Here is a 51227-nt window from a genome sequence, read left to right on the forward strand (position 1 = left end):
CAAAAGTCCATTTTAGTTGCACCAGCTGCAGCCTATACCCGCACTTTCAACCGGACAGTAAAGCCTAATCTAATTTTGTCTTTCTCACTTACGCCCCGGGAGCACCGCGCCTGCAGTTCAATGACACCTCTACCCGGTCAAATCGATAGTACCGATGTTGGTCTTTTTGTTAGCTGCTGCAGTTGCATCGATCAAATAACTATGCATCCGTAAACAATTAACCTGGACCATCTCGCAAACAAGGAAGGGAGGATTTGAAGCGAGTAAGGCGGACATGGAGGTAAGTCTAGCCATTATTATTGACACTTATTGCACAAGTTAAACATTTGTAACCACGTCTTTCATCCATCCTCCACGCTGGTTTGCCCACAGCAGTGCAGCAGCTGTTACAAATTATGAGCGGCCGCTGTCACATTTGGCCGACAGTGTGTGTGTGTGTGTGTGTGTGTGTTATTTTCCCTCTCTCTCCTCTCCCCTCTCTCCCTCTCTCTCTCTCTAAGATCAGCACAGCTCTCAGAGCATCACTAGTGTCCAAATATATCCCGTCAGCCGCGCACATCGTATCTGACTTTGTCTGGGATACAGTGGCAGCATCTACACATCACTGCATTCCCACACCTTTTTAAAAAAATATATTATACACCGGACTGCTGCTGCTACTGTTACTGCCGTTGCTTTTTAACAAAGCAACTCATTTTAATTAAGTATACTGGCTTGTCATTTAACCTCAGTCGGGTCAATGTATATAGACGCGTTCAAACGGATCCTCTTTGAAAGGCTGAACTGCTTGAAGAGGATGTGTGTGTGTCAGCGGCAAGGCAGGTTAGTATTTCCCTAAATATGGGAAATCTGAGAATTTGTTGTGTGTAAGCCAAGTGTGTGTGAGGTGAGATGAGGGGGGAGGTAGAGGGTGGACTGAGAGGAGAGAGAGTGTGTGTATGCATGTAAACTAGTCAGCCTGCGTGTGTGTGAGAGAGAGAGTGTGAAGAATGTGAGTTTGTGATTAGGGTGGCAGATCTTTTGGATAACAATGTCAGTTTTAACAGATGTAGCAGCTGTTAATCACGTGCGCATGCTTGGTTGTGTGTGTATCTGTGTGTATATGTGTGCACATGAACCCTTGAATGGCTTTCGAAAGTTTGTTGAGCCCCGTTTCATAAATCCATTCGCCCGTGTGTGTTTTTTCTCTCCACTTTTCAATCCCCTGCTCCAGAAATGGTCTTAATGAAATGCTCGATGCACCTGCACCCATTTTGCCCTCAGAAATAGACTGACTTGCAAAATGCACTCTATAGTTCACAGCCAGGTGTGTGCATGCATGTGAACAAGTGCCTGGCAGCTCTCTGTACATGCTTGCGTGTGTGAGTGTCTTTGTTGCAGTTCGTTTAGGGTGTGTCCTGGTTCGATAAAGGCATCTTGTATTAAATTGATGGATGTGTAACCCTGAGTTAATAGCGTGCATTGCCCTGGGTTTAGAAAGCAGTCAAGATTATGCTGTTAATATAAATCTTTAATTTGTTAGTAGAGCAACATACATGGTGTGTTAGGTAGTCCACACACTGAGAGCTCCTTCTGCTCTGGTACTCACACTGTTTGTTTTGCCTTAGCTTCACCTATGCATCCAGCACCTGTTTTGCACATAAATAAGGAGAGCCTTTTATTCTGCATTTGTCCCCCTTTTGTTTCCAGTTATCCAGCTCAAGTTTTAACCACCAGTAAGTGGAAATGCATGTCAACTCCCCTTTCACCGCTAATAAGAGGGGAGGATGAAGTGAGGTGCATTTCTCCTCTGTCGTAGTAATGCATGTCATCTGGGAGTTGGTGATTGTCTAATTATGTACCTCCTGTGTCCTTCGGCATCATGAATATTCATGCATCTGTTTTAAGGTGTGGTGAAAACAAAGTATGTGTGTGTGTGTGTTTCAAGGCAGTTTACCCTTGACAGGGCAGGGCTACGCAGGCACATTCTCCCATCTGTGGTCCAAACCTTTGCTCCCAGCCACTGCTTTTGAATTCTACAGTTGTAGCTTGCTCTATTCTTAGTTCTCGGCAGTTTGTGTGCAGTCTGATATGAAATTTCAACAACAACAAAAGCATGCCCATGCTGGAACTACCTCTCGTGGCCATACCTGCACACACACTGAAATTCAGTTTGGATCGGCGAAGCTGCCTTTAAGTGGTTTACTCTGACTTAGGTAGAAAATCAATAACTAATCAATGCTAGTGTGTGGAGTTACAATTTACACAGTTCCATATTTGAAATGTCAAGAAGGCAATGAATCCTTGTATCCTTGAGTCAGATCTGAGTTGGACAACTGGGATCAATATCAGGTGGTGAGACTGGCAGCAGGAGCAAGCGCGAGGGTCACCTTCACCCATCCCTACTGAATCAGCAGTATCTCTCTTCCACACACACAACTGAAGGCACACACAGACACATATACTTGAGGGCCTGCTTAGGTTACCAAACTGCGACCTCACAAAAATGCTCATTATAGTGAACTGAACCTTCCCTCCCATTTCCTTTTGAATTATTCATTTTGTTATTATGATTTCAGCCATTCTTTCATAAGGTTACCGCACCCTTCTCTGTTTGGATTCTGTTTCCTTCCAGGCTTCCACTGATTCCCCCTTTTTTATTTTTTCCATCCGCTTTGAATTTTCCTAATTTCTTTCTGCTTTTCCCTTTTGGTCTCTCTTATCCATCATCACTGTTGAGGAGCTGATCTGCTGTGTTTAATTAAACTGCTCCGTCTTCCTGATGAGAGCTAATCTGGGATCGCAGCGAGGGGTGCACCACTTTTGCGTAAAAGGGGACCTGTTGTCACAGAGCTGGTCCTCAGAGGAGCCGAGAGTCTGCACAACATAAAGTGACCCACTAACGTGCCTCCTGCCTTGACCTTGATCCCGTGACTCTAAATATACAGTTTGCCCAAGGCGAGCATCATTGAGCTGGTGTTATCCTTTCAGGTGTGTGTGTTTGTGTTTGTGTGTTTATCTGGGTGTTGCTCCAAAGCTCAACAATTTTTGGATCTCGCACTAAATCCCCTTTTGTTGTCAACACCCAAGCAGCTTAGTAATAGTTCAATAAAAACATGAACTCATTTTTGGATTTGTTGATGCCGTGCAGAGAATTTTTTTTTTTTTCATTCCTTCTATTCTTATCAGCTCTTCATTGTGTTAAGTTTATATTGATTGTGTAAGAGTGGAAAATGCTTTAGTGCATGTGTATGCCACTGTGCATGGCATTTTGAACCCACAAGCATTTAATCTTATATTTATAAATCTGCCACTGCTGTTTGTTTTATGTTGAGCACTCCCATGCCCTAGATTTGAGAGAGAGTGAGCATCAGGGAGGTTTAGTACACCCGGTGTTGCTTGTGCAGTTTGGTGTAAATGTTCGGAGCGAGAGGTCAGGGCATGGGTAAGCGATAAGGCGACAAAGTCGGAGCTGGGAGAATTTTCCTGTGCATTTTCCATCTGTCTGCCACTCCACCAGTCTCATGAATTTAAGGTCACTGGTTATTTAAGATGCTTTACTTGGCTGACCTCCAACACCTCCTGGGAGGATGCTGCAAGATTAAGAGCAGTGTGCCTCACCACAGGTTAGAGGGAACAGATGAGCTTATAGTGCTCAGTGTGTGGGATGGGTTCAGCTGAAGGTTTTCTTTTCTTCACTGGTACCTAATTTTTCACTAAATACCCTTTTTTCTCTGAACTTCCTAGATAAATGTTTCAAGATGCATTCTGGGCTCTTTTCAGAATTAATGTCAGAAATGTTAGAAATAAATGGATTTAATTTATCAGCAGTTATTTTAAAGACTAAAATATTCTCTGGTTTTGTGTGATTTAGGAAGTCATTATGGACTTTGTCACAATGAGGCTAGTTTAGGACAAAAAGACTTATTGATAAGTCCAAACAAACCAATCATTAATAGTTAGGTGTAACCCTGGAATGATGCTTTAAACAATGTGAGTTAGTTCATAAAGACTGAGCTAAAAAATTAATAATGATAATCAATTTATTGATTATGAGCTGCACTTCTACCACATCAAAAGGAGCTAGTTGAGGTGGTCCAGCCATCTGGCTAAGATGCCTCCTTGACTTCCCTAGGTAAGGCATTAAAGGAACAAGGTGACAGGGCAGATTCAGGACGTGCTGAACAGATTACACCTCCTGGTTAATTTGGGAATGCCTTGCGTCCCCCTACAAGAGCTAAAGGAGATGGCCAGGGAGAGGGAGATCTAGGGATCTCTGCTAAAACTGCTGCCCCTATGGATGGAATGAATGAATTATTTTACAACAAAAATTAAACTCCAATCAAAATGTCAATTAAACAACAAATAGCTTTTTTGGTGGGCTCAACAGACCAAACTCTTTTCATTTAGAACATAAATGATTAGGTGAGTAATCAATAAGTCAATCAGGAGAAAGGTAATCAGAAACTATGCAGAGTAGGGTCACTCGGTCAAGGAAAACCTTGAACTCCTGACCCACAGTGAGAGGATCTGGCTCTGTTATGCAATGGGATGTATAATAATACTTGGATGGTTTGGGTTCACATGTACGTCTAGTGGAAGGGCCAGTACAAATCAATATATATCCGTAAAAAGGCACAAGGGGTCACTGAGGGACTTAATGATTATGAAAATGATGTGGATCAATCAATGCTATGGCCTTCGCTGTCACCAGATCTTAACCCGAGTGAACACCTGTGGAAAAATTTGAACTGATGTGTCCCTCCGTCACCACCATCAAAACACCAATGAGGAAATATTTTTTGGAAGAATGATTCACAAATACTTTCATTTACATCTCCTGAAGAATCAGTCGAGGGAGTTCTGAAGCTGTTCTGGTGCTGCTTGAAGGCCAAATACCTCATACCTCACACATTATATTGGGTTTTATTTGTCACCCTTTTGTATAGAGTAGTGATGCATAGCTACAAATGTTACACGTCTTCCTTTAACATGTCAGTGCTACTGTTTTGACTCCAGAATCCACCTGTAGCAAAGAGTCTTACTTCATTTGTTCTTTTCCTCACTCATCCACTCCTCACCTCCCTTACCTCACTTCCTGTCCTGGTTTCCTCACTACTGATTGGCTCCCGTGTTCCTTTGTTGCTCAACTGAATTCACCTGCTCACATTATATAAGGTCTGCACTCACTCTTTTCACTCCCATATGTGACGGCAGCTTAGGTGAGTTAATTTTGTTCTTCTTCTGAGTAGAATGTGTATATTTTTAAGTCTGTCATTTAGTGTAACCTTATTTTATCTCGTCAGAACGAATCAGTCAATGTGTCTCAATCACTCGTTTAGTTAAAATACTTTAGATATAAAGAAAAATAAATCTAAAACACATGGACAATCATGGCTGTGTTCTTTGCATTCTGATAACCGTTTCCTTTTAACCTGCTAATTAACTCTCTAACGTGTAGTCTCCAGGATGAGGAATGCTGGCAACGTTCCTCAGAGATTTTGGCTCTTATTGACATGATAGCATCACACAGTTGCCAGCTGCACATCCATGATTATACTGTAATCTCCCGTTTCACCACATCCCAAAGGTGGTCTATTGGATTGAGATCTGGTGACTGTGGACGCCATTTGAGTAAAGGGGACTCATTGTCATGTTCAAGAAATAAGTTATAGATCATCTGAGATTTGTGACACGTGTCTTGTTATCCTACTGGACACAGCTGTCAGAAGGCACTTTCTCCATAAGGGATGAACATGTCCAGTATTAGTACTCAGGTGGGCTGTGGCATTTAAATGTTGCTCAACTGGTACTAAGGGCCCAGAGTGTGCCAAAAAATAATCTCCTACAATATTCTACAACCAAAATCCTGAAAAACTGATAGAAATCAGGATGCTTTTATGCTATTTATAACAAATCTTTACCCCATCATCTGAATGTCACACCATAAAGTGAGGCTGATCAGATCTGGCAACATTTGCCCAATCTTTTTTTGTACAATTTTCTGTGAGCCCATATGAACTGTAGTCTTAGTTTCCACCTCGTAGCTCGCAGGAGTTGCACCTGATGTGGTCTAATGCCCCTTTAGCCCATCTGCTTCACAGTTTGACGTGTGTTCAGCGATGTCTTCTGCATACCTTGGTTTTACTGAGTGGTTACTGTTGCCTATCAGCTTGAGGCAGTCTGGCCATTGTCCTCTAACCTCTGACATAAACAAGGCATTTTCACCCACAGAACTGCTGCTTACTGGATATTTCCTCTTTTTTAAAAATCCCAGAAATTGATGTGTGGAAAAAATCCCAGTAGAGCCGCAATTGCTGAAATACCTAGAACAGCCCCTCTGGCAACGACCACACCACTTTTAAGTCCTTTAAATCTTCCTCACTCTGATGCTCAGTTTGAACTTCATAACATTATTAGGTCTGCCTAAGTGCACTCAGTTGATGCCTTGTTATTAGCTAATTCATTCATTTGATACTACAAGTATACCTAATAAAGTGGCAGTGAGTGTATTATGAAGTGCTGAGCTTGGAGCTTTGATGTTGAACACTAACTAGAGCTGCCATCTGACTGAAATGTCTTTTGGTTTAGGCCTTTTAAAGACATCATGCTGGGCCTTTGTTGTTGTTTTTACATTTTACAGATTTAGAAGTTGATGCAATATTTGGAAAAATAAGCAGGAGATTAAATGATTATGAAAATAATTAATGTAACACTTCATGCAATTTAAAGTCATGAGAAATAAATTAGCAGGAAATCCTAACACTTATGAAACAAGGATCAAAAATTATTTGACTTTGTTCCTTTTTCATCTGTTTACCGTACCTTCTCTGGATGATCTAATCAGCAATAGTAAAAACACTGTTTCTGCTTCAGTGTCACGCAGTGTCATGAATGTCAGTGGACATTTATTATAGCCGTTTCAAAGGTTTGATGTGGAGCAATGGTGTTGTTGGTCAGTAATTATTTTGTAATGCACAGTCATGCTGACTGGCTTATGCAGCGTTGTATAAAAACAAACAAACCCTCTCTTATTGTTTTGTTGTTTTGTTCTGTTTATTCATTGCCAGCATTTGCAGAGAGACCAACAAATGGAGCGCTTAGGCATGCTGGTCACATTCTAGCTGACAAAACACAAAGTCAGTTCATCAATATCCACCAGAATTTACATTTAGGAAAGACAACTGTTCGTCGCCTTGCATTTCAGCGAGCATGCATGAAATACAAAATAAGCTTACATAAATTCAAAGAGCATCGTAGCTGAGCTAATTGCCCAGGCTAATTTCATTACCGGAGGCTCCATTTAGAGCTGCAACAAAATGTGGACAGCAGAGCAAGCGTGACTCCACCAAGTCAAAGCAACCAAGAAGCTTTTATGAGCACATACTAGTTCTGCTGCTTCGTGAAGCAGCAGGACAACAATTAATGACGTGAAGATTTAAAATGAGATGATTAAACTGGGGAGAGCGGCGTTTGATTAGAGCAACAACTCAGAGGCAAAACGCTGATTGCGTTAAAAGTTTCTCATCTTTGGAAGAAGTTGAACAAACTCTGCTTTTGTCAAAGCTGATTATGTCAGAGAGTGATCTACAAGCTGAGAGACGGCTTTGATGGGGATGAGGGCCGGCATCTAGATAGACATCAGGAACATGTGGAGAATCACGAGAGCTGACAGTCGCTGCTTTCCCCATAAAGCTGGACCTCTATTATCGATACAGGCAGACTTTGAGAATAGGTGTTAAGGTGCCAAAACGAAGGTTAAAGTCATTGCTAACAGCTGTATGGTCAATAAAACAGTTTTAAGTGCTGCTTTGAATGGAAGTCTGTGCACCTTGGCTTCGCCCTGCTGGATAAATCTGTCACGACAAGATGTTCTTGTTTTGCTGGCCTCACCAGAGACACTTTTTACCGAGCAATTCAATTATTCACCCGTCTTAACTGATGTGTTTTGCTTACACCTGGGGGGGGGTTTCTTCTTGAAGGTCTTTCAAGACATCGTCCGGTCCAATGTCAAGTGCTATTCCCTCTTGTCCTTGCTTCGTTGCTTCAAGTTGACTTTGAATTATTGAGCTCCGTGGCAAAACTCATCTCTGTAACTTTAATAAATTAACACCCTCGAGATCCAACCTGAAATAACCGCTAAGTTAATTTGTCGTGTAATAAAAATATTCTGATCATGACTATGAACTGCCAGGGGTAAAATGGCCTTTTAGACTAATCACTGTAAAGGATTTTGTTACCTATAAATGCAGCTTTTTGCACTGCTGTTTCAGAAGGTGTTATTATATTGTGTTGAGGCTTAAAGTGCACTTTCACTTTCTTTTATTGGAAAAATAACTATTGTGGTTAATTAGCTAAGAACGACAAATGTTCTGTGGATAATGAGTGCTCATGTAGTTCAGGGCAAAAAGACATTTTCATACAGAAATCTGTGAGGCACAGCTGTTTGTGTTATACACTGACTCGTAGCCTGTAGCACATGCACTGTAGTTTCTGAATAAACAGATATGATGAGGAACAAAATGGGCACTAAGAATAGACTAAATCAAGGAGTTGTGTGTTTTGCCCCTGACAGATCACTGTGGGGGTTGAAATTACACTGAAAGGCAGAGGTTGCAAACTGTAGAGATCCTCACTGGTGCAGAGGAAGTCAGTGAAACAGGATATGTATTGGTCAGCTCTTTTCTGACCTAAAGGTCAGGAATCTCTATAGAGCATTCTTTTTATAGGCTTAGATATCTGTGACCCTGCATATTGTTCAGTCTATGTAATTCATGCTCTCAGAATGGCTTTACTTATAGCAGTGCTAGTGGGGCAATTACTTTGGTCCATATTAAGCTCATAACTGTGTAATGAATTGCTATTAAATTATGTACAGGCAATTACAGCCCCCAGTGGATGAATCCTACTGTCTTCCATGTCACTATTTAATGTGTTTCATAGTGGAAAGATACTATATTGACAAAAGCTTTGGACCACACCTCTTTATCTTTTAATTCAGGTATTTTTAGTTCCATTGTATAAAAATAAAATGTATAAATCAAAATCAAACACCTAGCCATACAGTCTGCCTTCACAAAAATTTGTCACTGATTATTTTAAAGAATGTCGCCGCTGCAACCAATTTGTGAAATTTCTTCCCTCATAGATAGTCAATGAGTTACTAAGTGGTGTTATTGCAAAGTCGAAGCGTGAGTCTTGAAGTTGCAGAGCTTTGACGTCATAGAATTCCAAACTTCTTCTGACATTAACATCAGCACAAAAACTGCGCACTGGGTGCTTCATAACATAGGTTTCTATGTTCAAGCAGCTCCAGTAGGTGTAACGTGAAGGTAACTTGGTTCATGTTTCCTTATAGTGTACCTCTTGATTGATTTGGCATTAAGTACACAGATTTATGTTTCCACAGGATCAGCTTCATTAGTCTTACAACTTTAGTGATACATGTCTGACATGCCTGTGCAGGTTCTCAGTCATCCAGCTCATGGTAGTCTAAGGAGCTTGGAAAGAAAACGGCTGGACTTCTTTAAGTTTCGTTCAAGCAACTTAATGAAGTCCAGTCACTCTCTTTCCAAGCTCCTTAGACTTTAGTGATTCACTTTTTTATTTGTCGACATCTTAAAACTAATATTTAATAATTTAATATTTCAATTAGTCCTGTGTTTATGGTTTGGGCCCAAATCCTTGCAAAACTGCTGGGATCCCTTTTACTGCTCTTTATTTGATAAGATGGTTGATAAGATCAAGAACAAGGTAGAAACTACAGCTGTTATCTCTCAGCATGTTGCCATGCTTATTGGGAACATGTGGCTGACTTTAGCTTAAAAGACAGTCACATTGCTTCTAGCATAGCTGCATATTTTTAGGTTTGCTTTGAATCAGCATGAGAGGATGATTAAGAGCTCATCATTTTCATCTCATAATCAGTTCAAGCAGTCACGTTTTGCGATTTTGATCAAAGGAAATTTCATATGACACAAAATCTAATTAGTATTTCAGAAAATTCATTCATGTTTTCATGCAATAGGCTAAAGGCAATATCACCTTTTGGGTTATGTTCTCCTTTTGAAGCCTATTTTGTAGCATTATGGCCATTGCCATCTTGGATTTTTGGAACCAAAAATAAATATATGTGAATCAGAAAGTGGAATACTAAGTTACTGGTTAATGCTTGGCAACTGCTATCTGTTAATTAATGCTAAACAGCATACATGTAAACTGCTAGAATTTAACACACTAAAACTGAAGAAACAGCTTCCTGGATGTTGCTGAGGTGGCACTGCAGACTATTTAAAACATGGACAAAGTTGCATTGATAACATCTATTGGTTTGTAAAGTCCTATTTTGCCAGCGCATGCTCATATAGTAGTCACTTGCCAATCAAATCCATCAAAATGAGCATCATAGCGTACTATGCCAAACTCATTAGGAAAGTGATTACTGGGCTGAGGGCAATTTTCCATAGGAGTCTATGCATGCAGACTTCTTTGTGCAACTAGTGGTCATCAGAGATAATCCAGGTTTAAAAGACTTCCACACTGATTTCACACAAGAAATCAGTCATTACAGTTGACATAAAGGTGGAAAATTAGCTATGGAGACTAAATGAAATTTCTGCTGTGTAGTTTGTTTTAACATGGAAGTCCATGTAGATTGGTTCTTTCTTCCTCTTTCAGTTTTTAAAAACTTGCCATTCAAGGAATTGCAATTCATGCCACTCCTGTATTTGCTTAATTTTCAGCTATGTGGAGTAACTGATTTATACAGATATGGTCCGATACAGGTAAGATCATCATATTCAAAATTATATTAAATGCAAACAAATGATTTCTTAGTAATCTATTAAATCTAACATGATAAGATCACTGCGTAGAGTCAGTAGCCCTTGCTCCTCCCCAGCCTTGATGACAATGTGTTTTTAATGAACATGGTAAGATGAGCGTGCAGGGCCAGTTTGTAGTGTCAACACCAACAGCAGGGAGAGAGAGAGAGTGTCAGAGTGTGTGTCTGCAGCAGGACGAGTCAGGCTTCAACAACCTGACAGGCTGTGGCTCATTAAACCCCCCATCAGACGCAGGAGGTCAAGACAACAACTACATCTCAGGCAACACACGTTAAGCAGAAACACAATGCGACTGTGTAGTTCCAACAGAATACTGCTTTATACCTATGAGTGGTTTTATTTTAAGCTTTTTAATCTTTACTGTTGAGACGTTCCCAGAAATCTTTAGATAAATCATGAAAAGACCAACGGCTTATAGACTTATTATTCAGGGACGATGCAGATGTTGTGTACAATATGATTAAATGGAAAAAGTTGCTTTTGTTTGTATTCTGGCCTCACGCCACCCTTAATGCACGCTGTATTGCTGTGTTTTCTGTGTGGGCGGATGGCTGGCTGACTTCGGAGAAGCAGGTCGACAGTGTAGCTGCAGAAGGTTTCACAGTGGGGTAGAGAGAGGGACTGGGGGCACTGTTTGGCAAGACTGAAGCGATAAGCATAATTTCAGGCTGAAATATGCCGGCGTAAACAACGCTACTTGTTTGATTGTGTTTAATTCAAGTGTGCTTGAACAACAGTGACAGGCTGTTGTTCTAGAAAGAAATGTGTGTTTTGGGGTTCAACTATTTCTCTAGTTTTGACTCATGTCGCCTGAGCTGAAGTCCTGCAAGGTCAAATAAGTGAGTCCTACGCCAACCCTCAGGCAGGGTGGCGCCTCTCGATCTCCATCTGACCTCTGCTTTTCCCTTTTTCTCTCCTCTCCTGTTACTCACTGAGTGCACTGCAAAAACACAAACAACCCATCTGTATTTCTGGGTTTCATGGTTCTGTTTTTTATAATTCAATCTTATAAAAACACACACACACACCAGGGACCTCCCTTCTTTAACTGAGCAGCAGCAGAGGATGGAAGAGGATCTCTGTCAGATCTGCAAGTCGATTTGCCAGTCAGCTGGAAAGGATTAGAAATATCCTGTCCTTCTCTCACTCTTTGAAGCAGACTTATTAGGTCTGTTGGGTCAGAGGACCCTAGGGCCTCCCTACTAGCTCCGGGTCTGGTGCTGTGCATGTTAACCCTGCCTAGCCAGGGGTCACCACAGCCTTTTAAGAGGATTGCATCTTGGTGAAGTGAAGTGTAATGGCTTATTTCCTGGCCACACTGGAAGGGGAAATCAGTAGTATCCATTTGGGATATTGTATTTAAGCAAAATTGACTTAGTGGAGGTGTTCCAAAGTAAGTAAGAAATATGCTTAATTGTGTTTGATGAGAAGATTGATATCACCATCATGTTGCTATGGTAATTATGAAGCCTGAGCCGGGGGGTAGGTAGCTTAACTTAGCATAAAGACTGGAAACTGAGGGCAAAAGCCCGCCAAACGCTGCCCAAAGGAAATTAAATCTGCCTGCCTGACTTCTAAAGCTTTTAGTCCACACATTGTGTTTGTCTTTTTGATTGTGATATAGTGCCTTGTGTGGCTCCGTCTTACCGTGTGTTAAGGTGACAATGCTGCTCTGATAATGTCAGAGGAACATTGTCTGTTCTCTGGCAGTGCAGCTGTCACATCAGGGACGACTCAAACAAATCTTCACCGTGCCAGCTACATCCTCCTGCACCCTCCCACCCCACCCCAACACACAGCTGCTCTCCAGGAAATGTGTTTTAACAAAAAAGCAACAACCCAAAACTGTATTTCAGTACAGCTTTGGGTTGTTGTTTCTCTTCTTTACCGTAAGCAGCTGCCATTAGTGGACAAAACATCACCCTAGCAGAGCGTAGGAGAATCTATCCATGGGAAAATAAATGGCGTGGTTATTGATGATCTAGAAAACGTATGGATAAAGACAAGTATGTGAAAATGGATTCTCATACCTCCATCAAACTCACACTCGATTTTCCCATGTGACTGTGGCTGTGCACTCATGGCCGTGCTGCTTGTTTACACATAAATAAAACGTCAGCCAAGAGAACAGTGAGCATGAGGGAAAGTTTCTCTCAGTCTTTTGGCTGGACAGTCATTTGGCTGTTGTGTTGTTGTATGTTTGCATAAAACAGACACATTTTCCATGTTGTCTTGTTCTTGACTTTTAAGCTGCCATCCTAACCTGTGCCGCTAGAATTATTCATGACTCTCTGATGTGAAACGCAGCAACTCCACAGGCAGTGGGCATCTGCAAACTGACAAAGGTTAAATAACATGAAGTCACAGGTTCTTTCTCTTCCTTGTTATGTAACCGACACTTTTTCCCCTCCTTTTTTTATTTCCTGACGCCTTCTGCTCGCTCTCTAAACACCCGTTTCCTTTTCTCAACAGTTCATTTGCCATGTCTAAGTCGGCGGTGAAGAAGCTGCACTGGCGTTCAAAGGTGCTAGACAGCTTTGTACCTCTACAAGGTTCGTCGGGTGAGCTGGGGATCGCCATCGGGGGAGGAGCAGATTATGGAGAGTTTCCCTTTGTCACGTCAGCCCCGGGTGGTGGCCTCACTGTGGGTGACATCATCCTAGAGATTGGGGGAACACCAGTTTTAGGGATGACATTAGGAGATGTCCGTGGTATCCTCAACTCTTGCCCCCATCCTATCCGCATCAAAACTGTGTCACCAGGTATGACTCAGCACCCAAAACAGCCAACACATTAGTCTGCAACTCATTTAAATAGATGAGCAAATTATGGGCACAAAGGCGATGAAATGTGTGAACACAGGTCTGCTTTGTTTCAGGTAAGGCCCTTCACATATCTTAATTCTTAATCTGAAATTCCCACACTCTTACTGTAGACAGTTTACAGTGACTTATCACTGTTTATCTTGCACGCCATTGCACTTGTTTCATCTGTCTACACCCAAACAATCTGCTACACTTGCTTCCAAGCTGTCATCCATGATATTCCTGCACAATAACAGCCTCCCTCCCCCGAGCTCTCACACTCCAAATCGTCGGTCTGTAGTGTTCTGCTCTGCTGATTTGTGCTTGTCAATTATGTCGGGAGGACTGGTTAACATGTGGGTAGGAGTTCAAAATGTTTGATGACGCATGACAAGAGTGTGGCAATCGAGTTGCCTGTCACTCGTAGTGGGGCCTTGATGTTTAGAACAGGGGGCTGGGGGAACGGATGTCTTTGTCGGCTGCGGACAGAACGATATGTCACCAAAGTGTCACCTGACTGCACCTCCCGATGGCCTTGCTCGCTAGATTGATGGCCGATTTGGCCACAGGGGCATAAATGGGGACCTTTGCTCCTGGTCGCTCTGCTACCGGTAGATCCATTATCATTTCTGAAGTCTGCCTGGTCCTCTCTGTGCAGCTTGACTGCATGTGGTGTGGACATTGATAGATGATCTGATGCTTTGGGTTTCTGTACCACACCTCCTCTGCTACTCCTACTACTACAACTCCCTCTGCTCCTGCTTCGGAATACTGACATCAGGCTACAGTCCCGAGAGGAAGCAAGCATTAATGCTGCAGAGAGGAAAAAAAGAGCAGTGATGCCACACAAATCAAAAATACCCAAATTTAAAATTTCATTCTCTGGTTTTGATGACAGCAAAGCTCCAGAAAATCTTCTTTGCATTGCTGTTATTCCTGGCTTCAGACATATGCTTAAACATTGTCAGTTCATTCAGTTCAGATTTGAATTTTGCTCTTCAGCAGACTAGAAAATAGCAGCTGTTTCGTAACATCACGAACAAAGCCGCCATTTCTCCCAAAGGGCGGCAGGCTAGATTCATTTCCCTTTACAGACAGCAGCCATATGTGACCAGTCATATGTACATGCTGCCTCCACTAATAAAGTTATATCACTGATCCTTTTTTTTTAAATAGCCCTTTGTAAATTCTGCCTGCTCCTGGGCAGAACCACTGTAACAGCCAGCATGGATAGGGGGTGACAGGAGTGTGGATGGCTCGGCGACAGCCTTCAGGGGAGGCACTGACAGAATGGTCGTCTGTCAGAGTGACAAACAGGAGACACGCTCAGTCCATCCATAACAGCACGCGGCCTGCCATCAAAGGCCGTAAAGCACGCGAGACGATATTAAGAGATCAGAGAGGAAACAAAGCCCCGCTGTGTTGAGCGGCTCTGCCTCCTCTGGTGACAGCCTCTACCGTTGTGTCTGGAACAATTAACCTCAGTAGGCTGTTGTAGGTATATGCACGAGGAACTTGGACAGGCACGTTTAATTCTCAGGAGCTACTATGAAGTGATATAGAGACATCAGCAGGCTGTAAAGTACTGGTGTTAAATCCAGCTTGTCAGGAGTAAAAGTTAGCGCTTTAGATAAATTTAAGCATGCATCATCCGACTGTTTATGCTTACTGAGCTGATTTATTTCCTTATCTCTCTCCTTCCTCATCTCTATGCCAAACTTGTTTTATGTGCCCTTCTCTCAGGCCCCACATTGTGTAAGGACCTCAGGTTGTATCTGAGTAAGTGCTTCACACCCGGATCAGTGGACAGCCAACTTCAGCAGGTCATCAGAGAGAACCTCTACCTCCGTGCTGTACCTTGTAAGTCCTCTCCTGGGTTTCACTTCTTATCTTTATATCCAGTATTCCTGTATTTATCTTGCCTTTGTATATCTTATCTTGTCTACTGCAGTTTCATCCTGATGCTACCATGTGGCATGCCCTAATAGCAAATGTATTGTCTCCAGGTGTAATTCAGTTCATTTCAATGAAATTGTACTGAATTGAATGAAAATACTGATTTATAAGGGCATGTCTCTTTTATTAGTTGGTAATATTTTGTTTTTACACCAGTCTCATTGCTCCTGCCATGTAAACACGATGGTGTTAATTAGCATTTGAGCCGGCAGAATTGTTTTGATCACTTTCTTGTGTCAGTGTATATTTGTATGGAGTTATTTTTTTATGAAATATTAAATGTTGGCATATGAGAAATACGTATATTTTAAATCAGCTTTTGGTAAAGCTGACTGAACTGTAACAGCCACCATTTGTATTGTCACAACACTGAGCCTTTTCCTGAGTGGTAGTCTCATATTTACAATCCACATCCATAAGCTGTTTGACCGTTTGTTTGGTGGGATATCTAATTCTATTCATGCTTAACAAGTTTTTTCTTTTGTCCTGGTGTTTGCATCATGTCCTGAAAATCAAGCCTGTGGTCTGCAAACGCCGTTTCATTTTGATGCCTATGACTAAAATCAAGCACAATGGCAGCCAAAGGCAGCTAGTTGTAGTGCATCTGTTGCTATCTTAATCCTCTGTAATATGACGTCACTGGAAACAGCCAGAGGATATAACAGCTGAGTAGAGTTTTATCAGAGAAGCTTTGTGTTTTGTTGTATTTTCCTGGCTTTCTTTAATAATATCTTTTGTTGTTGTTGTTGTTGTTGTTGTTGTTGTTGTTGTTGTTGCTGGGGGGCTTTTTTTCCCTTATTTTCTTCAGGTGGTAGTGTTAAATATACAACCCACCTCGTGTGTCAGTATTGTTAACCTTGTTGTGGCAGTGTGGAGTTTTGTTGCTAATCTCTCCTTTAGTCCATGAAGTAGGTCATGTGGGACAATCTGCCCCCGCACCACATGACGCACTCGCTGACAGAACAAGGAGCGGTTGAGAAGTGTGTAAAAGAGTTTAAACTGCATCTCTCAGTATACCGCATGCATATTGTCATTACAGTGTAATTGCAATTTTAGCCACACTCCCTCATTACGTAGCCATGCATCTACACAAGCAACTGCTCAGGGACTGAATCGACCAAATTAACATTAAGTCTTTCAGTTGTTTTGTAATGAGAATGGTATCAATAAGGGGGGGATCTTTATATACACAATAAATGGTTGTTAAATGATTTCACACGTTAGTTTGAGAAAACAGAGGATTCATATATGTATACCTATACATCCATATTGATTAGATATTGATTTATCACTTGAAACAGTGCAGAGGATCCAAACTTGGCAAACTACCTCCCATCCCTAGGTGCTTTATTTTAGTAAGAGTGACAATAAAGCAGACTCAGCCCCTGCAAGTGCAATCCCCTGACCTGCTGAAGATGACACCACAAAGATGCTGTTCATCTCATGCTTATAGCAGCACAAGCATCTCCGAACCGATCACATTTCAAATTTGATCACTTGTAGATACGTAGAAGCTGAATTTTCTTCCTTTTTGTTGTTTTTGTACAAGTAGGCAGCTGTGTTTAACAGGAACTTAAAGCTGAAGAGTTTTCATCAGTGGCTCATTGTGGCCCCCTTCAGGATCATGTGCGTGCTCCTACTGCTCCCTCCAACACCTCGTTGAATTCTCTAATACAATGAGTAATTAGCCTCAGTTCAGGTTTTAAAAACGTGTTTGCCATAGGGAAGCAAAGATGGTACGAGAAGACCTCAGTTTTGATTCGCTTTTTTATGTGTAGATAGTTCTTCCCTGGAAACTGTGCTCAGTACCAATGAGCTATTTCAGTCCTTAAACCCTTTTGATGAGACAATGTTCTCTGATATTCAAGCTGGCACTGATGTAAGAAATAACATTACAAAGGCTCAGTCAAGAGGACAGTGCATAAAAATGGAAATGAATTGCAGAACTAAGTAAATGCAGGCTACTGTATCAATAATTCTGAGGTGGAATTAAATTAAAAGCAAATGTCTATCAGTGCCAAAGTGGAGGAGGGGACGGCTGCGGTCTAATAGCCCTGTGTGTGCAGAGAGGATGATCGCTGTGTAGCTTTGGAGAACAGGTACATGCTCAATAAACAATCCTGCACCCTGTGTTCTGTTCTTTTATACAGATTGTTCTTTTTTGTCTTTTCATTCCCGTTATTTTGTTCTGTATTCAAGCTTTGCAGAATTTACATGACCCTCTTCAACTTTCCCATCCATAGTTCTATAATCGCATTTGCACATGTGCCCTTGGATGATTCAGAACCAATGTCACGGTATCAAGGCTGGCTGTTTCTCTTTCTCCTCCATAAAAGACTTTTATAATTGTCTTCTGAGTGAGTCGGAGATAAGAAACATCATCATTTAGTTATTCTAATATGCTTGCTCCAGCATGTCACCCAGACTCTCTGTGCCCTTTTCAACTGCAGGATTTATTGTTGGCTATTTGTGTGCAGTGATCTTGACAGACAGCTCTCTCTGGGTGTTGATACAGAGTTCTGTGTAATTACCTCTTCAATCCCTCCCTCGCCCCGTCCCCCGAGGATCAGAGCGCCGCTTATACGGGGACAGGCGGGAAAGAAGATGTCAATAATCCATCCTGTCTCCCCGCTGACATGTCATATATGTCTCCGAGGAGGGTGCATAGATAATGAATCTGTGACTCTCACCATATCAGCTGGAGTGATGCTGTGTGTCCTGAGGGGAGGAGAAGAATCATAGACATGTCAGATGCCATCATGAGATTTGCAATCAAATCTTTAATTAGTAAAAGAAACTGCTATTTTTTTTTTTTTTTTTTTTTAAAGAAAAGCATCTAAGAATAGGGTTTTTGTTTTTTTTTCTGTTGCCATTTTTGGAAACCGGAGGTGCAAGACCCACCCTGATCTGATACAGATAATGCATCACATCAGCCCTTCTCATCTACTTTAAACGTGGTCAACAGTTTCCTAATAAGCTGGGACTGGAGCGTCAGACATCACTGGAGAAAATGTCCATCTCAAGCCATCCTAGACAGTAAGCCACATACTGGAAAACTCAACATGTGGAAGTATAACACAAAAAAAGAGGTTAGCCCAACAGGCATGAAACCAAACCGATATAGAAATGCATAAGTGATTTGAGCATATACTGTTCATTAAAGGGGACCTATTGTGCCAATTTCCAACTCCATCTTGTAATTTTTGCACTACATGACAGTAGCTTTGCATGGCTCACAGTTAGAAATAATCCTTATATTTATCTTATACTTGCCTTTGCTCATCCTCAGTTAGAAACAAGCTGTTCTAGCTAGTCTGCTTGTAAACCAGCTTCTAGGAAAGATGGAAAAAGAAAAGATGTAGGGAATGTAAAAAAAAAAAAAAATCCAAATCACAGTGATGCTGATTCACACTGGACTAATATTATCTTGGAACCTCAGTGGCTGACAAAGTATAGTAGGTAATTTGTGGCTGAAATTTGACTTTTGACTCTGGGTAATTCTGGTCCTTTGTGATTGTGGCTTCAGAAGAGAAGATCAGTAACACAGATTTATCACGTCTGTGGGGCAGTTTAAAAATAAATCCTGTTTAAAAGTTGTTTTTTTTTTTTTTTGTGGGCAAACCTCCTGATTTGTTTTTGTCTCTCTCCAGCTTAACCTGAGCTCACATCCTACCAAGCTAACTCTTAAGTTGACTTATGACTTATGCTGAGTTTAATAATAACTATAGCAGTGAGGTAGGTGATGTTTTCAGTACGAGCTACAATGACTGTCTGACTGTTGACTGTTTGCCAGTAGCCTTTATGCTACAGTTGACCTGTTCTGCATATTATTGTTTTTGTACTATATTACAGCAGCTTTGCATGCACAGTTAAAAAAAAAATCAGTTTTCATGTGATACTGTGCTTTGGTTCAGCCTCTCATTTCATCCCTTGTCTTGATTAGCTCCCCTGCCTTTAAGCCCCCCTCCCTTTAAGGCAGGCTTTCTTCTGATTGGTTGCCCCTGGAAACAGAAGATGGATGGGTGGGGCTGATGTTTTAATGTCTGATGATCAAATTAAAATTATTAACCTTGAATATGTCTAAAGCCAAGTGCTTAGAGCGGTCTGAAACCCAGGATTTCTTATACATACTTGGAACTCATAATTTTTTAACATTTTCCATGTTTGGTATGAGAGCCTGCCAGTGTAACAGTAGTTATGTGACAGTAAATGATGAGGAGCATCATAGGTTACTTTTAGATACATTTTATGCTTCAGAAAGAGCAGGTCAGGCTGATGGAGATTCCTCATGCTCTCTAATGTGTGGTGCCTCTGTGACTACATGGGTGAATTGGCTGCAGAGTGTGTGAGGGCTCATTGTGGGGCTTTGTGTGCACTTGTGTGCATAAAGTCCTGTATGTGTCATTGTGGCTGCGAGAGCTGCTCCCAGGACAGCAGTGCATTAATCATGGGTTTTATAGGGTAGCTGGGTATGACTCCCTCCTGCTGGATCCACAGACATCATATATGGTCCTCTAGGAGAAGGACAGATATTTGTCCTTAGTTTGGCTTTGGGGGATTTTTTTGTTTGGGTTTTTCTTTTTTCTTTTTTGTCTTGGGAAATGAATTAATTGTTTCAAGGTCAGTATGGGTGCCACAGTGTTCAATTTGCAAATTAAAATTACACCACTGGATTTGCGAAAGATAATTTTGTGGTGTGTGGTGTGATATTTTTCACACCACATGTCTGTACTTGTGTTTAATTGGTTGGAGATTTGGCATTGGGGTTAAAATACAGCACGCACAGAGCGTTACCTGAGTGATCCCACAACGACACAGGATGCTTTTACTGCCATGGCTTGGACTCACCGTTCTCTTCCAGGCCAAGGTCAATGTGAATCAATTATGATGACAGACCATTGATCATCTGAGTGCTCCATCTTCACAATGGTGATAGAGCGGCTTTAAGACTTTCTCAGTGCCTCATTAATGTTTAATTCGGTTCTTATTGATCTGTTTATAATAAAGAGGCCTTGGTAAATGCCTTTTGTCATCATTGTGCTTTTCATGCCGAAGGGTAAATTTTGGTTTGTGGAGGCTTCACCTTGGGCTGCTTTTACAACAACATGGAAATCCTTTTATTAAAGAAAAAAACAAAACAAAAGAATAGCCGACTTGGTTATTTCTCTGCCAAGGAGAGAGCCAGCGTACAGGTTGGGGCTTAGAGTTGTTTGTGTATTTGTTTCCTAACAAGAGAAATCCACCCTGCCAAATTTCACGAAACTTAGTGGTGAATTAGAAGCGGTGTTACATTTTGCTGCAGAGCTGCATCAGTGCAAATTTGCATTGATTTGCAATCAGCAAACGTCCGTCTGGTTGTAATTATCAATGCATGTTGTAGTTTCTCTCCATTTCTACTTTTTAGACAATTTTTGACACTGCTCTGAATTAACCAGTAAAATTAATCTTGTATAGAGCGATAGGGTTTTCATATTTCATCTATTTTGTCAAACTTATGTACTTATGTAATCCTAAGCTATTTATAACCTGCTGATTTGCAACTTTTTTTCAACACTGAACTCAGATTGATGACCCCTGATGAGAGGAAAGGGTCTTGATTAACTGATACATCATCCATGTCAGAACTGATGGTGTATTGAGCCCTGTGATGCTGATGTATGACATAATAATTTGGGTTTTTTCTTCTCTCCTAGGTACAACCAGACAGCCCAGAGAGGGGGAAATCTCAGGGGTAGACTACAACTTTGTCTCTATTGAGGAGTTTTTCTCTTTGGACGAATCAGGAGCGCTGCTCGAGAGTGGAAAGTTCAAAGGTAAACACTTCAGCTAACTGCCTGTGCATTCACAGACTGCAAGATGGTGTTTCATTATGCAGGGTACATTACATTCTGGTTAAAAAGTGAGAGATGAAAAGCTTTCTTTACAGCATCTCTGGATTCTGATCGGACAACCCAACATACATCAGACAATGAGAAATAACCCCTTGATGAACACAATTTACATATAGATATCGATATACATATATAAATAGCATAAATTGGTGTTTATATGTCAGAGGATTGCTGGTTAGATTATTATTCCTGAAAAGATAAAATTTCTACTTTTCACTTTTGAATGAACTTAAAAATTTAAAGCAAAGTCCAACCAGATTCAGCTCAGAAAGCAGCGGTGTGTTGTTATTGTTACCCTAGAGGTTTTGTCCTTTTTTTAGCCTTTTAAGGTTAGCCTTCTTAGACTGAGATTTCTATCAGCAATGGGGGACATTTAAAAGTTGATGTGTACAGTAAACCAACGCACATGGATCAGTATTTAACGTTTGACCGTCATTATCCACTGGAGCAAAAACTAGGTGTGATTAGGACACTTCAACACACAGCGAACACCATCCCCACAGAAAAAATGGCCAGAGAAGCAGAAGAACATCATATCAAGAAGGCCCTCTGTAAGTGTGGTTATCCCAGGTGGACTTTTGTCAAAGCCCCAGGTGATCTAAGAGAGAAGATCAACTGCTGCCTAAGCGAAAACCCTTAGTGATGCTTTATGTGTCAGGAGCATCGGGACATGCTCTCTAAACACTGCATCTCTGTGGCTTTCAGACCCCAAAAAACACTGGGCCAAAAATTGGTCCACTCCAAGAGCCCGGTCCCCCAGCACAAAGAGAGTAATATAGTGTATGCTTGTTCCCTCCTGGAGAACACGGCGGGTCTGGGCCCAGCGCTGGAAAAATAGCTGCAGGGCAGGATGGCTGCTGTGTTTGCTTGGGATTACTCCTCACCCCCTACCCACCCCAGTTGCTTGTCACGTGCTTCATAATATTGTGCTGTGGACATTTATGTGCTTCTGTGCAGAGGAGTTTTTCTGTATTATCCTTTTGTGTTACACATTTCGATGGTTTTTTCCCCCTTGCTACCTAGCCTGACCTGTAGGTACACTGAGGGCGATCATGGCTCAAGAGTTGGCAGTTCGTCTTGCAATCGGAAGGTTGCCGGTTCGAGCCCCGGCTCGGACAGTCTCGGTCGTTGTGTCCTTGGGCAAGATATTTCATCTACCGCCTACTGGTGTTGGCCAGAGGGGCCGATGGCGCAATATGGCAGCCTTGCTTCTGTCAGTCTGCCCCAGGGCAGCTGTGGCTACAACTGTAGCTCGCCTCCACCAGTGTGTGAATGTGAGAGTGAATGAATAGTGGAATTGTAAAGCGCTTTGAGGGTCTCGAAAAGCGCTATATAAATGCAATCTGTTATTATTATTATTATTACCTATCTTCTGATCATTGGTCAATGGTCATGACAATCTCCATATAAATGATCCAGAAACTGACCTCACAGCCCATTGTTTGCCAGTGATGCTAGTTTTAGTCATTGTGCAAATGTACTGTTTATAAGGTAAGGTTGCTAAGACTGAAGAAGTCAACTGGATGAATGACGAAATGTTTCACCCACTGAAAACTTTACGTCCAGATTAACAGAATCAACTTTTTGGGACATGGTATACATTCACTGGCTGCTTTCTTGTATACACCTGTTCAACTGCTCATTGATGCAAATGTCTAATCAGCCAATTAGACTGCAGCAACACTTCCAGTGCATTTAGTCATGTAGACATAATCAAGATGACCTGCTGAATTTCAAACTGAGCATCAGAATGGGGGAGAAAGGGGATTTTTGTGACTTTGAACGTGGCATGGTTGTTGATGGCAGACACACCAGTCTGCTCAAAAGCTGCTGATCAGCTGGGATTTTCCCATATGTCCTTCTCTAGGGTTTACAGAGAGTGGTCTGAAAAACAGAAAATATCCAGTGAATGGCAGTTCTCTGGGGCAAAATGCCTCGATGAGGAGAAACAGTTTCAGCTGACTGCTGACTATTTCCATCCCTTTACAACTACAGTGTACTCATCTTCTGATGGCTACTTCCAGCTTGATAACACCATGTTACAAAGCTCCCATCATCTCAAACTGGTTTTTGGCCTCAACAGTCACCAGATCTCAGTCCAGTAGAGCAACTGTGGGATGTGGTGGAGTGGGATATCGTGGATGTGCAGCCAGTAAATCTGCAGGAACTGTGGGATACTATAATGCCAATATGGACCTAAATTGCTCCTTGAATCTATGATATGAAGAATTAAAGTGATTCCTGTACAGGGGTCTTTGCTCAGTCTTTTTGTAAGGGTGAATGACGAATACATGTACAGATTCACGCATGTTTCATCTGAGCCTTCGTCTGGAAAAGGTCCCTCTCCTTTGGAAGACTTTCTGGTGTGGGTCCAGTGCCAAAAACCGTGCACCCCAGGAAGCCTAATCATTTTCAGACCTGTGTTGTTAACTTCCTGCCTGATGTAGACCCTGGAAAAGATCTTCCTCACCCACCTGGTGAGCACAATACTTGACCCTCTACAGTTTGCCTACTGTCCTGGGTGGTGAAGGTCATCACTGACTTTGTCATCTGGTGTGAATTCAACCACCTGCATATCAACACCAGTAAGATGGAGGAGATGGTAGTTGTGTTCCAGAGAAAACCAACTCCTGGGTGTTCACCTTAACAGTAAACTGGACTGGTCAGAAAACACTCATGCTCTACACAAGAAGGACCAAAGTCGGCTCCATCTGCCCGGCAGGCTGAGTACTTTGGGGTGTGCAGGTCTTTACTGAGGACCTTTTATGACACAGTGATGGTCTCTGCAATCTTTTATGCAGTAGTCTGCCGGGGAGATGGCAGCATGGAAAGGGGCCGGAGCCAACTAAATAGACAGGTGAAGAGGGCCATCTCTGTCCTGGCCAGTCCACTCGACTTTATAGAGGAGGTGGGTGAGTGGAGGATGCTATCCAAGCTAACGTCCATTATGGACAATACCTCATATCCCCTGAGCAGCTTGTTTAGCTGTTCCAGCCATGTTGTAGGACGGAGCACTCATCCCGACAGTAGTCAGGCTGGGCAAAACACACATACAATAGATACCTGCTAAAATATATGTGTAGGTATAATCACTCCCACTGCTCTTTGTGTGCAAATGAAAAAATCTCAAAGTGTATTTTACTGTATTTACCAACCACTTATAAATAGTACAAATTACTCTTGTATATATTTTTTACTTTTTTATTTTGTACAATATTTTTTCTTATTTATTTATTATTTATTTTTCTAAAATATCTCTAATTCACATTTTCATGTAACATGTGAATTTCCCCAGTGTGGGGTTAATCAAGTCTATGTCTATGTCTAAAACCACAATTTTGTACCAGTGCAGGAGTCAAAGAAGGCAGACAGGCAGGTAGTGAAACAAAGGTAACTTTAATCAGACTAAAAGAAGAAGCATCAAAAGGTGCCGCACAAGTGAAAGCTGCATGAATCCAAAAAAGGAAACAACGTGACCAGAGATCAAGTAAAAGAGCCAAAAGTTAAACAGTTAACAGAAAAAAACACCATGAGACAACTTGTCATCTTTACATTTTACCTTCTGTCCATGTTGCACAACTGAGATTTTTCTTGTAAATTTATAGGTGCTCTGATTTGTTGCTTAAGTTCTGTTTTTTTGACATGAGCCTATTTCCATTCTTTATGCTTAGCTCAGCTAAATGTCTCCTGGCTCACATTAAGTGTGCATTTATCAAACCCATGTCATATCGGTCTTCACATTTACTTCTCAGCAAGAAAACACTGGAAGACTTTTGTCACCCTCTTCCCTTATTGTGCCTCTAACAGTGGCGATGTGTAAGGTAAATACAAGGAGGCTTCAAAGGCTAATTCTTGGTGCTTATTCATGAAAGCTGGTGATACTCAGCTTGTATCTTCCCCACAGACTCCTCCTTTTGTAAGGGTCAGAGTGCTGCCTCTGATTAAAAAGCCTCCATACATTAACATCCATAATTTATAAGAGTTTAATGGGAGCAATAAATGCCATCCTCACCTGCCTTGCATGTGACATTGACGGACATATTGCTACAGCAAAGCAGTCTGGAGTGTCGGCAGCGTTGTTCGTCCAATCGCCTGCAGAAAGCGCAGTAAACGGTGACGGCTGGTGACCTTGCTGCTGAGTTCACTAATCTAATGTTTCCCTCAGCCCATTTGGATCTCCACGAGCCGAATGGAGGGGTGGAGGTAATTTCATATCTGCTTTAGGAGCTGGAGCAGATGGCTCATTCTAAGAATGTAGTTTATGATCTCAGGGGATACATAACAAAGGTGTGTACATGCATATGTCGTATGAGGTATATATGTGCATAATCGTGCAATTTATTTATCTCATGAATTCATATCATGTTTGAACTGTTCATATAGGCTTTGTGAAATTAATGATCTTCAAATTAATGCCAGTGGATTTGAATGGGCCCATAATGTACATTAATCCCAATATCTCAGTTTATTTCATTATAACATTTAACTTTTTCATTGCATCTCAATTGATTAAGAAAGGGTGTCTCTCTTCTGCTTTTCTCCGTCGCAGGGAATTACTACGGCACACCTCGGCCCGTTCACGTTAGTGCAGAGAGCCCCCCCATCACCTACCAGGAACACCGCAACCTGCTCAGAAACTTCCGCACACGCAGCAAATCGCTCAGCAACTTGGAAAAGGCTGCACCAGAAGGCATACACAACGAGGGAGACTCGGGCAAGTGTCGCTGAGCTAAACTATGGCCGGTGCTGGCAGAGCAATAAATGTTCGTCTGCATCTAAGTAATCATAAATGAAGCATTGAAGTTATCAGTTATATTGAGTTATTTATATAGCATATCAGCAGTGGGAAAATGTATCTTCTCAGAACTGCAAAGTATTCAGCAGCTTAATACTGCGTCGTCTCTCTATCAATAGCTCCAGTCTCCAATGCCCAAATTAATCAATCATTAGCATGATTAGTATGCTCTAAAATCTCAGTTGGGCTGTGGCCTCATCGATTGCTGGATCACCTCCAAGGGAAGGTCAAGCTGCCTTGGGTCAAGCAGGCAAAGAGGGAAGCAGACAAGTGTGCACACACAGAGGTGAGGGACGAAAACTAGCAAATCATGCGACAAGAAAGCAGCATTGTTCGACTCGAGTCATTGGGCTCCCCAAACATACGGTCATTGTAGGTTTTTGTGGCAGTTGTGACCAAAATACTATCTCGTTTAAAGAGAAGGCTTAAAAGGCTCATTAATCACCAGTGAGAGAAAAGACTAATGCAAAGAGCTTACTTTCAAAAACATATTTAAATAAAAGCATCATCAGCGAAATGCACTTAAAGTAGAAGCAGCTTGTTACTAATAATGCTTCGACTTGTGAGGTACTCCTTTTTTTTTTTTGAGTCCTAGTGCAGATATCCTTTACCTGGGACTCAGTGTGGGTATTAGATCATAAAAATACAAGAATATTTATTCAGTTGTTATGAAGATGCCTCCAAATTTGTAGTGGTTAACACATTCGCTTGGAAAATAAAAGGGCACTGGTTCGAGTCCAGATGGGGACGCAAATTCTCTTTGGTTTTCTGCCAAATCAAAAACATCTGGAGCTACCTGCTGTGGCGACCCCTTGTGACGAGAGAACATTTGGAAGTAGTTCTCATTCAGACCATGGGTGATTTTTCATATGGACCTACATTTACTGAGCCAACCTGGGAGGCACGAAGAGCCCGAACACTCAGAGGTTTCTGTGCTCTATTATATATTCCAGAGAGACTAGAATAGCTTCCAAAAAAGTCTAGGAATAATGAGAAATAAATGTAAATGACCATAAAGACACACAGTGACCATAAGAGATGCAAAATAACCACAAGTTGAAGCAAAAATGTGCAAAAGCTTTGCAAGATACAGCGATCAAGACAGGAAATGATCACATATACAGATATTTTTGTGCTTTCATGATTAAAAGGAAATGACAAGGGCCTCCAGCCATACACCTTCAAATGATAACAAGCTACAAAGAGTAAAAAATATAAATTATAAACAATATTACCCTTTGAATTGTGGTGAATAAGCGTGAGTGAAATACAAATACTGCAAAATTATATACTTGAATAGACTGCAGGCACAAAGAAGTGAAGGCAACATGAAACTAGTACACAGGAGCTGAACAGAAGGTGAGTGTAAGATTAAATATTAGAGAAAGGGAGCACGGCAGCAGCGTAGGGGGTGGAGGTGGCAGGTAGGGTGGCTGAGTGTTAAGAAGGGTGAAGGCAGGGAGCCAGAATGGGACAGAAGATAAGAGAGAGGCAGGCAGTGTGGGAGGTGAGAAAATCAGGCAGACAGCTATCCAGAAACGTGCTCCAAGCAGTCAGGTATTGCAGCAGGCAGTCCGGACCGGTGCAGGATGCAGGCAGGTTGGAGTTTGAGAGAGCCGTCCAACACCCTGACCTCTGCTGAGTCATCTTTTGAAGTGACGATGCGTGGGTGGATGGGTCCAGCATCACTTGTCGCGTGCAGCAGGACTCCCAGTGTTAGGGCTGACGTCTCTTAAATCCATGCTGGAGCTCAGAACTGAAGGACAGCTACAAGGACAGCTAGGAAAGAAAATATGCTTATTTTTCATCTACTGCTAGTGTGGCATGCATAGTCACATATTCTTCCTCCTTAGAGAAAGGACAAAGACAGCTGAGATGCTGACCTCAGGTCTTTTTGCCTGACAGCCCCCAGTGGAAATGCCAGAATAAGGTCATTACAGCTTGCAGGAGAAACTTTTTACCTGCCACATCCGTTCAATAATATATCAGTGTTAAGTATTTCTTCTCTGTCATAAAAAAAAAAATCCTGCATGTGCACGTGACAATAAAAGTGATTCTGACTGTAATTACAGGAGGCTCTGCGGGTGTTAGCAGCAGCATCCCTCTTGGTCACCGGTCTCCCGGTCGCACACGAGCATCCAGTAGCGGAGGCGATGGTCACGTCATAGAAAACGGCATCATCAGCAGCAGGAGTGGTGCCAGAGTGAGAGGCGTGATGCCCGATCACTGGGAGCAGGCCTTCAGTGACCCAGGAGAGTCAGTTTACATAGAGTAAGTGTTGCCATAAATCTATTAAATGAATAGTCCAACATTTCAGGGAACAGGCTTATTCACGTTTTGAGATTTAACTTCTATTCACATGGGATTATTATTCAAAGGGGATCTTGTGATTTAGAAATTACCCGCCCCCCACGTCTGTATTTTGTGCAGCACGTTCGCACAGGATCAGTGAAGTCTGTGTTTTACTTGAATTTACTGACATCTGTGGTCAGCAGCTACAGGACTAAGATTAATAATAATAGGCTGCCACATAATAACAGCCAAGTCTGTTGAAAGACAGCAAAATGTTCATTACCGATTCCTGTCATTGCGGTTATCCATCTCCTCATCATCCTTGTTCTTCTGCAAGAGGATATGAAATTTCTATCGGTCTTTATGCTGTATAGTGACACTAACCCTCCTTAATTTGTAACAGTCACAACTCTGACAGCAGAGATGCACAAGCAAGGTGTGGAGAACAGAAAAGTCTTTCCAAATAGGCAGAAGTTAAAGATAATTTCATACAAATAAAATATAAATAACACCACAGCACCTCTGGGATTCACCATAAAAAGGTTATCTGTGGTACAAATATTAACTTTTCAAATTATGGATCCTGTAGATTTGTATGAGATTTTGATCTCAGACTTCTTGAGCAATTATTACAAATGACTAGAGGTCTTCAGATAATAAGTCCTGTGTGAATAAGGCTTTAGACAAGAAGATCAATAACACCATTCTATCTGCCAGCTTATTATGAAGCTAAAGCCAGGAAATACAGAACAACAGCAAGGCTGGCTTCTTTTTTTAAACCCCAGCAATAGCTGGGTTGCATGCACTTACCAGCTTAACATGGCCGAACCCCACCCATCTACTCCTAATCCGAACCTAATCACTGACGTAGAAATATTTAATTAATTCAACATGTACGTTATTTTTATTAATGAGATTTACTGTCTGGCTGTATTTCCTTGCTGGTCTTCTCTATGATAATTCTTTTGATTCTTGGACTCTGTTACAGTGGCTTTTGCACAATTCCTAATTCAGATCAATCAAGTCATTCTCTATTCGATTATTGATTGGCTGCCCCTCGTAAAAAGATCTGAACAATAGGAGGTCAAGGCTTCCATATTCACAGCAAAAATGCTGCACCTGAGATAACAATAGAAGAGATATCTACTCTTATAAATAGACTAAAGTTTTTTAAAATAAATATATTATGCATATTTTTAATATATGCATATTAAAAATATGCATTTAAAAAAGTCAGAAACCTGAGTCTGTCTGTCTATCATTTTCATTTCATTCTAAAAAGTGAATATGTGATTTTCTCAATTTGCTCAATGCCTCCTTTTAGCACGCTGGAAAAAGATGGCAGAGAAAGTTGCATTGTTTGCAGAGGCAGGCGTTTCTATTGTTCAACAAAAGTCTAATAAATTCCAGCACTGTCATATTGTATCCAATGCTGTTATGTTTCTAAAGAGGGTGGCTTTCATTTCTTTTCCAACTTTGTCTCTCCAAGACGCAACCCAAAGAGGACCAGCTGGCAGAGTCATCGAGCCTCAAGCAGGGAAAACCTCTACAAAAACGACTGTGAGCGTCTTTCGTTTGCATTCGTCTCTTTCTCTCTACGTTTCACTCGAATTCCGTGTAATTATTAAAACACTGGCAAGCGATTTAACTGTTGAACAGTCTAAATGAAGCTATATATTTGTCAAAAAGGGAAGAAACAGACACAGCCAGCTTGTTAGAGCCAAATGAGATGGAATGAGCTTTTAGCTGAACTGAGACGTGTAAGTGATTAAGGCCTAAAGCTCAGAGCTGCTGGCGAAGAGCCAGACTCGCTGCTGGGACTGGCAGGGTTGACACGTGTATGACATGTGACTGGCAACTTGATTTCATGATTTGGCCACATCATTTGTTGTTTAGAGGCGTAATCTAGTTGCAGATGGCTGTTTGTCATGATTGGAAACGCTCTGTTGCCACACTGTGACTCGACAAAGTGCAGTACACTTTTCTCACCAGCAGAAGGTGATATAATATTCATTATGATCAGAGGTACCTGATAGGATTTCTGCACAATCTGGTACAAACATTTACATGTTTACAGCTGGAAATGATTGCTGCTTCTGTCCCCACAATTAGGGCAGGATTGAATTAAGAACAAACATGAAAGGAAAGGCGCAGTCTGTAATAGCACAGATTTCTTGATGCAACAGTAAATAGTAAATAAAGACCTGGATTACTGTAGAGAGCTGGGTCGACCTAATGGATTATGTTTCCATTTTAAGGTGGTCGTCTGTAATGGATTCTGCTTTTAATGCAATCGTCCAACCATATGCTTTGGTTTGTGTAGCATTTTGTTAAAAGCCCATCTGCTGATTGGTTTGCAGTGTTACAGCTCTCTCTCTTTTGCCTTATTCATAAGACCTGTCAGTTCTAAGCACTGAATTGTATGTAAACATGCAGGACGGTGTTCAGTCTCTTCTATGATTCCACCCTGTTGGCATATTTTTTAATTTCTTTCCTTAAGGACTATTATGACTTTTTCTTGGAGGTAAGCATCGTTATTAACCCATCCTCTCTTTTCCACCTTTATCGCTAACTCGCAGGGTTCACGGACGAGCCTGGGGACCTCAGGGGTTTCCCTGTGCACACACACTTGATCAAAGGCCCCAGAGGGTTTGGTTTCAATATTGTGGGGGGAAGCAGGCCGAGAGAGTTTCTGCAGGTGTACAGTGTGACAGAAAGTGGACCCTCCACTCTTAAGACAGGTAAAAGATTATATGTATCATGGTCATGACTGCTACAGTTTTGCAGTTGGTAGTGTGTAAGTGTCTTTTTCTTATTTTTGTTCTTTCTGTCAGAATTTCTGTGGGTTTCACTATAAAATATTCCACAGAAAGTGAGTGATCAGTTCTTAATCTTCAGGGCTAGCACACTCTAATCTGGCCGTCATGTATAAACACCACTGCACATGCTGGTTGCAGACACACTCATGCAAATGCACTAGGCATGGTATTTGCACTCTAGAAAGCCGGGGCACAGGCTGTCTCTGCAGGGACTGATCTAGTTCATATCTGTTAATAGGCTGGTTTAGGAGGATTATGTGGTCGGATTAGTCTACACACATACAAAATACACAGTGTGTATTCCATTTACAAACGCTCCACACTTAAGCATATGAAACTAGTAAGAAGGGTTAACCCTTACATACTGCTCGGGTCAAATTTGACCCATTCTGACATTTTTCAGCTGCAAAAATAACCTAAATTTTGCTTAGTTAGACTGCAATATGAATATTTTTATACTGTTGTACGGGTGATAAAAATTTTTGTACACTGCGGTTGTTTGGTGTCACATTTAACCCATAACTACTGATAAAGATTTTTAGATTTAAAGATTTTTAGGTCCAGCAGTGTCGGTCAAATCAAGTAAAATGGTGGTTTGAGGGAATCGTGACAGACATGTCATGTCTGCGTGTATTTTTCACGGGACAGTGGTGACAGAGTTCATCAGCACACTGTCATGAGAACTGCCTGTGTTCACATGCATTCACCCAACGACCCGCAGGGACACAAAACCGCTGGTCCTTGCAGGGTCACGGGAGAATCTCAAAAGAGCGTAATAGTAAAACAGTGTAGATATGATCATATATGGTCCGCATAAGGAACAGAGGTCATACAGAGGTCAGAAGGTGCCTTGAGAGATGGTGCCTTGACACAGACACGGGATGTGAAACAGTGTGGTTGTAGTGGGATGAGCCGCACTGTTGCCTCACATCAAGATGGTTCATGGTTTAATTCTGTGCAGAGTTTGCATGTTTAATCCACTCCAGAGTACTTGCAGTGGGTTTTCTCCACACATTTTGAGTTAACTGGTGATTGAAGTGCATAGAAAACAGTTATTGTGTGACTTGTAGTTCAAAGGGCTTTGAGGAGTCAGTAAAACTAGAAAAGTGCCAAATAAATATGAGTACATTAGCTATGTGTGTTTGTGCTTTGCATCTGCAAGCACAAACACACACAATTTCAGAAAACAATGCAACAATCAACAAATTATAATCTGTTAGTTTTGAATTATTTGAGATTAAAACAGATCAAAAGAGTGCTTTGAATGCACAGACTAGTTGATAATAAGCAATTTTCTAATTAATATTGAATTAACATTTGGATGGTAGTTTGGTAGATGGATTTTTCAAAAAATATAACAGAAGTGAGAACAGTTTAACAGAAAGAATCTGTTGTTAAGTTAAGAAATTTGTGATAATTATTTTTGTATCCCTGTCCTTTTGTTTGTGGTTTATTAGCGGACATCCTGGTGTACATCAATGACGTCTGTGTGTTGGGAATGTCTCACAAAGAGGTTGTAGAGATGCTCAAGGTGGTGTCTGTAGGCCACAGCGTGGATGTAGAAGTTAGAAGAGGGTATCCAATGCTCTACAACCCGGATGGTTATCCAAAGCACTCGAGGTTACTGGACAGTGTGGACCCCATCCTACCACCCACCACCACCCAACCTCAATCTCTTCACCAACTACCTCGCCTACCAGCACCCTCACCCCACACGCAGCACTTTAATGGGGTTCACGGTGATGGGAGGTACATGGAGCCTGGCGTGACTCTGGACACAAATGGAAATGCCATGTCTGTCACCTCCAGACACCTGCCCCCTTACAGACGCTCCAGTGTGAGCAATGCCGTCTCTTCGTCCCCTGTTCGCCCACCTCGCTCCCACAGAAGTTTAGCCAGGCTGCAGTTACTCGACCCAACAATGGCAAGCCAAAGTGACAGTGAAGTTGTTTCTGCGATTGGTTCACACAGGTAATAACTTAAATGCAAAAATAAATGCATACCTAGAGATATTAAATGATTAATTCTCTTTTAATTTGTGTAATTTGAGTATAATTTGATCTATCTATGAGCTCATTGGGGAAGTCCTTCCAGTTTTTCTTGTAGCCCCTTGGGAAATTTAACTGTCCACCGCTGTGTGGGCGTAGCTAGCTCAGCAAGTTCACCATCAGTCTGGAGTCAAGGTGCCAACCATAAATCAAATTTTCCCCTTTATGATTCATGGAGTACAGTTTTATGGGTTATCTTGACATATACGCCTACAGGCCACTTTATTAGATACACATGTTCAACTGGCCATTATCTGATCAGCAAATAAGCGCATTTAGGCATATAGACATGGCCAAGAATACCTGTTTAAACTGACACCGTGATTCAGAATGGAAAGGTGATTTAAGTGACTTTGAACATGGCATGGCTATTTATGTCAGACGGGCTTGTCTGAGTATTTCAGAAACTGCTAATCTACACACAACCATCGGTTGGGGTTACAGAGAATACTCTGAGAAAAAAAAAGAAAGGAAAATATCCGTTGTCCCAGTAGTTCTCTGGGAGAAAATGCCTTGTTGACTTGAGAGGAGAATGGCCACACTGCAACAGTAACTCAAATAACCAATTATTACAATCAAAGTATGCAGAAGAGCATCTCTGAACCCACAGTATGTCAAACCTTGAAATAGATAACAACCACATGGGGTTCCTACCAGCTAAAAACAGGATACTGAGGCTATAATTAGCCTCAGTGCAACAAAATTTTCAGTGATCAGTCAGGTAATCATCTTGCCAGTCGAAAAAAGGAAGCATTTTAGATCAAGCTTCACTGCGGTTTGCGGAGTTGTTAATCTATCTGCCATGTTGTGATGAGCGAAAATTGGATTTCAGAGATGGACATTATTTCTAAAAACTAAATGGCAGATACTGCATCCCTACATGTTTTAGTATGATACTGTCTCTGAACACAGAGGCATTTAGTATTGATTTTAACTCTCCTTTCTCTTCTTCATCAGGGCATCAATGATCCGTAATCACAACAATAACTCACTCGCGACACCTCGTCATCCTTTACTTTATGGAACATCCAAGTCGTCTGAGAGTGACCTGTCCACCCTGTCGGGGTCCCGGCTACCCCTGCCTCAGTCCCCAGGAAGGCCCTCCTCTTCCCCCGGTGGTCCCCGCAGCACTCATCCCCACCTATTCAGACCACAGACCTCCCATCTCAGACCTCCAACCCCAGACAGCCCGCAACACCGTGGCTTTAATGGTTTCCAGGGCAACACCAGCCCCACTGCAAGTCCCAGCAGCATGTCCTCACCTGGGGCAATGAGTGTAGGCAGTGGACTTGGAGCTTTCAGTGGAGGGGAGCTGGTGCCAGTGGCCTTGGGCCAGACTGAAGGAGACAGAGGCCTGGGCTTCAGCATGACGGCTGGCGGTCCAGGAGGCACTATTGCTTTAGTAAATCGAGTTTGGGACAGGAAGCAGTGCAACTCCCTGCAGCCAGGGGACGCTGTTGTCAAAATCAACGGAGCTGACGTCCAGAGCCTTAGCTTTACACAGGTAAAGGAGAAAAAGTGGAAAGAAAACCAGGGAGATGAAACATAAACCGATGAAGATAATACAGTGCGTAAAAAGAGTGGTTTCCAACATTTTAGCTTATTTTTTCCTCACACCCCTTAAGTTTGAATCATCAGAAATGACTTTGCATGATTAAAAATTTTGAAACAATTTCAGAACTTAATACTTTTAATGTTTGTTCTCAGGTACAAACAATTATCCAGGAGCACGCCAAACGGGGAGAAGTCATCTTACTGGTTTACAGAGGAGGTAAATAATTCACAATCATTTGATATTCAGTGATTTTTTTTTTAATAAGGTTGAGCTCTCCTGCAACCCTGACTTGCATAAGAACTAGAACCAAAAAACTGCTTTGCCAGCTTAGTAATGTGCATACATAATGTGCATGTTCGTTGCAGTAGAATAAAAGATGGGAACTTTTTAAAGTTCCACCTTTGCATCTGACCAACCAATTAAAATGTTTGTTGGTTTTGTGGAATTCAGATTGAGCAGCTGTTGTTCTGATGTTTACTTTGCAATCTGCTCTATCAGCGGTTCTCAGCCTCTCCCTCCTGACATTCCTCTGTAGCTCTGTCAGGTCTCAAGAACGTTCATTTTTACCACCTGGCATGTTCAAAAGTTTTACTTTAACTCACCATTTATGATTTATAGTTATAAGACAGTTGTCTTATAACTATAAATTCCACTTGTCCTGTTAATATCTGCTTTAACCATTTATGCATTCACTTTTTCCGTCCATTTTCACTGCTTACCCAAATTTTCTGTTCAGACCTGCAGGTAGACTCGGTTTTTTAGATTAGATCATTTCCCCACAATAGTTGTTTCATTCTTTTTCCAATACCCTACATACTGTTGAAATGAAATAACTCAATTGTACCAGTGGAATAGTTGGGAATAATTGCCTCTCTACTGGCAAATTAGCTGCCTATTTGCTAACAGACATGATGAACATGAATGACACGATCATTTGTCAGGAACAAGCTTATTTTGAAGTCATACTGACGAGGAAATTATTTGCTGATTAATGTGTAGATTTTCCTTTATTCCCTAAAATGCCTACTCAGCAGCGATGCTACTCTGTAACATTTGCTGCATCACATTGAGCATAACGGTGGTGTTTCAGTGCACTTTGCTGGACAAACTATCCTCTAGGGCTATTAAAAATTTTTAAAAAGCCCCTTTTTTGTTATATGTGGTGTCTCCAGTAATTAATAAAATAAGAAGCTCTACTTTTTAGTGAATCGTTAACAAAATGTATTCTCTTTGTTTTTATTTGTTTCGGTTTTATTCTCTCACTCTCCTTATCAGGAGTCTATCATTCAGCTGTCTCCCCTGGAACTATCCGGAGACTCCCTCCACCTCTGCTCCGTCCCCCTCCTCCACCTGACAATTCCTCTGTGCTCCCAGAAGCACTGCAAGTGCCCCGGACCTCTGTCGGCACACCTCCCTCTCCAGCACGTTCCTCACTAATCCAGAGCACGAGTTTCTTGGAGTCCATTCCAGTAACCCTCACTATGGAGCCCAAAGACTGGATTAACACGGGCCTGGAGGATGAAGCTGCCGGCGTTCCAGTGCTGGAGAAGCAGAGCGGTGAACGAACTCGGCGGCATCGAGGAATTGAAGTGGAGCTGAGGAGAAAGCCAGGAGAAGGCTTTGGCTTTGTGATTGCCTCACAGGACGTGGAGAATGGGAAAGGTAAGATTCAACTTGTGACTTATCATGACACTTTCATCAGGTTAAATCTTTTAGAGATAGTAAAGCTTTTAACTTGTTTTGATGAGCGACACAGTATTTTTTTAAATCCAAAGAAACAGAATTGGATGGACATTATGCAACATTAGTTGAACTTTTCTGGCTGAGTAAAGCGATTTGGTGAGATGCCCACTAAAACGGGTCTCATTTGGACGCCCTTGTGGACAGGAAGACCATTAGGTAATTACAGATTAAAAAGTGGTCACCGTGGCCACATGCCACTGGATGAGTCATGATGCACAATGAACCTTTCTCTTTTAAAGGCTTCCAGGTTGGTTTTATTTGGGTTGTAAAGAAAACTGGTTTTGACCTCCTCTATTTTCAAGTGACTGCTTCATCATGAAGTGCACTTTTGGCTTGGAAGCAGGAAGTTGCTTACCATTTGTCAGGTGCACAGCTGTGCTTTAGATTCATTCACTCATTTGGGTTTTTTATTTTAAATGTTTAAATGTTTATCTAGGGTTCTGGGCTAGCAACTCATTATTCCCGTTGCAGGACCACCCTAAGGCATAGCCTAATTTATCCTTTCTTTCATACTATTTGACAAAATGAACTCAATATTTTTATTTTTTTATTTTGTGAGAGTTGAAACAAGTAATTGTATATAATCTTAAATGTTTCAATCTACTATCCCATCTCACACTGGACTCCTTGGACAGGTTGTTTCTTGCACTTTCTTGGACTGTGGGATGAATTTACCAGAGAAAGAATCACATTCCTTTTATTTATTGGAAAGTGCATGTCCTGTTTATTTATTTATTTTAATTGGAAACTATCTTGTATAGATTTGTAGGCATAAACCCCCTCAGCCAGTCAACAAAAATTTAAAAAATATAGACAACCATACAGCTAACTCACAAAAGCCTGTTGTACAGGCCTGAACATAACCACTGTGTGGTAACATAAACAGCAAGGAAGGTGAGAAGTGGACAGCATCAGCATACTAGTCAAGTTTCTTTTAAGTGTACTTTATTTCTGGCATCTCCATTCTACCATAAAACAACCATCCTGGTAGGCAAAAATCCCATTTGCTGTATATAGGACTTTACACACACCTGAACCTCATTAGTCTCTACCATTGAGAAAAAAATAGGTCAGACCGAACAATACGAGTCTAAACAAAGAACAGGAATAAGATTACGCATGAAACTGACAAACTCATTTACTCTGCTAAATGGTTTGAAAAGTAAAACACTGCATACAGTACAACTCAAAAGGCTACTTTAAAGAAAATAAACAATGCTATACAAATTAAAAAACCTTCACTTGGTTACACCCAGTGATCCAATCAATGACCTCGTGACCCTATATAAACAGGAAGTACTGGGGCGGCCCTTCCCACACACCTGGTTTAAATATAGGACCTGAATAAATGGACAAACATGGTAAGTATAACCAAAGCAACATAAAAAAACATCATTTACCAGACATTTGCCTGTGAACAGGAGAAAATTCAAATGACCTGATGGTTAATAGTATTTGCTTTAAAAAACATGGATGCATGCATGGATGTGATGGATGTAACTACTGCTACCACAAACAAACCCGGGATAGTATGTTAAGCAAAGTTACACTAGCAATGTCTAAATTAAAGCATTATGGTTGACTGTAAAATAACAAGGAATAAATTATCAATGTGGTTAAGGGACAAGTGGTAAATGAGTTCATGCCTGACCACTTTGTCACAGGGAAATGTAATTTTAGAAAAGAAATGGTCGTGTAGTTTACATAATGTCATACAGCAAAGCAAGCGAGTGAAACAGGTTGCACAGAAAAATGTAATAATTTCATGTCCATTTTGAGGACAAACTATACTTTTACAAAACAGAGATTGCATTCTTGCAGATGAAATTGTTTAAGTTGTTAAGCTGGCATATCACAGCTAGAGCTGCATGGGCCAAAATTAATTGAGTCTAACCTGGTTTGCCAGCCACAGATTTTTTCTACAGGCCTCGAGTTTGACACATGTGCTGTTAGCTGACCGTGCAAACCACCAGCATACAGTGCATTTTATATTGTTAATGGATCGTATCCTTTTATCCTCTAAAAAATACTGTAAGTTCAAACTGCTTGAACTGCTTTGCTAAAAGATCACAAAGTTTATGTGGCAGCCCCATCTTTCATTCATTTCCAAAAATGATTTAAGAATAGATTTTTTTTTTTTTTAATTTTTACGTCTGCAATCTTTTGAATTGAATATTCAAGCTTGAATTAAGAAAAGTAGTCTCGTATCTTTGATCTTACGGGACAATGCTGCATCGTTTCAGTTCTGTCTGGGAAGTGAACACATCCTGCCCCTTATTAGCTTTTAGTGTATTGCTTATGAATAGCAGGTTAGCCGCAGCATCCCAGTGATGTATTACCCTCTCACCTTTACATGTCTTGCATTAGCTGCTCTGTTCCACTTTGATGCAGTTCAATTTGCTTTATGGCCCAAGCGAGCACACATTTGTGTTTTCATGGTGAGATTAAGGTTGTAGGTGCACCTGTCCCTGCAGTACAAAGTCTGTCCACTCTTGTAAGCCTCCATCTCCATCATGTCCTCATTCTCCCCTTCATTTCACCCCTGTCTCTCTTTTCCTCTTTTTTTTTTTCTTAATAATTTTCTATTCCCATCTCTGGCTTTCTCTTCCTCTCTCACTCTCACTCATAAGCTCCTGCCCACTCTCCCTCTCTCTCTCACACCCCTTTTGCTCTGCAGTAAAAGCGTCCAGTCGGGTTTTTCAAAAGATTAAAACTCTCTCTCCGTCTCTCTGTATCTATCGCTCCGTACCTCCCGCTCTCTCCATCACTCTACAAATGCTACACTGAATGTTTCCCTCGCCGAGGAGCAACAGAAGCGACAGCAAACCTGTGTTTTCGCTCCTGTCGACCGCTGCATGTGAATCTGCTTGACACAGATTTTTTTTTTTCTTTTATCCTTTTGTTTGTTTTCCTGTGCATGCGAATCAGAGAGCCATGCTGGAGAGACTACAGTCTGCTTTGAGAACTGTGAAGGAGTCCAAACGTAATTATTTGCTCCACTTCTTCTTGTGTGTTTGGCAGAAATGAGGTTGGTCTTGGTTTGGTGCAGTGTTTCACATTCAGCTTTGTAGGTGAGGTAGTAGTGTTAAATACTGCGTTCTGTTCTCTAAAGTTTGCTCAGCCAGATGTGTTGACGGTGTGAAAGTTCGAACCACATGCTCACACGTTCGAGGTGTCAGATGCTTGATCAAAAGGATGCTGCAAGAGATGCGTTGTATGGTTGATTTTGCAGTTATGATGATGCAGCCTTTGTGATTGAAGCAACAGCTGATGAAAGGAAATCTTGTTGTTATTTTAAGCCCAGTCAGGTGTAAAACGGCACAAGACATAATGAGCATTTGTGGGAAAAGGCGATTAGTCCCAGCTCTAATGGTAGTTCGATTGTAGCGGTGATGTTCAGCATTAACTAACTGGCAGAGACACTACCATGTGAGTGATCCTGCTGAAAGCCAGCACTCCTCTCTCCCCCCGGTGTACAACATGTAGTATACATCCGCAGGCTGCTGTAGCGATGTCCACGCTCGCCGCCTCATCTGGGGTCCAGAGAGGGTTTTTTACGGAAGAGGGGGGCTGCTCGACTCCTGAGCGGTAATCAGTGCAGCACGTCAGAGGTTGGCTGGCTGCTGGGCATACCGCAGTGGGATTACTGTGGACAGGAGAACATGGAGAGCCAGAGGAAAAGACACTACGATATAATGCAGTCCGTTCAGATGCATGTGTGTGTAGCTTGTGTGTCTGTTTGTGCATTTGTGGCTGAGTGCATCTGTCCTCATCTTTTTGCATGTGAGTCACTGTGTGTCTGTGTGTGTGTGTGAGATTCTTAACATGTGTCTGTGCATTTCTACAATGCTGCCGTGTGCGTGTGAGCATCGCTGTTGCATGTGTATTCATGTGTTTAGCCACTGTTGATGTATTATGCATGATAAGAAGACTATTTGCAAAGCTGCCTTGGCTTTGATTTGACCTGATTGCTGTTTCCGCCTGGGTCACCCAGATTAGGCCCAGATTGGACTCGTGTCTCTGGGCTCTGATTTATAGGCTGAACCTTGTAACTGAATCATGATTCCAATGTGACATGCTCCTCATCTCATACGACATACTCCTACCCCCAAGAATACAATTTTAATCTGTTAACGAAGCATTTCATTTTGCTCTTTAAATCACTCTAAACATGCTATTTCGGTACCAGAGGGACATGGGCAGAATTGAGCGTCATGTACCTCAGCTGAATAACAGTTTCAAAATGTTTATGCTGCCTGATGGGTTACATAAGGCCACTGGCAAGACTCTAGAAGGGCCAGCTGCCACTAAAGCTCCGCATTCCCTCAAAGTGGGGTCAGGGAAAGCCTAATAGGGAGTTTATTAAAACACAAAAAGAGAAATAAGAGATACAGCAGACAGAAACAGCTGTCCAGCTAAAAATATTTAAGCTTTTTAGTTGGTGCAGGAGATTAAAGGAAGCAAATTTATTGTTAGGCTGCTGAATATTTTTCTCATCAGCCTCAGATTCTGACCATTTTAGCTTAATTGCACGTGATCTCTTCATACAGACAATAAGACAAATGGAGTTCATTATACATGAAGCTAACGGTCCGGTCCTCGCCTTCCACAACACACTTGTGTATTATCTGTAACCTCAGTTTCACACTGTGTCTTATAGCTGATGAGGGTGAGAAGAGTCGTTTTCCCACATCGAGGAGAAAAATATTCGATGGTGCTTGCACGAAAAATAAAAGTACTGCTGTGTGTGTTATCTAAGCCGGTGGCATACTAATGCACACAAGCTACAGTTTGAGGGGGATCTTAGATGTGCTGAGCATAAGAATCACTGGTGCTGGGTAAACAGATATCTAAAGATCTAAAGTTTGTTGTTATGTGCGGTTTGACAGATTAGGGTTGGAAAAAAGTATTGCCGGAAAGATTGCGTTCCATGACAGTTTATTCTTGAGGGGGAAGATGCATTGTTGGACAGCTGAAAAACTGTTTGCGGCGTGTCAGTGGTTAGAGAGGTAGGTTGATAGATGGGAATATGAGGGAGAAGAGGAGAGTGTTTCAAGGAGATAGTGGGGAAAGGAGCGACTAGGTAGGCTCCTTTGAGGAAGTAATTCATAAAATAGCCTGTCAAGAATGATCCAAAGCTAAATTATAGCTTGTTTTAGGATTTCTGGCACATGCGCTGATGAGCTAAAGCTTCCTGTTTTTATAATTATCTACTTATGACTCCACTTATTACTCTCAGCCTTCAGTTAAGAGGAAACTTTTTAGGCCTGATGGAATCTCGTGTTCCAGCCTCATCTACTTTAATGCGCTAATAACTGTTTTATTCTGTCCTATTTCAGCTGCTTCTCTTCTGCCCCACCGGTTTGTGACGGTCCGTCGTGGCAGTCCTGCGGCAAAGAGCGGTCAGATCCGGCCCGGGGATCGTTTAGAGGCTGTAGAGGGACGCTCGGTGGTGACTCTGCCTCATCGGGAGCTCGCTCAGATACTTCGCCGGGCAGGAAATACTCTACGTCTTACCATTGTCCCGCGTTCCAGCACCTGTAGGCATTCACATAAGCATCCAAACATACACATATGCCACAGTGCAAAGCTTGGCTTTTATTTCACAATCAGACCTTAATCACTATCATTTGCAGACTCTGCAAACCTTCCAGAAACTGCTGACTATGACTCTGGTCACAGAAACCGAAAGGGACAGAGGTCACGTCCAAAGGTGAGGGAAGCACATTCAATCACGTGTACCTAACAGGCACTGAAATTCCTACATCGATTGTGGCTGTTATTAACTGCCAGTGTATAATATTAACCTAAACTTCTTTATCTGTGTGTCCCAGCGGGACTCCAGGTATTACAGTGTGGATCTGGATCGCGGCCCCTCAGGATTCGGCTTCAGCCTCCGAGGAGGAAGTGAGTACAACATGGGCCTCTACGTTCTGGGACTGATGGAGGGAGGGCCTGCATCACGGAGCCAAAAAATGCAGGTGAGTCTGTTTCCTATGTGCATTTCAGCTTGTTTACACAATATATAATGAATGCATTGAAGTTCTTTGAGTTTTGCTTTTATTTTTTTCAGCAAAATCTACAGAGTTGTGTAGTCGGGGTTGTGGTTTAATAATCCACGTCGAAACACTCTTCCCTGACCTCAAGGTCAAGGAAAAATGTGAAGGGGAATTCACATTTTTCATATTTTTCCTAAGTGAGAAATTAGTAAAAGACAACCATAGTGCTTAAAGAATCAGTTTTTACTTATAAAAGGCTGCTAAATTAGCCCAAACTGAACATTGTTGATTTGAGTCTCCTATGTTGAAAAAGAGCCACGTTTTTCCTCACCCTTCTCTGTGTCATGTCTGACGCACTACATGGCAAAAGCAGTGTAAACATGTGTATTTTTCTTCCTCTACTCCCCCACAGTTTTGTTGGAGTCTCTGTCCTCATACCGCACATAACGAAAATGGTCTCTGTGGTCTTCTCTGGCTACTAAACAATAAAACACCTTCTTGCATATTTCCATTGATGGCTATGGTATCTTTTTGAAACCTCTGAAAAACATCCAACAAAATGTTCAAATCTAGTCCCTTCCCTTCCTCCAAGGGTGGTGCCAGTTCAACTTTGCCATTCTCTCAAACACTGAGCAACAACAGGTATCTGTGCTCACAGTCATTTCTCTTTTCTTCACTGTCAAAAGCAATATGCTTCCTGAAAAGAATTACACAGATGTTTGCTAAATCCAATTTGGGGCTACACTGGGTGGCATCAAATACTGAAGAGCTAATAGAAGCCTTTCAGATGCTAAAATCCAACTTGAACTCCCAGCCCTGGGTCCAGAACCACAGAGGCTCAATTAGGCTCTGCTTTGAGCTATTCTCAAACTAGAGGAAGCTCTGCAATGCTTCAGCCAGGCTGATTCATGTCAGCATCATTAAGGAAAATTCTCACAGTGCAAAATGCAGAGGCTGGAAATGTTTCAAACAGATGTCAACCACAACTGAGCTCTCGCAAGAAAGTTGTGATTATTCCATCTGTGTAACATGTCTTTAAAGAGTTCAGACATCTCGAGGAGGGAAAGATGTTTAACAAGCAAAGCCTGTTCAAGAAGCAAAATCCTTCGCATTTCGTGTATCGTTTGCAGACCTCTCAAGTGAACATACTCTGATCGTCCCACACATCACAATGCCACACTGCTTGTGAGATTCTATTATGACAAAGTATCTCAGTAAGGAGGCAGCAGTCCAAGCAGCTGGATGCTGGGTTTTTGGCAGAAATGTCCTCTGTTATTCGCAAGTCTGTTATTTGTCGCAAGTTACGTGGGAGAAGACTAGAGGATGGCATCAATGTGTTTAAATCCTGGACAATTATTAATGTACATGTTCTCCGAGAGGTGGGAGTGCTGACAGCAAGCATTGGACAGTACTCGTTACCTAGATGTCAACCAGAGCTGTGCACATCGAGCTGATTGAATTAATCAGCTCAGCGGTCATCAAAACGCTGTCACGCAACGACCAACATTTTTGCAAAGTGAAGGTGAAGATTATAAAGAAAAGAACTTTCAGGTTATTTTTTTTATTTAATTGTAGGACAGAATTATCTGTTTTTCTTTCAGAAAGGATGATCCAGTGTATCCTGTGCTAGAAGATGAAATAAATTAAGCAACTTTGCTTTGCTAGTACAGCAGCCATTCCCAAGTAAACATTGCAAAGACTGTGGCCAATTTCCAGATCTGCAAACCTGTAATCAAACCTGTAATAACACAAGCCTGCGATGAAAGATTTTCTCACTCAGTCTTGTTGAGATTTATTCTCCATTGACAGTCAATTTTGTAAACTGTAATTCTGTACATTTGAAAATTGAAAAATGAAGGTTCTTTGTTTGTTTTTAAAATTTTGAGCTACTTATTGTGTTTCCATAGTGTAGTAACTCTCAGATTCGCCTAAAAATGTGAAAAGCTCTCCTGGTTCAAAAGCTCAGGGAGGCTTGTGGTGTAAAATCTGTAAAAGGTAAATATGTGGCAAAACTAAAGAGAGAAGAGAAGCAGCCAAAAGTACCTGCCTGCCTGCCACTCCTATTCATAACAGCCTCACAGATACTTCTAGCCCATATCACTCAGAACCAGTTAAACTATTATTCCTACTACATACTTCTAAATAGAAACCATATAAAACATGTGCGTGTAATCTTTTCTGTTAGCTAAAATGTGTTTGGATGATATTTCCTGAGAAGTCTGAAGGGGAAGCCTTGACATTAAAGTCTATATGACTAAAAGAGTTTGCATGTTCTCCCCATGTCTGGGTGGGTTCTCTCTGGATACTCTGGCTTCTTCCCGCAGTCCAAAGACATGCAGTGTGTACCCCACCTCTCATCCTATGGTAGGTGGGTTAGGCTCCATCCCCCCGGCGACTGTAATGAGGATAAGTGGAAAAGAATGGATGGATGACTTTTAAGTATTTATCAATGGAATTACGAAATTATTATATGAGAAACATTTAACATTAACATTTAATAGTTGCAAATAAAGGCTAAAAATTTCAGACTCTGGTGATTAAAATGATTGAGCTCCAGTTTGTAAAGCGGTGAAATGATGTGTGTGGCTACAGGTGAGCGATCAGCTTGTGGAGATAAACGGGAACAGTACAGCCGGGATGACCCACAGCCAGGCTGTCGAGCAGATCCGCAGAGGAGGCCACCGCATCCACCTGGTCCTCAAGAGAGGAAATGGCTATGTGCCTGATTATGGTAAGGCAGCTGGGAACATTTTAATTTTAAGAGTGGCAATACATGATAGCAAAAGAGAAATTTGAGAGTGAAACATGGGCAACCTCATAGCTTTTGCATGTTATATGTCTGCTATGGGTGTGTTTCCTGTTTTTCTATGGGACTGATTCTAACTAAAATGCTCTCTACTTTTTTAACATTTTCTCTTCTGGTGTTTCCCACCTTTTAACCCATCACATCTGTGTTTCATTTGACCTTGTTTGCTTTTAACACTCCCACACCACATTTCTCATTTGTCTGTGTTGGTTTTTCTTCCAAACACTGCTCTTCTTTCTGCTCCACTCCTTTGTTTCCTTTCCATGCCCTTTCTCTCTCTTTCTCTCAGTGGAGCTCTCCAGCTTGTCTCTATGCATGACCAACTCCAAGCTAGGCGAGCCTTGCTTCTATGTCATTGGACGGACAGAGAATACGCGGTTGGTAATGGTTCCTGTTAGTTCTCCCATTTTCTGTCTCTCTACATCTCTCTACCAAACCAGCATCGCTGTCTTCATTAAGTAAACGACAGTACTTGGACTTGATTAGCAATTAACATTGTAGCAGAGTACAACATTATGCTTTATGTCTCTCAAACCTATGCTGAAGCAGTAATTGGACAGCTTGTAATCTGTCCATACACTGAACAGTTAAACAAAGAAAATGACCTGATTGCATAACCATAGTGTGTTGTATTGCTAATGAAAGTTTCACTAAAATAGAAAAGCAGCTGTTATTACACAAGCTGACCTAAGGCACCTTTCTGGATTTCAGAAGTCTTTAATAACAGATTACATAATTCTCTTTACCATAGATGCTGTCATTCCTCTTTAACTGCCTGCTCAGTCTATATCTTTTGTCTCTGCCCACCACCCTAACCCTACACAATGTCTGTCCAGGCCATGAGCACCAAATCACCTCCTCCCCCCTCCTGCATCACCCCAAGAAGCAGGGTTTGGCTGCAGTAAACTCCACCGGACGGAGGGGGCGCAGTTCACAAGAGAAGAGGAGAAGCAGGTCAAGGGGAGGCGAGAGGGATAAAGGGACGGGAAGGAGAAGTAGAAGGAGAAGAAGACATGTCTCAGGTGAAGGACAACGCTTGCGTTTACAAAGCCCCATGTCTGATCAGACAGAGAGGTTGAGGAGAGCCAGGGACAGGAGGAGGAGAGAAAAAGCTTCTCAGAGTTTACCTAGAGATGCCCTAAGGAACTATGATGATAGTGACACGGAAACGAGGGCAGAGAGGGGAAGGAAAAGAGGAAAAGGCAGGAGCAGAGAGAGGAAAAGCAGGAGCGAAGAGAGGGAGAGGATGTTAGAGAGAGAAGAGTTTATGAATCGGGACAAGCTGATGAGGGTGGGAGAAAGGAGGAAGGAGGTGGTGGAAACGTTTGAAAGTGAGAGCGAAGACGGTGACAGGGAAGTCATTTTACCAATTCCAAGTCTTACCCAAAGGCTTCCCAGGCCCAAAGAAATCTGGGAGGAGGAGAGCGATGACGACTGGGGTATGGCAGCAGAGTACAGAGAACTGAGGAAAGAAGAGAAGCCAGAGACTGAGTGGGAGAGGTCCTGGGGTGATGACAGCAGAAAAAGTAAAGACACGGGGCTGAATCGGTGTGAAAAAGAGGACAATGATGAACAGAGCAGCAGTGTCAAGCGGCCTTTACGAAGCGTGGGTGTGATTGATCCGGAGTCACAGAGAAAGCCCTTCTCCTTCCTCGCTTCCACACTGTCCATAGATCAGTTGGGGGATGATGAGTCAGACTCTGAAGGCAGCCACTCTGACGGAAGTGTGTCCGCTGCCAGTATCTCAACTCTTTCTTTGGTCACAACACAGCCAGGTCCTTGGTTCATGCCCAGCCAGCAGAGACTGACTCAGGTCATGAAGGAGAACAGGCAGGCGGACAGGGTGTGGGGGAAGAAGAAATGATTTCTCTTGACTTTTAACAGGAAACTGAGCAACCATTGTAACAGATTCTGTCAGATTCACACTGTTAGACCTCTACTTGTTTTCTGCAGCTACCCCCACTACCAACTTTTTTTCCTCTGAGTCACTTTGATATTTAAAGTAGTATGAAGTCATATTCTTTGTGCCTTTTTACAGCTGGTCTCTGGCTGTTAATATTTTAACTTGTAAATGACACCAACAAAACAAGATTATCCCTCTCCCAACAGTGTCATTGTCTTTTTTTTCCCTCCCCTTCGGCACTGTTGCCCTACTTAAGTTGCACTTTCGTCTTTTCTCACCTACCAGTGATTCGCACTACATTAGCAGTGTCCTCTCTCAAAGGGACAGTTCACCCTAAAATCAATTTTGGTATTTATTTCCTCCGGTTTGTAGTGCTTTTTGTCCATCTAGATTATTTTAGTGATATCTATTTCTGGTTGGTCTTCTTTCAAATGTATATATAGAACTAAATGGCACTCGTGTTTTTGAAAAACTCAGCAGCAGGGTCTCTTTTGAGAAATCGATACCCAGCTACTAAGAAAGAAAATGTTGGTGTAAGCAGTTTTCATGTAGGAAATGTTTTCTTTCTACAGTGCTGCACTAACCAACCATATCACTGTGTAGAAGGAGCGAGCATCTACCTGTAACAAGAAGCTTGTCCATGTGACAGAGTGCAAATGTTAAATTGTATCCCCCTTCACTTGAGTTTTAGTGTTAGGTAGCTACATTTTTCTTTTGCATGGTAGATGTAGTTCAGTAGAAGAAAAGTAGTTTCAAATTCTTGAATAATCAGGCTTAAAAACCTCTTAGTATCATTTTATTCCAACAAAGCACTACGCTGTTAGATTGCAGGATTACTTGTGGTTCTTCTAAAAGTAGAATGGGAGGCACTTTTTCACTTCTTTCCACCATCACCAGCTGCTTGCTCATAGAGGATCACCAGATTTCTTTCTTAGTATTGTGAGCATCTCAGCTTACAGCGCCTTGAGGCATTTGTTGTTATGGATTCTGGAAACAGACACTGCTGCTGATTTATCAGCATAAATAGCACTGCAGGCCAGAGGAAAAACAATACATTTGATATTCAGTCAAGCTGTCCCTTTAAGTATCCCCTACTGTTTAAACACAACATAGAAATTCACTTATACCTCATGAAGATATTGAGCAATATTAATGCAATCAGTAATCCATATCCACTGCGCCGCATCTATCTGGCCTGAGAGGAGTCAGTGTTTGTACAGCATCCTCTTTGTGTTGCCTCAACTTGTAATCTTGTTCTATATTTGATTGTGATAATGCAAATCCCTTTTAAAAGCCAACGGTATATTCTGTAAATATCTGTAGACAACAGAAAGCACTGTAAATACTATACTAAATGGAACTGGATTTATATTGAAATATATATATATATTATAATATGTCTAAACATTTGAATATATGCAGTATATATCTAGATATTACAAACAACAGCTAACTATTCATATTATTTATTATTGTGTGATGACAAATAATGTGAGAACTAGCTTTTGTGAAGGCTAAAAATGTAAACAGACTAAGAACTATATTGTAGCCGTCCTATTTATACATGAATGTTTTGTATTATGCTGCTTGGGTGTGGATTAGAATGCTCTGTGTCGTACCCTACTTCAGAAGTCAGCAAAAGATGCCAAAATATGCATCAGGTGCGTGCATATTTCAAGTACTGTTAAATATTGTGTATGTGGGGTCAGTACAAAACCACTATCTAGATTCTAAAGAGTGCTGTGCCCATCGTGCCACGTACAGTTGCCTTGGTAACATAAACCACTTTATCCTAACCACTGATTTTTCTTACTGTGAAAACCTTTGCTCTGAGGTCTCTCATACTAGAAGTGTGTGGGCTGTTTAGTAATTTAAGTCATGCCAAAAAAAGGCCCCACAAAAATATATTTAAAAAAAAATAAATCTGCAGAATCTGAGCTCGGTGTTGCATCTGAGGTGACAAATTAGCACATCGTTTTCTTTTGCTCTCTTTCTTTTTTTAAAATATTCTGTTGAAGGGGAAAAAACAGAAGCCAAGTTGAATGGATACTGTGAGATGTTATTTTTCTATGAAATTATCTTTTTTGATATACTCAGGTTTTCTTGATAAGCCATTAGGAGGAAAAGCTACAGTCACTTCACGCCATTTTCGTAAACACACACAATGGATTAATGTTATTTAAATGTTAAAGCAATATTACGTTGGTTCTCTACGGTGGCATTTGGAGACACAGACTGTTACAGCTGTTATTTGTTAGCACTCCATAATCATTTAAAGGTTGATGCCATAAGTGACGTCATTCCTCCATTTGTACCCAGAGGAACAAAGCAGAGAAATAAAAAGCGTGGTGTTCCCTGTCTGTTTGCAGAAAGACATTACAGCAGCCAAACGGACATACTGTATTCTCCATCCAACGGCCATACAGTGTTGCTAGGTAGCCTATATATAAGACCTTTTTATATATATATATATATATATATATATATATATATATAAAAATAAATGTTTGCCAATATTCTTTTTTTTTTTTTTCTTCATTTCCTAAGTATGGCTGAACTGTAAACACACTAATAAAAGTGCAAATAAACTGCTGAACCAATTTCCTCTGTGGTCATGATGGTGTTCCTTTCCTCGGTCCACATAATGGACAGCAGATGGCAGCAAAAACATAGACAGCAGTATATTTATGTGAAGTGGGATTTCACAAGATGAAGGTGTGTGTGTGAATGAGAGAAGGGGAAATGCAGCCTGATACTCAGATGCAATATGTGGGTGAGATGTCTGTTAATAAATCAGATGTAAGCTCTTTAACTAGTGGTGAATGAGAGCCACGAAGAGGCTGAAATCTCAGCATTTCCAGATCAATCATTCATCTAGCCTTGCTAGAGCATGCATTTTGCATACAGCCTCACTCCTCAGTGGAGTATTAACTGTACAGTGAGGCAACCTCACCTGTCCAAGCTGCTGTGCAGGGAGAGAAGCGGGTGAATTTACAGAGTCTTAGCGTAGATATGAGCACTTAAGCACTGACACTAAAAATAACAGCGCTCTGAGGCCTGTCTTTCTCTCGTGTTGTCCTAAGCCGCATCCTTCTGTTCAAATCAGCTCAGATGCAAAATGGAAAAAAGAAAAGAAAAAACGACAGTAATAACAGCGCTGCTTTCACTTCAGCTGCAGGAGATTGTCTTATAGAAGTGGATTAAATCACGACTTCAAATATAGCAATTTCAATGTTATAACAGGGAGTTATTTGACACGACAGGGGCAATGTTTCACCTGCAATGTGTTGCAGTGCACTGTATTGTTTTCGTACCTGAACACCACGGATTCAGGCGCTCATCAGGGTTCCTGGAATGCGTAAAGCTACAAAGACAGAAAATGAGATTCTCGCAGTATTTTCAATATAAAATGTCTTCTTTGCGCTCCTTTGTTGAAAGCTGCATTCCTAAATTCACTATCTGACAAATGTAATAGGACCTGTGAGATCTGAGGAAAAAATTGAATGCCGTTTTCTTTGTGCTGCACAGTGTGGAGGTATGAATAAAGGTGTCACTTTTGGATGAAATGGGTCGTTAATATGCTGAAATATCCTGGTTTAGAGGTAATTAATTAGCTCTTAAGTTGCGCGCGTTTGTCTCAGAAGACTGTGAAATAATGACCAAGAATGACAGACGTATTATTTACCAGCTAGGCTAGTCATTCAGATTCCTGCAGAAAACTATTAACCGACCCAAAGAAAATGTCTTTCTCTGTCAACTGCAAAGAAAGAAAACCTTTTTGAAGGCATGTGCA

At 41.6% G+C, this 51227-nt stretch overlaps 1 protein-coding gene across 1 annotated transcript; it reads left to right on the forward strand.

Moving 5' to 3' along the window:
• Positions 1–739: 739 nt before the first annotated feature.
• magixb (MAGI family member, X-linked b) lies at positions 740–47395 on the forward strand. The gene is made up of 17 exons (XM_085344902.1): positions 740–822; positions 13296–13585; positions 15371–15487; positions 21277–21396; positions 26024–26188; positions 28342–28540; positions 30051–30121; positions 31141–31302; positions 32838–33351; positions 34386–34932; positions 35136–35199; positions 36259–36645; positions 42066–42266; positions 42363–42439; positions 42561–42707; positions 45318–45456; positions 46368–47395. Exons 1-17 carry the CDS (start codon positions 740–742, stop codon positions 47393–47395), a joined length of 4311 nt encoding a protein of 1436 aa, XP_085201028.1.
• Positions 47396–51227: the final 3832 nt, after the last annotated feature.

This window comes from Diplotaxodon limnothrissa, linkage group LG20 (genome assembly GCF_057381915.1).
Source record: "Diplotaxodon limnothrissa isolate DT_005_m linkage group LG20, D_limnothrissa_male_GT1.1, whole genome shotgun sequence".
Lineage (NCBI taxonomy): Eukaryota > Metazoa > Chordata > Actinopteri > Cichliformes > Cichlidae > Diplotaxodon > Diplotaxodon limnothrissa.

What these genes read in the sequence shown, in the direction of transcription:
- magixb (XM_085344902.1), top strand. Translation starts at nt 740, where the DNA reads ATGTATATAGACGCGTTCAAACGGATCCTCTTTGAAAGGCTGAACTGC. An exon ending in TGTCCCGCGTTCCAGCACCT is followed by an intron (nt 42,267 to 42,362) that starts GTAGGCATTCAC and finishes TATCATTTGCAG; the next exon opens with ACTCTGCAAACCTTCCAGAA. An exon ending in TGGCTATGTGCCTGATTATG is followed by an intron (nt 45,457 to 46,367) that starts GTAAGGCAGCTG and finishes ATGTCTGTCCAG; the next exon opens with GCCATGAGCACCAAATCACC.